Genomic DNA, 72,089 nt, shown 5'->3' with positions numbered 1-72,089 from the left:
ATAAAACCACCCCTTTCCAACCAGGGCAGGCGGCGGGGGCAGCCGCTGTATTTGTGTCCAGCCCCGAGGCTGACAGGAGTGGGCGTGCTGAGGTTACGATGGCTTGGTCAAGACGGCGTTGATTTTTAGTGTACTCTTATTTTGTAGAATACAGTTACAGTGAACATGGTGCTCATGCTCATAATGAAGCATTTATTCCTGTCTGGGTGTACTGGATGAGATCATTTTTAAATAGTTCATCATATTCATGGATAAAGCTAGAACAGCAGGTAACTGCAGCATCTGTCTGGAGTAAACTGTAAACTGGAGCTGAGGAGTCTGGCATGTGATGAGCCAATCAGGGGTGGGCTTTTTCCCTAAGTCCTGTCGGGCTAGCGGGAGCAGACCCCACAGGCCATAAACTCCATAATGTAGGCCATCACAGCAGCTAGCCCGTGTAAGTCTGACTTCTGAGGGGCTTCCAAAATACCATGGCAGCGCTTTCATTTCCCCAGCACTCGCCCAGCAGCCGCAAGAATGTCAATACGAATGAAAGAATGTCTCGGGAAAATGTCGAGAGGATTAATCAACACCTGTACACCTTGGATATGGATTTACAAATGGCTCCAGACTAAGAGACAGTGAAAACTAAGCAAAGCAAGACCCCTGAATTTCTTCATTCTCTGCGTTCATCATATTATGAGCAGAAATTGATGAAGTTTGTTCTACCAGGCAAAGGCTTAAACTGAAACCAGAAAAATGTGTTGGTCTTTAAACTTTTTTGCAGTGACACACATGATAGAGATGGGAAAGTGTGTAAAGTGGAGGAGACTGGGGAAGGTTCATCCTTATGCAGTGAGGTGACACTCAGCACTGTGACTCCTCTGTGTGTGGGCCTACTAACTGTGCATAAACATGACTTCAAATCATGAGATTTGTTCTTAAGGTGAAAGTCCTGCATTGAAAATTTCATTGCAATAAAAGTACACAAGAATTATCAATAAAATGTACTTAAAATATCAAAAGTAAAATTACTCATTATGCAGATTGCTCCCTGCTTGTGTTATATTATGGGATCATTATTGTTGATGCATTAGCATGTAAGCACTTTAATGCTTTATCTGGTCAAGGTGGAGCTAATTTGAACTGCGTCTATATTATTCTGTTGGGCAGTTTAAGATATAAGTATGACTCATAGTTATAAATGGATCATATGTTTGTATGTAAAATCTTCACCTAATAAGTAACTAATAACAATTGCTGTTAAATGTTAAGTAAAAAACACAATATCTCTATAATTGAAGTTAGGAGTTTAATTATAATATATCAAAAACACTCAAATAAAGTCAAAACTGTACTTGAGTATAGTACAGGGGGACATGTACTTCGTTACTTTTCACCACTGCAAACGTGTAAAACATTAATAAAATGACCAGTGATTATGTAATAATTCAGTAATTTACTCTCTTTCATACAACCCTTTGAAATAATGATATCAAGTCAATTTGATACATTATTCTATTTATGACATTCTCTATTAAAAGCAAATACTAATGTCTTAGAAATTGAGATGTTAAACAAACTATGGAATATTCATTCTAAAATACCACATATCTTGCCTCCACATTGTGATTTAGTGCGATGATGAACAGATTATGCAGCGCTATATCAATTATCATATATATCATTACAGTGACTTGAATTTGAATTTTACTTTCTCAAATCATAACAGCTGCCCGTTACTCTCTCCCTCAAGTCTGCACCCACACATGTGAGAATAATAGGTATCACAAATGTGCTTATCAGTATGTACACCTATTACATTCACACTTATTATAATGAACAAATTACACTGCATTAGTGCGGCAGACGTGACCTAACACCGAATAATATACAGCTATGTTGTCTGTGCTGATATGTAGAGAGCGGATGATGTCATGAGGTGATAATGACCAAGCCGAGGTAATTGCTCTGCCAGTAGGAGACCTGTAATCACTGCACTGTCATTATGTAATGGTCTTTGCTGATACTGAACAGGTAAGCCAAGAGCGAGTCATTTGCAGCATTCACAACAGGGACTTCATTTACATGCACACAAAAATCAAGATTACACTGCTACTAAGACAATAAGGGCAGTACAACAGGACCTATGTAAACCTCATGCTGATTAAGTCTGTGCTATTACGCCCTTTGCATGAGTATGTGTGATCACAGTAATGTATGTGGAGTACAGTGTTGTTTATAAGCATCATTAGATACCAGATGTGTGTTTACCTTCATCCTTTCATAAAGTGTCATCAAGTTGTGTTTAGTATGTTCAACTGGTGATAAAGCTAAAGTTAATTAATCATGTGTGGCAACTTCGCTGAATTATTAGAGGAGGTGTCTTTTATTGCGTCTTGTTAAGCGGGTTAGGGGGTTGTCTTAGCCAGGCTTTTGGCAATCAAGACAGTAATGTTTGCATGTCAACAAAACAAAAACTCAAGCTAGGGATGTTCTGTATCCTGATATTCTATATTTTTCCTTTTTGTTAGAACACCAAAACCGAAAATGAATTAATCCTACAAACAAGTATCTTCTGTGAAGCCAAAGCTGGATATTGCATATTCCTCTGTGCCATTGAGCCAAGTAAATCTCTCCATTGCACTGGGTGACATGTTCCTTCATTACGTCGAACAGGCAACCATGTAGCTTATTTTGACTCAGTCCCACACACGCTGTCCAACTGCTGTAAATCCACACTAAAACACTGAATGTGTATTCATCCACAGCTGAATATAGTCCCCTAAATGAAACTATATGTTTGTGACTCATGCTTGAAGATTTATTTCCAGATTTAGTATCACTCAGAGATCTCCATCCCCAACACCTCAGAGACACCCAGTCGCCTTTTCACCTGCGTGTCAGACGGAGGTCAGAGTGGTGAGAACGCTGAGCAGAGCTTGACCTCCCTCATACTGGCAGACACTGAATCTTTCTCACCCTGTCTCCACCTTCCCTGGTAGGACACTGTCCGTCTCCCCTAACAGGAGGACGGTCGATTCCCAAGCAAGGTGCAGCACACTGTTGTCACTGCCCACCTCTTCATTGCTTGCACCTGCTAAAACATTTGAGGTATTTGAGCAGCAGGGCAACACATTTGCTTTTCATTTAACCTGCCTTTGGAGACCTTTGAAGTACATAATAGCAGAGCAGCATAGGTCCCCCTCCCACCCCCCTTAATCATTTACCTAGTAAAAGCGCATTCTCTGCAGCTAACCCATCAAGCGGAAAACGAGTTTGGCCCGCTATTTCTTTCTCCCTCCCTTTTTACCCTCCCACCTTTCCTCCCTTGCTCTCTCTCTCTCTCTCTCTCTCTCTCTCCCTCATGTTTTGCTCTGTGTGTGTGTCACTCCCTCCCCTTTCCATTGTGAAATCCTCATGCAGTAGCTCACTGACTCTACTGTATGTGAATGAGGGAGGCATGGAGCCAATTGTTGGCCACGTCTGGGCGTGAAAGGTTTCAAGAGATGGTGTGGCTGGCAGCCCATTGGTACAACATGGCTAATTATCTTTCGCGTTCCAATCATGAAGAAATTTATTGGCAGAGCGAATTTAGCCTTTGTATTTTGGGCAAGATAATGAGAGTTGTGTGCTTCAACAAGGAACATGAAAAAGATCTGGTTGTAAATTCGAGTTGGGAATGGAGCCAGATTTGGCCTAAATGTTTAATCATCCTCAGTGATAATAGCATATGCTTTAATTTTTGCTTGTGAATGTCCTTATTAGACAGATGGGACTGTCTGTGTGTGAGGGAGAGTGTGTATGTGTGTGTGTGTGTGTGTGTGTCTCCAAGGGGGGGTGAAGAGAAGCAATTAGAGTTAATTCTCTCACAACTGTAATTTGATTATTATGTATTAGATAAATCCATCGGCTTTTTATTTCTTATCGGAGTTCTGTGAACTTTCTGGGAGATATAAGAAATATTTCCTACAGATGAAACAGCTGTTTATGTTTTACATTATCCTTTAATCAGAAGCACAGAAGTGAGTGTCTGCTTCAGATGATTTGGGCAATTCACATGGCAGCTCAGGCATTAGCCGAGTATATATTGAATAAACGCTGTGACGAAATGCTCTACAGTGATGCCTTTAATGGATGAACAATGGCCTGGCAGTCATACACTAACTACCCTCACCTGTGAATGCTCACCTGGACCCGGGAACTTTTAACAGACATTATTACACACATTAAAGACACAGCCAAGAAGTGGAGGATGTCTGGCTGGGAAATGTGCCCCACAATTGGGGGCAATTTCCCCACCAGCTAAGGCTATTTGTTCATTGTAATCCCTGTGAGTGTGTGCAATAACAACAGCAGAGTGAGGATGTTCCTCTTACAGACAGCTAGGGTAACAGATGCAGGTGTGCATCCTGTTTGTAGCAGTACACTAAAAATATTGCTCAGCAGTCTTGAATGTCTGCTACATACAGGAGCTGTGGACAGTTGCATTTTTCTAGGAATATATGTCGTCTATTTATATGAACTTATTCTACTGTTTTACGCGCATTAACCACAATGATGTAAAATGAGGACAACGCAGACAGGCAATGAGAGAGCTCCTTTGAGTGCAGTAAAGTGAGGAGTTCTACTCTTTGACCATTGACTACATGTAAACATCAACATAAATGTTGATCCTTCCACCTCTCTACTCCGGTTGAGCGTCTGGTGGAGTACCATACTCTTCTTTACGTCACTTGAACAACAGGGCCTGCAATCACTGCACATACATCTGTTGCTATTTTTGTGAATCAAGGTGCAGGACACAAAGTGCAGTCAAGTGCACTGTGCATAGCGCTGGTCGTGTGAAGCACATCCAAAGTGCACAGGGGAACAGGGTGGGATTGGGCCGAATCCATTATCATACTTTAGTGGGTGTGTTAAGGGATGAAACAATGTGGGCAATCAGCGCCCAAACCACTACGACACACAGAAAGGTTTGGTGGAGTGCAGAGTCTGGAGGAACTTCTCCTGGAGGGAAATTTGTCCAGGACATGCAAAGTTGTACTGAAACACCAGATCTCTTTTTTCATAGATCTGGAAATGGTCATGGAGTACTCTGTGAACTATGACGCACAACTTTTCAGGAATCACAATGATCCACTCAACCACATTTGAATACATAACATTGTCATACAATCAAAAATGTTAAAAATGCTCAGTGTTTGCTATCTTGATTACAGTAGATAATAATCAATGCTGATTCAGTAAAAAACAATACAACCAATAAACACAATAAACAATGTCTCTAATGCACAGGTGCGATGTTCATGTACAACCAAGCAGGAAGCCAACAGCACAAAAATGTGATCACACTGGCAACACACTGTTGCCAGACTGCTTGCAACCTCATGTCGAGTAAGGCCATCTGACCAAAATGTCCATGCAATGATAAATAATCTAATAAACAAGCAAATTCAACATACAGTATGACTTCTCGTGAATTGATCTCATGAATCTTCTTGAAAAAAACACGTAACCAGTGGGCTTTCCTCTGTATTGACTTGCTGAGTCGGTCTTTGGTGGTTGCAAACGTCAAAGAAGATGCAGGCTGAACTGAAATCAGGCGCAGCTCTCTTTGTCACTTGTTAGATGCCTTCTGAGCCATCAAGGCATATTTGCTCCATCACTCCATTGTTCAAAACTCAAATCCACATCTAAATCCTCTCGCCTTTGTCTTCTTCCGAGTCACATGGCTGCCTCCCACTCTGCAAACTCTGCTAGCCATTCCGACCGACCAGGCTTTTCAGTCTTACATTTTTAAACAACAACCTTTCTAACCAGTAACTTCTGTGGAAAAGGCTGAAAACTAAAGTGCGTCATTAAAACCCACACGACAATTAAAAACTTAGCAGTAGCAGCGTTTCTGTACACATCACTGAAAATCAGCACACTCGGTCCTTCTGGTGCTATCAATGTCAGTCACATCTCCTCACTGGCATTTTACTAGGGCCCTTGAGAGGTTCTCTTTAATGCTCAATTTAACACAATCATGGTATGAAAGGACCACCTTCGCCACCTGGCTCTTTCCTTCGGGAGAAAACCAGGCTGAGGATCAAACTCTTGACCCTGGTAACCAAATTGTTATGCCCCCTTACAAATGAATCTGATATGCATGCTTACTTCACATATCTCCTTTCCTCTTACCATAGCTCCTGGTTCATTTGGGTATTTTTTTTTTTTTTTTGCAGGGTATAGCTAACCTGCTAGCAGCAGGTTATGACAACATATGGCTAAGTATGAAACACATTTTAATTCGCCAATGAGCTAACAGTGAACAATGACTGGACACAAGTCTGTACTCCACTAGCTTCCTCAATCTGTATCTAGAGTTTTCCCATTAATCTGGATAGCATGTCATAGCCACTTAAAGACCACTTCAATGAGGCCAAGCAAATTGCCCCCGAGAGAAAGAGCAGATATTTCCCCTTTAGTGTTTGTATGTGTTCATATGCATGACTCCCTCTCTCTCTGCTATATCAACCAGAAGTAAAGGGATAGTTAAAAGGGGCCAATCTCCATGTTATCTATAAATCCCAAATAATAGGGACGGGGTAAAAAAAAAAAAAAAAAAAATAGATGAAAAAGGGACATGGGGCTTAAAATCAAATAAATCACACCTGGATCCTTGGTCAAAACTGGCAGAGCGCTCCTTATATTGCACTCAAATTACTCCATTTGTTCCCTAAGATATTTTAATCCCGACTGACCTCAAACTTCCCATGAACCAGGGCCTGAACAAAAGGCCGCCCACTGTCCTTGCAGTAAATCTGTTGTCTCCCTTCTGGGCCCTCAACAGGGGATCATAGATCAGCACTGCTCTGCAGCTTGCTTCAATTTACTCAATTAACTCTGGTAAGCACTTGTAAGTTCTGCAGATGTTGGTTTATTATCGAGGCCTAAAACGTACAAGTGGGTTCAGGAGCCCGGGGTTGTGGCAAGGTTCACGGAGGGGGGAAGGGCAAACAAATTTCAACTCTTAGTTTTAGTAAAGAACATAGATTATGATAAGTAAGGGGTGGATGTGCATCGACAAAGCTTGATGTGCCTGTAAGAACCTGCACATTCAGTTGCCTCTAAAGGTCTCAAACCAAAGCGCTGGGGTACAGTAGCAGAGAATCAGTGTAAATCTCCACATTCAGATATTCAAAAGTGGCGATTAACGGGTTTAATGGAGCCACCGGAATGACAGAGCAGTCCACTAAAGATGAGCACACGCAGTGTAAACGATTTCTGCTGCTGCAGCTGTGAAAGTTCCAACCGCACTCTGTGAATAAAGTTCTCTGAAGATCCTAGCCACATGAAATGGTTCAGTCCCCTCGCCCGAATCATTTGCAGATGACAAACCTCAAGTGGCTGCACGTAAATCACGGTCGCAATATTATTGCAATGCTTACAGTTATCTCAGAAATGACCTTGTACCTAAATAATCTGTAAAAATGTTTTACGTATTTATCTCCTTCCAGTTATCAGAACATCTCTGATTTGCTAAAACATACAACTCTATTTTTTATCTACTGCTAACCCCTCTTGGATAAATCAAACTAAAACTGACACGAGGAATGTAAAGTATACAGTAAGGAGGATGCTAATATCAACCAGGTGCAGTCTGCATCTCCATAAAACATTCTGCCGCACCGTCCATGTGTGCCCATATATTTCCTTGCTTGGCCAACTACATTTCAATTAAGAGCGGCAACACAGGATGACATTCATAGTGCTTTAAAATAAGGTTTTGACAAATTATTTTCCTCTGTCAAGCTAATATGCTAACTGCAGGCTTGGCTCTATTGAGCGAGGGCTTATCTTTGTGCAGTTGGTGCGTCACAGGCCAAGTCGAAGTTGGGAGGCTGTGCACCAGTTTAATGGCTTGCCAGTTGATTTTAATGTAAAAAGTCTTGCTCGTACACGGGTACAGCAGCCGCAGCCGCAGCGCATATTTCTCACAACATCACTCCTCTTAAACACACCATACCAAACATTGGCAGTGATATCACTCTCAGGAGGTTTGACTTCAAAATGAACCGTTTTATCAACTTGGCAAAGTTGGGATCTCAAGCTGGTAGCTATTTTTTACCAAAAATCAGAGGCAGTTTTGACAGGTTGTGATCATTTGAACAGAAATGTCGACATTTATCATCGTGACTTTGACTTAACATAAAAATGTGATTCATGATTTCACGAAAAACCTGTGAAACACATTTTATGTGATGATTACATGAGTGTATTGTAACATAAATAAACTATAGTGTTGTTTCATTTTGATATTTCTCGTGCTCTACAATTGATCATCTGTGCATTTTTAATGTTTTTGGACAGCGTAGCTCAGTTGTTATGTCTTATACAGGTCATAGTTTTATGTGGAACAGACGCTGATGTAATTCAGTGGCGCTGCTCATTCAGCCACAATTTAATCAAAACATCACTCTGTCTACATTTCAATTTTCTCTGTTGGGGTTAGAAGACAGTGATCACTGCAGTTTATAGTATTATTTATATTATCATATTATATTATTATAATTTAAAGAGAGATCATTGACAAGTTATATCTAACAAGCCTTTAAATTCACAATAACATGCTGAAATATAAAAAATCTAGATTTAATTATAGCCGTGAAAGCTATCTGAGTGACCTTTGTGATATTTTATTAGGAAGAGGTTATGCTCCAGAGCGTTTACTGTAAAACAGATTAGCAGTATGCAAATACAAACCATGGCATGCGAGGCATCGTGGAAGAGATGAGCCTTACTGTCGGCATTTTCCCCCCTTTAAAAGATGAAAAGTAAGACAAAGTCTTTTGGGAGGCTATAAGAAGGAATTCCCCGCTAATGATATTCCCTGTGGGAAGAATGTAATTTATTCAAGTTAATGCGTCTTATTTTCAGTTCAAGGTGTGTTCCACGGAATTACCAAACAAATTTAATTGTTAATCCATCTGCTTTGAAACAACCAAGATCTTGTTCAATAAGCTCTGAGTCAGCTTGATCCAATTACGCTACAACGAAGACATTTGTAATCATTTGCCATCACACCACCCCTGCAACCTACACAGATACACGCACAAAACCGGCTTATGCAATTTGGGAGAAAGCATGAAACTTGTGCTTGGCGAGCACCAGAGAAATGCAAACTGTTTGAAATGAAGCTGTGACCCCAGAGAGTTTGAGGTCAAAGGTCTCGGGGTAAGAATTGTAAATGACATGTTCACCCGAGGGCTTCTTCTAATAACTTTTTGAGGAAAGGATGAGGCCCACTCATTTCTCCACTGTCTTCACTGACAGGTCTTTGGGGAGTGATATGCAAGTATGGAAGTGTAATGAACTTGTTTTCCTTCTCTAAACCCCCTTGCTGTCTCCTAAATCACTTGCGCAGCACATGAGCCACCATCCTCTCCCACAGCTGCACTTGCTCTAAGGCTCTGAACTGCAGAAAGTGGTGTTGATTATAAGCAGATACAGACCTTTTGTCCAGTCCAGGGCTGAATTATTGACCATATGGACCTTTTTCTTTAATTGTAAGCTTTGGAGATTTGAGTAAAAGTCTTAATGACAGAATCTGTCCAACCTTTTATCTTTCACTGCTCAATACAGAGCAGACGCAGCTTGTCATAAACTATTTTCTTTCGAGTGTTGTAAACCCTGATGATGTTTGACATTTCCCCCTGAAAGACCAATCAAATGTCTCATCCTGTGCCTGTAAGTTTCTGCATGTTTCTCTTTCATAAATATTGTTTATACACACGATCATAGAATTTGACGGTAACTGTAGCATCATTCTGGGTTTTCTTCGTGTGCTTGTAAATTCTTTCTGTCATTTGGTCCCATGAGTTTCCGTTTTTGTGCCTAAAGCCTCTGTGAGGCGGACGGATTATGATTTCTGTGTTTTCAATAAAACATTTCAGCTTTCCTTTAGCAAGTATATCCGGTTATGGAAGTCATGTTTATTTAGTCTTGCACATTAGTCGCCACCGTGCTTTTTTATTTACTAATTACAACATTAGCAATAAAAACTGTCAATACTGTTGAATTTGACTAGCTCATTTTGAGCTTTGAGTTGTGGTAAATGATATGTGATTACCACTTTAGGTCTTCTAAACACCCTTGCGAGGCCTGTGCGATTGCTGCTTCCGTCATATCCTGCACAGGGTGAAGCTGTGGGTTAGACCCAGGTCTGCTCCTAGTTAACTGAGCAGATCTTAATCTTCTGGGTAGACTGAGCAGCATCTGTGGTATTCAGAGAGGATTGATGTGCAGCATTCCTTGATTTTTACCCCTGCCCTTCCCAGTGCCCCTCCTGTGATGTAATGACATTATCAATTAGCCCCCATTAATTTAGCAAAAACAAATAAGCACCTTGGTACACCTCCCTTCAAGCATGTGGTTCTGATTTCCTGAATGTTTGTCAGTGGCCGCTGTTTGGTTAATCTTTTGGCCAAGGTGGTGTGGCCAAGAGAGGTCATGCCTTTCTCCTCCCTTTAACTCGTTTCCTCCCTGTCCTCTGAAGGATTTCGTCCAGATTGTGGCACACTGTTAACTGTTAACTTTCCTACATGTGTCTGGCTTGCTTTCTCTACAGTCGTCTACAAGCTATAACCATGTTTAAATTTGACAGTTACAGACATTTTAGATTGTGTATCGAGTTATGATAGAATATAATTTCCAAGCAAATCTAAATTTAGATGTAAAGTTCATGTATTTGTGAAGCTTAACTGATCATTTAATTGGATGAGTGGGCTGAAGCTCAGTGGGCAGGGACAAAAGCCCACAGCTTTAATGCTGACCGTTGATTATTGTATTTACACTTACAAAAAGAAAAAGAAAAAAAAAAGAGATTATTTGACATGACAAGTGTCATAATTTTTATTTTATAATGAGAATTTTGAATCTAGTGTGGCTGTAGTTTAGATTAATGTGCAGCATATGAACAGTCTATTACAGACAACCTCATCCTGGATCTCATGAGAGTGAGCCAATAACTGTCAACAAAGATTCTCTGTAAGATTTCACATGCAAGCCTGATACCTGCTGAACTGGGTTTGAGTAGAAGTATTATTTACTGCTGGAACAATAGACTCCCTCAGACTGTATTTAGGAACAGTGCAGCACTTCAAATGAAGGCCCTTTCACGTCTCTGTGCTGCTGTTGAAGGAAAAGGTTTAGCTCTGAGGAGTAAACATGCAGTAATCATTGCTTTTGTGCATAAAATATTAACTACTTAGTCATTGTAATCAGAGCCCAAACAAGTAAGTCAGGAGACTGAGGAGAGTCGGGTCATGGTGGCTAGCTACAGCTCATCCACAACAGTTTATTGAAAAGCTGGAGTCAGCCACTTAAACCTGAAAGTGCAGCCAGATAACGTCTTTAGGCAGTGGCGATAGTTTTTAGCAACAAAAATTGCGGTTCTTTAGCTCCACTCATTGTGGTTTAACTCAAAGATTCAATCCGCCCCTCTAAACGTCGGCTTCAACTAACACCCCATTTACACCTGGTATTAAAATGGGATCTGTATCCAGATACGATATCCAGATAATGAACAATTCAATCTTACTTCTGTGTTTACATAATGGTATTTTTAATGCATTCTTGGTTTCCTCGTTGAAATCGGATCTCTGTCCTCCAGAGCAAAACCTGCGCTTCGAGTAATCTGAGGTGGCAGCACGTCACCCCCAGACTTCCTTAAAAAAAGAGCTGCAGAGTTCGGGGAAACTATAAACTTTGTGTAATGCTGTGTACGATTTGTCCCTCTTGTAAATTGGCCAAATGTGATACATTAAAGTATTCCTTTCTTTATATGAATAATATCATGTCAGTTTGGCCCAGTGCGCTTCAGTATCAACACGTAATCCACTCTGTGACTACATAAATTATATGACTTGTTAACAGCAGGTTAGCTGCACAGATAAGTGCAACGTGTCACACACAGTTATTTCTTGCTGTATATGATTCATTTCCCACTCGTTCATTTTTCATACAGTTCTGATGAATAATGCATCTTTTGGCACTTTCATGGCACAGAAGAGATGTATAATCAGTAATTAGAGGCATGTCTCTTTCAGCCTTCTCGCTCTCTAAGCCTATATACTCTGTTAGCTACAAACCAGCATCTGTATGTTGTGTAGCCTATGGATGCAGCACGTTGTTCGGGCTGCATATACACCTATCAGAGATCTGAACACAATGCAGATGTAGTCAGGCAGATCCGATCACATTCTGATCAGGACACGTTTATACTTTGCATTATCACATTTTATTGCCAGGTGTAAATGGGGAGTAAAAGTCCATTGGGCTGTTTCTAAGTGAATCAAACAGAATCGATATGCATAATATGGATTTTATGTTATTTACAGGGAATTAAAGCTAAGTGGAAACACATCAAAATGAGCCTGAGGAGAAGTTGACAACCTCCACTGTGAGCCCCTGCATCCCAGAGGAGCAGTTCATACATAATACTCGACCCCTGCAGGAAATTGGGGCTTTCCCTCTGTATCTCTGTAAAACATATTCCACTGCAACAAAGGCTATGGAAAGTAGCCCGCTTTTTTTATATTAATAATGAGGTTAAGACTGACGCTCATAGATTAAACCACAACGTCTGGCTGCATGGCTGCACAAAGATGAGAAGCTGACCCCCTTCTCCTCCTGACTGCAAAGTGGCAGCGAGGAAGAAGGAAAGTTACAGATCATATAGTTATAGCTGCCGCTCAAAGTGTTCGACCACTGTTTGTGTTCCTCTGATTGTGATCTCTGGAGGTGAACTGACTTGTTTATTTAGTAGATTTCACTTTTTATTATACACAATAAAATTTAACAGTCTATGTTGTGTCTAACAAATGCAAACCCTCATACTAACTAACAAGTAACTACCTTACGTAACTTAATTAGTGATGAATGGTTGAAGCTGAACACCAAGATGACTGAAAAGATTTACTGGGGGTATCAAATAGGACACTACCTGCTCCTGGGTCAGTGAATCTGGGTTAGTTACAGGGGTTTGTTCTCTTTTCATTCAGTAAATCTTCTGTCTGAATGGTGTCACGCTGCCTTTACTCAGGCCACATTGACACTTCTCTGCGCCACTTCAATACTCATGGCTCATTTGCTAAGAGGGGCAGATTTTATTGTTTCTGAGGACCACTTTTCAAACGTGGTGACATGCTCAATACACTGCAATTCAACTTGAACTTATCATCGGAAAACTATCAGGGGATGGAAAAGGTTAAAGAGTTTATCTGCTTGCAGATTAAATGAAACAGCAATGATTTTGGTTATGACAAAATCTTAATCTAGACTGCTGTGTTTTCTTGATAGTGGAGCACGTGTTGGTTATATGATTGCTTCCCCTGCCTATCCTATTTACTTTAGACTGAAGGGAACAAATCTCCAGCTTCTCCTCCTTGTTGCCACACAGTAATTCCTGAAGAGAAATCAAGGACCTTGAAGCGTGTTAATGCTCACATATTGAAGTCTTACAGCATGGTTAAGATACAGTACCTATGAGGGCGCACAGATAAGAAGGTGTGGACAGTGATGTGAAGTTTCTGTGCAGGATGTTTGTGTAATATTGCATCTAAACACTTCAAACGCGGTGTGACTCATCTCTGGACTTTGCACCTGACTTCTGCTTAGCCAATCAACAATGTACATATTTATCCTAGAATCAACTCTGGATTAGGAGCATTCCAGGGAGCACTTCAGCAGAGATTTCTGCTCGAGGGTTTGGATGTGTTTGGTTTAAAATGCAGCTGAAGAATATTTTACAAAGCAGATAACCTTGTGAAGTTATCGTGTTTGTCTGGGTGCATTGTTTCTTGCTTTAATTCGTCATCAAAAGCCAAGGACACGAAAAGAAGTACTGAAAAACTGAATTAAAAAAAAAAAGGAAACTCTCTTTCTCAATCACAGTCTTCACCATTTAGCCGCCCTCAATCACTTTTGGGTATCACTGACATGAAAAAGTAGAAAGATTTAAGGATAAGGCTCTTTACAAAAAGGCATTAAAACAAGTAATTGAAGAAATAAATAGAATAAAACATTTTAAAATAACAAGATTACAAGAGGATAGATGAAAAACAGCACGAAAAAGCGGGACAATAAAAACTTTGTGCCAGCCTAGCACACTAGCATTTAGTATTGACCACTGGCATGTGAGAGAGCTACACCCCATTGACACTGACATGATGTGCCATGGTGAAGTCCACCAATGACTGCGCTCTGACAGAAGGGACTAACTGCACTGACCAGTGTTACTGTGGTCCTGATGGCAGCAGGACCAAGCTTTCAACTGGCAAACCAAAGGGAGGCTTTTATGTGAAGCAGCTATAGGAACCGAAGCCTTATTTGTGAGCGAAGTTAGCAACTTTCTGGTGGCTCTTTGGTCTAGGAAGGAAGATATGGGTGTTGTGCAGGCTTTGCCACAATTGCATCAGTTTTAAGTAATGCGAAGGAAGAATGCTAACGGAAGAAGCAGCCATACTGAACTGATTAAATGAAGATCTGCGTGCAACAGGCACTTAATGCAGTTTGGGTTTAACCTCAAGTCTTCTCAAGTAAAGTTAATCAACACTACCTGACTTCTTGACCAGTCTCCCTCTGTTATGTTCAAAGTAAAATAATATCCACAAGGTAATAATGCCAAAGAACACTTTGTTGCCTTAATGATCACATTTCTCATGTCTTCTTGTTTTGAATCACAGGGGGAAGTGAAGAATATTATGATAAATCTCTGGAAAAGGTCATTATAATATACCGTATACAAATATACAGTATACATACATAGAACCTGTAATTTTACTGTTGCAGCCTTAGATCTTTGAGTTTAGGCTATTTATTGCCTCTGATTGGTCAGAGAGGCATTCCAACATGATTTATGAGGCTTTAAATCAAGCCAAGTCATGTTTAATTCATTAGCTGTCAGGCTAACTTGTGGCTTAAGCTTTTAAGATTTGTTCACAGTTGACTTCAAGCTATTGTCTTTAAAATATACTCAGGCAGCACATGGCAGCTATTCTAAAAGCTACGATACATGGTGTAATATTCGACACAATTTGGATATGTTACATGGTTGGTTGGTGATGTTACAAGCACTCCAAACATCATCATCATCATCTGACCCCTAATCACAGTGAGGATTACTCTCTCAGACATTATTGCTACAATAAAGCAAGAACTTCCTTTTTTCTTCCTCTCACATATCCACAGCTGCGTGTATGTATTGGCTGGGGGATAAGAGCGAAAGGAATTTCTCCTTTGATTTATATGATGAACCTGGTTTTGACCCAGTCCCACTGCTGGAAGCTTGCCTTCACCCCATTCAGTTATCAGTCAGCACTTGAAAGTGACCAGACAACGTTTTACACCACGTTTGGGTCATTCTGGGCAGCTTGGGCAGTTAAGGAGTGGAGTGTTTTGTCAGGTGTTTGAGTAAATATGTCATACTTGCAGCTTCATTCATTAGATTTGACCAGAATGGCCAGAAAACTGAATTTAGGAAAATCTATTTCCACTGACATAGCTACGGTTAGAAAGTTTCAAAGTTTACAAAATGTATGATTTTAAAGTCCAAGTCCTTGCTATGTATGTTGTAAGTAAATTGACCTTGTCCTACGTCAGATATAATGGTAATCAAAATAATGAGGACACACAGAAAGTAACGAGTACAGTAGCTCCTTCCTCTTTTATCTCTAGAAGAGCTAAACCTTCCAATGAGCACTTGTAAAATGTCTTTTGGTAAGCTGTGTAGTAGATGGAGGAGCAGAAAGGAAATCTAGAAATAAATAAAGTGGATTACATCCTCTGAAAGCTCCGTCTTTGCCCTACAGCCGACTGGGTACCTCTCCTGTCTGCATGATAATGCTTTTGTCAAGGCTTGTGACCCAGTTGGTACAAAGCGGGAAATTACGTCATTTGCAAATATGCTTTTATTCCATGATAGTGTATAATTGTACAAATGAAATGAGATTATCTCTGTAGTCCTCCACAAACAGCCATGCAGCTTTAAAGGGGGGATTGGAAAAGACTGATAATTTGCCAAAAAAACCCGTGGCGTGGAAGCATGTACTCAACCTTGGGCCCAGGTTATTTTAAGGAAAGCCAATCTTTGATCAGCCAAGCTGAAATGGCTAAGATAAGTGGGAGCTACATCTCGCGGCAGGACCGCGCACCAGTCTGATATTGCTATTTCCTCCCTGGTTTCTCAAGAGTGGTAAATAGCTGCTGCCCCCGCCACTCCCCCCACTGCACCTCCTCCCCTCCCCCTTATCTACTACCCACTTTCTTCTGGAGATCTCTGTCACTTTAATCCACAGAGTCTGCCGCTGGTTAACAAGGAAATCCTGTGTCAATTATCACCAACCACTTCCTGCTGGGAGAGCAGTGGGGAATCAAAGGGGCCTGAGAGTCTTTCACACCAGAGAGGAGCAGTAGGCCTAATTAAATGGCCCTTGTGTCCCGCTGGCTGCCGGTGGCCGGGTGACAGATAGCCCAGCCCAACGATAACCTCCTTCAGCTGATGATTGTTTTGATAGGGGATCTAGTAGGCACTTTGGGTGCCCTAAGGTTGGCAGATTGCGATCCAGGAGTCCAAATTAACTCACATCCTGGACGCAAAGGTTTATGGAGGAAAATGATGGATAAATTCTTTGAAATGTATGTAATTGTAATGTAATGTGGCTATACCTGATGTAACAGATTCAGGTTGGAATGAGATCCAAGCTGTTAAAGCTCGACAGTACAACATGCATTTTCCGAAAGTTACCGTAAGATTTCACAAAAAAAGTCACAAAGTCATAAAAAAAAACAGTCATTCAAATTCTGGTTTCATAAATCTGGGAATGTGGACCTGCGATGCATCATTTGCACACTAGTGGGTGAAGCGTGCATATTAAGATTTGATATGCCATATTTTATCTCGATTCTCAAAACCCTGCGTTTGGGGAAAAGGGAGGTTATTTGAAGCCCAAATATGCAACGCTTAAAATGACAATTCCCAGACCACTTTCAGGTGTGTGAAAGCACAACTTAAGGTTCAAACTGCTTCATATCAACTTTAAGCATCATATGGGGTCAGCAAATCAGCAGCCTGCCCGCCTTGTAGTTGTCATTTCACTCTTAACTGTCACTTACAGGTATCTTGTGACGCCTGCATAATGTCAGATTAAGCTATCACCCACAGTCACTGGCAAAAGTAGCTCTTTCTGTTCATTAAAAAAGTTCGCTTCTAAAAACTCACCAGAATTACCATTTCAAATAGTGCCTGTATGAAATATGTTTCCTAGGGATTGGCTATGGGTTGTGCATGATTGATAGAATAGGTAATTTAAGGGTCGGGATGAAGTGGATGTGAATAAATGTGTGCAGAGCTTGCACACAGTCAAACTTTGTAGAATATTTAACATTTAAACTGGCTAAATATAGTGCTGAAATTTTACATTGCAGCCAAACATTAAGAACAAAAAAACCTGGAGCTGGATGAAGTTCATCACAATGTCCTCCCCGCAGCCTCTCCACTCCTGTTGGAGACAGCTTCAACCCCCAGTGCCTTGTCCACCTTTAAATTTTCATATGGAGGAAAAGGGCTGCAGAAAAACCAATTTACTAACAGAGCGACATCATCTGTTTGGCCGTTTATCTCTGACACACCACCCCTCAGTCCAGTGTTGACAGTACATGATATTCCATTAATCTGCCTAATGAAAATTTAACCAGTGTTATAAACAAATAATTGGCCATTATCCTCTCAAAGATCCCGAATAAATTACTTGGGCGTTTTTCATGGCTTCTGAAAGAAGAAGAAGCTGGCCCCTCCTGATTGATGTTGGAATAAATGCAGGGCCGGCTCCGACGCTGCGAGTGGGTCTCGGCTAAGCCTGTGATTGACTTAATGAGAGTCTTTGGGGTGAGTAAATGTTCCAAATTGCTCAGTCATTAGCTTTTGCTCGGCTGTCTGAAGATACCCCCGGATCTGCAGCGCGGGTCTCTCCTCTTGTACCATTCCGCCTGCAATTACATTTTCATTTAGAGCAAACCTCTGAAGTCCGATAGGCAGGCCCCTTTTCATTATGCTGGCCTCCTTTTTCTTTTTTATCTAAATGGTGTGAAATGTCTCTTCATTTAGACCAATTAAAGTTGAAAAAGACTGCGCTGTAATGAATTATCATACAAATTATTTACTTAATGCCACAATCTCTCTCCCTCTCTCCCTCTCCTCCTCTCTCATCCTCCTCTCTCTGGCACCAGGGATGCACAGAGTCAGGCAGACGGGGAATACGGTGTGAGAGAAGACGTGGTGGGAGTCCACAATGGATCCACTTTGAAATTGAAACTTCCTTCAAAATGATACACATTTTGCTGAGGTTATGGCTCGCTTTGGCATTTATCTGTGTCCTACATGAACCGCACTCTGCATATGGACGATCTTGACTAATGGAGGAGGATGGGGAACCCAACATCTGAACAAAGGGAATAGTATGTCGTCAATATAGCTCATTTCAGATATTTCATTTCAGGAGATGTCTAAGCTCTTCTTAATTAAGGACAAGCTTATGGTTTCAAATTAACTCATTTAATTGAGGGGACCAGTTCTTGTCTGCAAGACGGTGTGGAGAATGTCTCCAGTCTCCTTCCGGAGGCTGTTGGCTGACACATAAACACTGGGAGAGTTCACAACTATCACAGCAGCCCCATCCATACCTCTGGGACCGCCTCTCTCTCCCTCTCCCTCCTCTATAAGACACACACTGCCAAAGACTCCCTCCATTAGCTTTTCACCAGCAGAGCAGCTATTCAGTACATATTCTCCAGCCATTATTCGTGTAAGCAGCCAATGCACCATATTAGGGCTGTTTTTCACCAGCCGACATAATGGGGAGAGAAATGAAACGGTATATTTTCTCTCAATGTTTTTTTTTTTTTTTTTAAAGCCAGGCAATTCACAGCCTGATCGTGCTGGGTAAAGCTGGTGGAGCCGAAGTGACTTGTCACCATGGAGACGGCAGCTTCTACTTCATGCCAGAGCAGTTCTGCTAAAGCCCCGAGATGAGGGGGCAGCACAGAGGGGCTGTTAGTTTGTCCCCAGCCCAGCCGCCCCTTTCCTTACAGCAAATGAGGGGGACTGGCCCGACCTTAGATGGAAGCCAGATTTGTCACCGGAGGCCACATTTAAAAAAAACATCAAGCTGGTGAAATGAAAAATGATAGCCTGGATAAATTACTCTCACATCCTGCAAAAAGTCCAAAATCTATGGGGAAAAATAAACTCAAGAGGGGTCTGTTTCAGAGGAGGTGTCAAAGTGTTGTTAAACTCACTGGGCAATAATCTTAAGTACTCAATGATTTGCACTAATTGGTATGAAATCACCCACAGTGCTTAAGTGCAGCTACCGCTTCGGTTTGCTGCATCTGCTCTATGTCAGGCCCGATTCTTTGTGACAGCCTGGAAATACAAATACAAAATTGCCGTATGGATCGCCCACCTTTGAGCTTAAGTCACAGGTACAAAGACGGAATGGATTTCCACCAGAAAATCTTCTCTATTGCTTTTTGCTTCCTTATCAGCAACAAAGAATACAAGTGCTATTTGCTTTCATTATCAGGGAACACATAAAAGCCGCAGATATTCTCTTGTGCAAAGGAAGCTATTCTAAATATTATGACATGAAATGATTTCAACACAATGACAGGATTGCTGTTTGGCAACTTAGACAAGCAGTTGGAGTGGAGGGGTGACAGAATGACACAATATTTCCAGATATGTTCATAATATAAAGAAACATGTTGCCTTTCAGCAGCAGACAAATGATTATGACAGTCATAAATGACTGCTGTGAGGGGGTACCGTAGGAGTTCAATGTCAAAGCCACCTCACTTAGATCTGTCACGGGATAGTGAGTGTCCCATAACCACATATGGCTCGACGAGGCTATTTGCACTCTCAAACACCAAGCTGTCTGAGTAATCACACCCAAGTACTCATTATGTGTGGCATGCACCCTAATGCATGATAATTGCTGCTTATTAACCTAATACTTCCAGTAACAGAGGTAACTCATTTTGAAGCAACACATAAACAATATAGAAGCCATTTAGAATTGTCGATAACGATTAAAGGAAGGTGGCACTAATATGAATCTGTGCAAGGGCAATAAACTAAAAAAAAATCCCCCTGATGCAGATTTGGACCGGTTTGATTGATGTCCTTTTTCATGTTCTTTAAACGCTCTTTGTTGCTGCAGTTTACGTGAACATAAACTCAGGACGTGTTAATCCTAAGTGCTCCTGTAAGTAGCTGTATCTTCAGTCCCGCTGCAGCTCCATGAACAAATGTGCAGGTGATGGCTTCAAGTGGATGAAATAGCCACCTGTCATGAAATGTTTCATTCTCGGGGCAGAGTCATGAGTTGTGTTAAGCACTTGGGTGACATGAGGGGAAATTCTTTATAGACCTGCAGGCTAACATTACCTCCCTGTTACTTTAACACAAAAGGGGTTGTTTCTTCAGTATTAATAACCAAGCATCACCTAAAAATTAATTTGAAACTATGCATATACTCCTGAATAGGAGAGGGTAAAACTATTAATTAAAAGTGGAACAGGTTCTTATTTTAGTGGAAAGTGGAAAAATTATGAGCCTTTGTTAAGGAAGGCCCAGGAGCAAAGCTTTCATTAGCCTACATGCATGGCAAAAGCAATTCATCAACTGTAATTTTGCCTCAATGGGCAAAAAAGAGGGATCAACCTCAGCATGCTATTTATGGAGATTTACGGAAGTCTGGGAAATGCTAATGTGATTAACATTTATCTACAACATGTTTCGAAATGGCCCTCATGTCCACGTTTTGCCTTTAAGATTAAGTTATTGCACTTGCTGGAGAAAAAATATAGAGTGATACAGAATCTGCTTTGCAGTGCAAGAGCACACAATGATTTTTTTTTTTTTTTTGGGGGGGGGGGGGGGGGGAGAATTCTCTGTCACATTAGTGGAGGATTTCTTTCCCCCCAATCCCCTCCCCTCTCTCTAAATATCTCTCTTTATGTATGTCTGTCCCTAGATGAAGGCGCGGCGAGCAGAGCGGCGCTTTTGTCCTACCGGAGTGTCTCTCTCGAAAATGTGAACTGTTCCACGGATTAGCTGAGCAGAGATTTATTTAATGCATCCTCATAGAGTATTGTTGAAATCTATTTTGGGATACGGAGCTTGCCAAGCTCTAAGCCTGGTAATATATGCCTGCTACAGTTTAAGAGAGAGGGTTCACAGACCCTCTTTATGTTGGGATCATAAGGATCATACAGAGTCATTGAATATGAAAATATTGAGGGCTGGTAGCACATTTATTGTTTTCACACAGGGTCCACAAAAGGCTTGTTTTCATGCCCTCCCTCCTGTCTCTTGTTTGTATGGCCTGTTTAAATATTTGATGTCCTAGAGAATGATTGTGATATTCACCAGATAAGATACTGCACATGCATATGCCATGAGAGGCCCCTATTTAAGATACCGGCTTAAGGTTTCTGAGAGGCCAACAAAGCCATGGGTGGAAGAGACTGCAGTGCATTTGCATTTAAGCTGTGGATTTAGGAACAGCTAGAGCAGAATGAATACTAATAATGTATCTAATTTAAAATGCTAAGTATTTACCTTAGAATTTATTCAACCATAAATCCTTACAAATAAAATCAAAAGACACATTTTATTCAATATCCACAATAGTGTGTTTACAGCAAATGATGGCCTATGAACATTTCATCAAGGATGTACTAGAAAGTATATTACAAACGATTTTACTCTCAGTTGAAATATAAACCGCGTTAGATGACAGATCAGTTTCAAGTTGCTGATATCAGCAAAGTCCCAAAACTGGAACCAACAATCCCCAGACTCTGACTACACTTCCCAGCATGCCTCAGGGGGATAAGGTTTGGACCGCTTCTCCTCACAGTGAACGGGGAGCAATGTGACAGAGAGTGACACAAAAGAGGAAAGCCAGGGGGTGTGCAGGAGTGGGGGAGAGGGAGCCGGACAAAAGAGAAGACATGGGCTTTGCACGGAGGACATGATAAAGCCAGGAGCATTATCGTCAGTGTGAAAGACGGGGGCCATACTTCAAACGGGATTTTCTCTCCATGACAGGATACTCCGCTGACGCAGAGCAAATAGCTCTCTGTAGCAGTATATAGCTTCAGGGCTTCTAGGCTTCTTTGTAAATTCAACAAACTACAATGCAACGATAGGATCTCATACAGAATGCTCAGAATCCAAATTCTAGATAAGGAAATATAACGGCAGCGAGGAGAAACTGTGAATTCACAAGACTCAAGACTTAAAGAATTTGATTTGATTTGGTTTTCTAATTGAGAAAAAAGCAGTTCTTGAATAAATAAATCAGACTCACTTGAAAGCAATACTGGCGACTGGCGCATTATTTTAGCTGCTACAGTGGAGGCATTAAGCTTTACAAATATGACTCTTGCAAGGAAGCCACGGGGTTCAATCAATTAGCCTGTGATTATTATTACTTCTGTTGTTATTACTAGTCCCAGCAGCCAGGCTGTTATGCTAACCCTAGACGCAGTCCATACTACTAATCCTTGCCCCTTCCCTAACCTTAACCTTTACTCTCTTAATCAACATCATATTCTGAGCAAGTGGGCAAAATATTTACATGTTATCTCTCGCAGCATTCAGCGAGAATTTGCTTTCACTCTGGGAATTCTCAGCTGAAAGTTGTTTGCGTGCTTGCATACATCACTGTGCATGCAAGTGTGTGTCTGTGTGTGTGTGTGCATGTGCGTGTACAGTATGTGCATGCGTGAGTGTGTGATACATCTGTTATTCTGTCCGGGCTCCACTGTTGGTTTTTCATCTTTTGTCTGAGTTGAAAGTCACAAGGACATTAGGGCCCCAATAAATTAGTGGAAGAAAGGCTCCCATTGTAGATGGGCTGTCGTGGGTGGTGTAGTCTGTCTTTATATAGATCTGTCTTGCACATTATGGTGTTACTGACAAATAAGAATTTAGGCTCAGCCTTAGAAGTTGTGGTAAAATACAAGATATTTTGAGTTAATAAAGGCAAAAAGACAGTAGTACAGCAACCACAGCTAGACAAGTTTATATCCCAGACTGGTGGAAAAGCTCTTCTTTTATTTTGTTCAATATTCAACCCATCTGTCCTCAATTCTGAAAATGACGATTGAGAAGTTTGATCCAACAGCAAATATAAACTGGACAGCAAGATAAAGGAAAAGCACGAAAACATTGAAGCAAGCAAACATCACAGTGAGACAAAGATATTTCCTATGCAAAGCTCGCACACAATGTCATGTGTGATAGCGACGAATCCCGTCCAAGTCACACGCAGGGGGGTTGGTGGGGAGACAGAAACGAGGTCGGCTGCCTGCATCTTCCAATGATTGCCCCTCTTAGCTTTGATTCTGCTGATCCAGTATCTCGCCATATAGCAAGGGACACAAAGCAGATTTCAGCTTTGGGCTAATCTCATTAAGAAACTCTAACCACCCCTATGAGTAGTGGGGGAAAAAAGCAACTCATTCTGCACTATGCCAGAGCCAAGGCTCAGGGAGGCAGGTGTAATGTTACATAATTAGCCTCTAAACGGTAAAAAGGAGATTATTGCAAATGGTCTACCAGCCAGCACATGCAGTGGACCTGGTCCCCGAAGTCCCTGAAGTCTAGTGAAGCTGAAAACATCCCTGGGGAATTGATGTGTGAAAAAGGAAAAACAGGTTATTTGCGGTAAGTGTGTGGTGTAGGGTGGTCAAGACCCTCTGTAATTTGGTCCACTTTCACAAATTAACATGAGTTTGATTATGGTGTAAGTAGGGGAATTTAAAACAAAAGTGGTGGATGGCCAGTTTGGGGCAGTTGTCAATGCTGCGAGAACACAGCAGGAACCTGAATTGACACGTCGCTTAGCTTTCCTCCATCTTTCCACTCTCTCTCTTAATAAGGGAAAATGTTACTTTTAAATACGTAAAGACTGCGTGAGGGGGATTCAGTGGGGCCCAAGTTTGTGCTCCTGCTGAGATGTCCTGTCAACCACCAGCAGGGGCTCTGCTGCTGACTCCTGCACAGAATTGGCCAGAAGCAGAATTGATGGAGTCGGCCTGATCCAGAGAGCCCACACCTAGTCACTCATAACCTCAAGACTGGATTACCATGTCAGATTGTTGCCATATGTGGCACGGCGCACCACTCTGGCAATGACAGTGATCAACTACTACCGTTCACCACAACCATCCAACAAACATTACTGTCAGAGTTCAAACACTGAACGGACTCAAATAAAGGATTTCTGCACCATGTCTAACTACAATATCCCTTATTGTCCAGCAAGCATGCTAATTAGAGAAACAGATGATCTAAATGTCTCTCTGGGCAGAGCCAGTTAGGACAAAGAAAGAATGGCGGCAATCCTTTGTTGCCTGTTCAGACACGCTGAAGCATCGGCTCGTTGTTACATAAAGTTGTATAACAAATGAGCCTGGGCTCTTTGAACTGGCTGACCACACAAGCCTGGAAGAGTCACTAGGAGCCCAACATGTGGCAGCAATAAGATGGCCCCGCCCTCTGCAAGACATGTGGGAGACACTGCATTCCAGTGGAGCTCATTAAAGCTAAAAAACAAATCCAACAAACACTGCCCCAGTCTCAAAGGAAGGCCGCGCAAATGATGCCTGCCCTTACTTCTGTTTATTTATCTATTTTTTTCATTGTCTGATTCTTTCCATTGTCTGCTCCACACAAACGCAGAACATCGAGAAATCCCCCAATTTCTATAATCCTTAATTCCATGTGCTCATCATTTCAGTAACTTTAATGAGTCACCGTGACTGACAGCTGAATGTTCAGACACATTTTAAAGACAGTGACATTTACCATGGCTTTTATAAAGTGTACAGATGTGGTTTAGTGTTTAAACCTGTCATTGAATTTGGCTTATTTATAATGCTGTTTGTTCCACCAGTCTGCCCAGTTAAGCTATGTGTTGTCTGTTTAACTTGGCTATAAACAGGCTGTTGCTGACTGTTTGAACTCCTCCTCATACATTCAGATGAGCAAAGGGCGTGTTTGGGTTTTTTTGTTTTTTGTTTTTTTTTACTGTTATTGTAAAATGTGACATGATATTCAGTTTGTGTACATGACTTCACAACATGAGGCCGTGCATTATGGAGATTCCAGAGTGTATTCACTTAAGATTGATAAAAACTCAATAAAATCAAATGCCCACCGGGGAGGCAGTTTTCTCGCTGTAGCAGACATCTGGCATGATTATTTTCAGCTCTTCAGCTAATCCTCTCTAAATGTAAACTGAAGAAAAATGTGCCAAATGGCTTTAGAGCAAGACTGAATTTTGGACTTGTGGAAGATTTAAATGAGTTTTATAGAAATGTTAGAGGCATTATTGGAAAACACAGTGAGACAATTGTAATTACTTTTCAGCCTGTCACATTTATAATCATTATCCCACTTTTTAGACATGCCAATTTTTGACTCCTGTTAACCATTGCAGCTGTGGAGAAGCCACATAACATACAGCAGGTTTTTTTTTTTTTTTTTTTCCATGTTTTGATGCGCTTTCATCTGTGTTGCTGGGCGTTAGATGTTTGATATGTAGCGTTGTGACTGGAAACGCTTGAGTCGTGTGCATGCCATTCAGAGGTGGCCCAGTAAGAGCTAATCTACTTGTCAGGGTTGACTGCCAAGCATATCAGCCCACACACTTCACAATATGACTTTATTCATACTGTAGATCTGGGACATTAACTGTCTCTGCCCACAAGAACACAACACTTACGCCCACCGCTCCCAATGAAAGAAACCTACATTATAAGCCTGTGCAAGTGATAAAAAACTGATCCACATCCTTTACAGCGAACATCTACAACCAGCGTCACCTTAAGACTGCAACCTGAACCCTGGTGAGACACACGGCTCACTCAAATATCCACTTTAACAGCGCTACTTTTGTTTTCATGTGAGGATCGTACAGCTATTCTGCACATTTTGATGTTCCTATTCTGTGGACTTCAGGAAAACTGCCAGCAGGATGTTTGGACAGCGCTCTACTTTACAATGATTCAGTTCTTGAGCAGCAACATTTGAAATAAAAAGGCTTAAGGGGCTGTAATGTTTACAGCGGCTGCATCATTAGGGACTTCTCAGATGGCGACCACCACAGTCAGTACAAAAGATTGAGAAACATGAATGCTTTGTGTTTGAATGAGTCGATCCAAACATGAATTTCAGGATGACTCTGCTCTGACAAATGTGGTGATAGCCTCCACGCAGATGACCTGGAATCCTCTTAAACTGGGAAACTGCATATCGCTTCTGACTTGGAAGCAGGAGATGCATTTGATGAGGCTTATGCTATATTGTACCATAAAAGAAGTGGATGGCATGATTTATTAAGCTTGAATAATGGTACCTCATGGGCATTTCATAAATCTCAAACAGAGCAGTGACCTCGGTTGCCAACACTTCATAAATCTATATCAAGAAAATTGGAACTTCAAAACACACATAATATAGCAAATATGTCTAATATGTTTGCTTCAATTAAAGAAATTGAGTACAGGTCAAATAGGTAGGGTTCACATATACATTAAGAGCAAAGCATTGAGCAATTATTTAGAAAGTAATAACTCCCTGATAAAGAAGAAAGGACACACAGACATCTGCAGTTGATTAAAGCCTCACAAATTTACAATGAGGCGGAAGAGGGATGTCAAGTTTTCACACTAATTTAATACAGGGTCTTCCTGACCCAACTATTATAAGAAGGATTCTTTTGCATAACATATTGTAATGATAATTTTAACTCTAAACTGTAACGCAGAGAAGCTGTCACAGAAAGGGCCGCTGCCAGATGGAAGAAATATCACCCTGGACTGTATTATAGCGAGACAAAATGAAAATAAAAAACGTATCCAAAGTTCACAAAAGCAAAGCTATTCAAATAAACCAATAAATAAATGAGAGTACAAATGTGTAAGCCTCAGGGCAAAGAGGGGATCCTGCTGCCAAGTCACAATCTCAATCTCAGTTTGTAGTGCACCACAAGGGGCAGTGTGCAGTGCATGACAAACAAGGGCTGCGGTGCTGCTCCACATTTGGTTCATGAGGGGGTGGACTCACAGAAGTCACTTAAGGTTATCAGGTGTTTACGGCGCCAGCTTTCCATAACTACACGCATTGTAGAGTAGTCCAGGAACAAGTGAAACAAATGAAACCACTCAAATAACAATGTGCACGTTTAATTCGACACTGTTAGAATTAAACGCAGCTGATCCTTCATGTGATAGGGAAATGTCCATAGTCTCAAAGGAGTTTTATTGCACATGTGCAGCAAGGCGACTCATGTGTGTCTTTAAAATCACTGAACCTAAATTGCTGTTGATCTTTAGCCGGCACTGTTAATATGATGTTCCCGGGGCAATATACTGTACTAATATTAAGAAACCTGAGCAATAGTCCATTAATTCCAAAATGGCAAACTATTAATTTTCAATATGCCATTAAAATGGGCTGAGCGGAGTGCTGAATATTTTATATGACCAATTAATAACTTCTTAGTGGATGGATTTTATTTGAATTAACGGGCCACCTTGCTCTCCTTTGAAATTTTCCAGATTAGATTGTTTCAAAGGAAAGGAAATAAGTTTTTGCAGACACTGTACTGACAGCATGTGTTGGGGGACGTGTGTGTGTGCAAACATTCTGTGCAACACATGCTTTGCATTTCATATTTTAAATACGAAAACTCTATTTTCATGTTTATAAAGAAAAAAAATCTATTTAATTACAGATACAGTATTTTGAACAATTAGAGGATTAATTAGTATATATTTTATTATTAGTATATGTTTCAAACATAAGTGAGAAACACAAGTGGAGTTCTTATTTTAGCATATTCTCTATATTTTAAGTGGTACTGAATGAAAAAACACATCATATGTATTTCTATTATTCTTACAATAAAAAAGTACCCTTCAATAAATAACCTTAATTTTTTACACAATGATGCCGGCACCTTTCAGTATGTTAATGTGAACAGACTTCATTACTAACTTTACCCTTTAGATCACATTACGTATGATTTTGTTATTCTTATTATTTTGAGGATTTCTTATATTATTACAGTCCACTGGGCTGCATTAACTTAAACAGTATGCTGGTGCATCATTTGGTCATTTCTTGATTTACAGTGTGCGAGTAAGAGCTGTAGCGGTTACAGTAAAAAAACTACCAGCTGACCCACTGAGGGGGCCGCAGGCTGTGGAGACGATGAGGCGGAAGCTGGGGGGCTGTAAGGGTGTGGAACTTGAGAGCACAACCTGAATCACTTTTAATATATGTACTAAATTGATGGCGATGAAAATAAGACTCAGAGACACAAAAAAACACTTGTTTGCAGATTAATGTCTTGAATGGAGGATTGTGAGGGTGCTCTTTGTCGCAGGCCTCACATTGTGCCCCGGCCCTCACCTGAGACTAATGCTTAAAAGACCCTAAAACCACACAAGTGGGACAAAATAAAAAAAAAGTTTGCTGTACAGGGAATATTCCCACTGTAGATGTTTAGTAATAAACAAGTAAACCAACTCACGGGGTGGGGGTGGAGGGGGGGTGGAGGGGGGGGGATCATGGCGACTGCAACACAGTTTGTGTTACTCCACAATGTCACATTTAGGCTCTAATATTCTCCAGGAGAATGAATATATTTGTTGACTAACAGCATGGATAAAACTCTTAAATATTCAGAATTTTTAATCTGGTTTAACATTTCCACCCGTTTTATGCAAATGACAGTCTATTAGCATAATCTCATTTGAGAATACATCCTTTTAAAGTAAAAGATTATAACCTATTTTTTTAAACACATATAAATCAAGTGTTATATTGAAATGGTAATGTTTCAAAGTCTGCGTGCTCTGCAGAAAAGAAATGCATTTACATACGTACTTTTTTTTTTTTTTTTTTTTTTTTTTGCATTAGTGGTTCAACACTACATGAAAAGATACGAAACAAAGCTAAAACCTCCATGAGGGAAAACATCCAACAGCTTAAATGTCTTGGCAAACATGAAACAACCATTTAAAGAGCTCCAATAAACAACTGCAAATATTCTCTTTGTGTTATTTTGCCTGACATGTAAGCGCACACCTAATTTCTACCCTGTTTCTTATACTTTCTGATACCAAGACTTTTGTTGACAACATCAAATCAATTTTCCTGGGGAGGAGAGGAGAGGGGAGGAAAAGGTAGGACATTACCTCCAGCATTTAAGTGGAAACAGGGCCAGTAAAAGCTTCACTGAGATATTGAGGTGGATAAAGATGTAAGAAAGGGCCATTATGCTGCTGCTGGGGGGGGGGGGGGGGGCTCTATCTCTGTCCGTCCCCCCCTCCCTCCCTTTACGTCTGCCTTGAACTTGTAAGGAGTTCAGCAGGTCTGAGTCTACAGTCCAGACAGGCCTCTGGAATGCGAGTGCGGCCACTCAAGCCCGTCTGACCTGCCACCATACCAGCTCCATTTCACGAGGCTAACTTACCTATTCATTTACAATGGGACTTCAACTTTATCTTCCCTTGTAACACAACATTAACTGCCAAAGAGCTGGAAATGCATTATCAGCCCGCCCCAAAGCTTGGATTGCTTCCCTCATAAATAAGATCATTATACGAGTGGTAATCCCATTAAATAGATCATTTTGCAAATATCTAAATCCAATTAATAAAGTGTTTTCAGAGGGGGTGCAGCAAACACTGCCTTTTAGAGAGCTGACATGCTGTGACTCCGGCTCTTTGTTCCTCACTCCCTTAGTACCAAGGGTGATATTAATAAATACAACCCCGAGCCTGAATCACTCTTTGACAGAAAACGGGGATTCAGTTTTTGCTTGTTCGGGTAGAATAAAAATTAAGTGAAAAATCTGTGTTTATCAAACGAAAAGATTGAATTATTTAGAGCTAATTTTACTGTGGATTTGGAGAATTTTCAAACAAAAATAACTTGTTTCCTTACCTTTCACTCTGGCATGTATCGCACTTGTGTGCATAATGTGCTTATAGGATGTCCTGATGCTGTAATCCCATAAAAATCCCGATCTGGACCGGGCGGCATGAGCTAAATGCTTTTAAATGATTGCCAGATGGTTTAACAAATTAGCCATTTACTGAATTAATCCAAACTAGTTTCCCAAACCATTACCATAACCCATCAGCGGAAGTGCCCTCCAAGTGCCCTTTAACTATTGGACATGTGCTCCTGCATTGACCGTGGCCCTTTCTCTCCACTGTTAGTCACAATATTAGACAGACAGAAAATTGTTTTACTAATTAATTGCCCCTGCATAAACTAACCATCTGTGAGCAAAAGAGGCATTATAATCCTAAAGTAGATGCCCCTCAAGTGTTTGTGTTTGTTCCACTGAACTAATAAAGTGCATAATCCGATAAAGGATAATATCCTAAGCTTTGATTGTGCCTGAAGTGGTTGTTTTACCTTTGTGGAAAGTGCGTCTGGCATGGTAAGAATGTTTTCGTATCTTTTCATGGTTTTTAATTGCCAGCTGAAGCTGTTAGGAAAACACTGCTGTGGTTAAATGAATTAAAAAACAGTGCCCCTGGGTGATGTTAACACGTTGCACTTTCTCATCCGAAGCGTATGTAAGGCAGCTGCCAGTGAATGATCTATGTGTTATTTATATGGCTGTTTATGGTACAAAGTGACAGAGACCACAGTTCTACGAGTAATTACGGTTTTCAATGTGTCTTTCACTATCTACATAATTCCTTTGTCTTGGGGTTTCATTTTAATAACTCTGAGATGATTTAAGTCACACTGACAGCAGATTCTATTGATTCTATTCAACACGTCAAAGAAATCACAACGCCAAACACATGTCTGTATCTATACATGTGATTCCACTGAAAAAGCTCCGTAAAATTCTGGGAAGCTCCATGTGTTCAGAGCGGGGAGGGAGCAGCTTTTAGCACTGCAGCAGACCACAACTCTGCATCCTAATGACAACATCATTAGAAGTATCATAGCAGTAATTATTCTCTTCATCTGAGTTCAAGCCTGCAAAGAGGGGCCGGTGAAAAACCCAGGCTGAGGTTGAGGCCAGTCTCCCCCTCTTCCAGTCTGCCTTTGCCTGTCTAATCTGTCTTTTTCTAATGAAGAGGAGGAAAGCGAGAACAGTGGAAAGAAAGAGATGTCAAGATTGAGGGCAGCCGCCCCCCTCGCAGGGTCAAACTCGAGGGGTTAATACCTGGTGTCCGACACTGCACATAAACTCCGCTGAGCTCATCACACTAATTAAACAGACACACATCCTCTCTGAGCTCCGATGGCCAATCGCTGCCAGCTAAAAAAGCAGTCTATTCATGGAGGTTGGCAGGGTGTGCATGTGGGGTGGGCGAGGGAAATGCTACCTGCCCTTCCTCAGTTTGATTAATGTGAAGAACAATGGCGCTCTTGTGGCCCGCCAGCCTCACTCCACTTGGTTCTGGTTCACCGCTCGAGGAGAGGGGACTGCATGTTCCAAACTCGTACCCCCAGACCAACCACCACCTAGCCTAACAACTCCTCGACGACTGCTGTCTCCTCAACACCCACCTCCTCATCCTCGAGCTAGTCATGTCAAATACAGTCAGAACAAAAGCGCAGTCTTTCAGAATATCTGTTATTGAAATAATGCGAGCAAAATATATCTTGAATGACTTCAGAACAATATTTGAATTGTTACTGTGGCTCATAGGAGATCACTTGCGGTTACATTGACTGTCTGGAATGTCCTCTGCTCGCGCTAACTACTGCAGTCACATTTCTATGTATCTCAAAGAAACTACTTTTTTTCTAAAGCAAAAAACCCAATTCATACTGCAGTTGATTCATGATTGTGTTAAAGCAGTCCTGTCAGGGAGCAACGAAATGGACATTTATTTATATGAAAATGTCATGGATTATTACTTTAATGTATCATTTCTTCATCTTTCCACAGACTTAACAACCCTTAAGTGGATGCATCACTTGCAAGTTAAGAGAAGTCCACAGTGTATTAAACTACTGTTTCATGGAGACCTAATCTATGTTTTATCAAAGGTACATGACCATCTTTCTTTTCTGCCGTTGGCATGAAGAGTAACAGACGGCCAGTGATTACATTTAAAGGATAAAAACGTCAACGGCATCTCTCTGAGGGAGTGACAGCATAATGTTGCGTGTGTCAAAACTTGGGCGACATAATTAATTGCAGCACTCCCTGAACTCACAAAGACTTGGAGAGCTTTACCAATACTTTGCCAATACTCCCTGCTTCAGCTATGTCAAAACAAGGAGACAAATTGAACCACCTGCATGTCTCCAAAGCTTGACAACTCATCTCACTTGCAAATTGCAGGCATTTTACCCCTGTACAAAGAAGTCCGTAGAGGCCAGCAAGCTTCTCACCAGCCAAGGCTTGATAGGTCTTCATGCAGCTACGTGACACTTTGAAAACAGTGGAGACTTTTCATAATACTGGAGGCTGGAAAAAGAACATGCAAAGTCCTAATGATGATAGTCCATATGGCCAAGAGCACAGTGTTGGTCACACGCTCTGAGATGTCTGGAGAAGTGCTGCACAATTATTTGCTGTGAACTGACTGAAGTCAGGCATGTTAGTTTTCTGGTGGATACAGTTTTATTCACAGCTGGAAAAGCTGCACAGAAAATGATTTTTATTTTTTTGGTGTAAAGTAAAGCAGGTTATTTAATACTGAGACATCTTGAAACACCACTGACCTTTACTTCTTTTCAGGACAGTAATACCTAATCAGTCTATTAATATGAGAATGGGTACATATTAATTGGGAATGCATGTTAATGGCATTAAAATTGCTGTCTGTTTGTATATACTGCAGATACGTTCACATAGCAAATGGTTATTAGCAGAAAATTGTGCTGATGGACTGCAGATGGCTTACAGTTAGTGTGCATCACGAAAAAAGAAAAAAACAGAAAGACAGAGAGGGAATCAGGCAGAGAAAGATATTTCAATTCCTTTCATTAAAACTTATTACTTTGTATTTTATGGTATTGTAATCCTCTCTATGAGCAATTTTGTAATAGCATAAACCACTATTTATCTCTGATTAATTAGATTAAAGACCTTTTAAATCTCGTCTGGTGCAGAACGCCCATGGAGCTTCTCTTTTCACAGCAAAGAAACACTATAGATCTTTCCTGCCGATCACTTTTTGCAGATTAGAGGATTGTTATTAATTGGTCAGTTGGCTAATTGTTCTTTTTCTTAATTAGCCTCTGCAGAGGAATAATGGCCTTTGTTCAGCGACCCTCATTTACAGTAATGTGCTTGTCACATTAGTTAGGATTCACACACATGCAAGCCACGTGCAAGGCAAAATGGAAATTACTGAGCAGAAATACAGCACTACAGAGCCGGAGAAAAGTAAATGATACAAATCATGGATCGTGCCGTGAACCCACAGGATAAATTCTATCCACTGCAAAATGAAGGGAGCAAACTGGGCACTAGTATAGAAATGGAATCTTTTGCATAGAGTGAGAGGACAAAACAACAACATATATTTTCTTTCATTTCATGCAAGCAGACAAACTGTATGAACATAGTGAAATGCCTGTACTGCGGTATTTGCGGGATGAGGAAAGGTTGCACATGTTTACATTCACACCCAGGAGCTGCCTGCTAATAGCACATTTTCAAACTGGTTGTGCACATATAGAAAATAAAGGGTAGAAACTAGAGAGGCACTGACAGTGTCAGTGGTGGTAAAGCTAAATGAAGTGCAACAACGCCAGAGGAAATGTTATTTTTTAACATAGAAAAAGACTAAATTCGTCACATACATGCATGTCTGCAATGAACAACAAACAGACAAAAGGACGCAAATCATAACCTCCCTGGTAGAAGCAGTACACAGAGCCTTATATTTAGTTTCTTCCACTGTCTATAATAATGTCTATAAACGCTGTCTATGATAATCAAAATAGAGAAAGTGCACGTATCAAAGTCCCTCTCAGGTCTCTGGGGTCTTCGCTGGTGGTTCCTGGCATGGCTTACACCCAATGTCTCTTCAGAACCTGGAACATTCCCAACATCACAAGCACAGCAAATCTGAGGCAACTCGTCTCCCCGCAAACTACAAGTGGTCGGCAAATGGCTCAACTGGTATCAAAATCGAATGCTAAATCTAAAAACAACACCACAGATTTACTGCCATGACAAATTTATCGGAGATCTGCAATGTCATCTGACAGCATTTCCCAAATGAGGTACAGTAAGCCTGGGAAATGTTTAATAAAGTGGGCCTTGACCACACTGGCTTCAGTCCCTGGCCCATGTAGATGAGCGTAGGCAGGAAAGAGTCAGAAAGCGACCTCAGTTTAACTGTCCACGTGCAGCATGTTCAAATTATTAGTTTTTTAAATACTCTGCAAACCTTCTTGACAATACCATAAAACAGGTAATGACACACAAAAAAGTGTCAAAAAAGTAAGTCACTAAGAGTGTCTAATGTTGAACAATCATTTCAGGATGCTTCAAACTGTCAGTGCTTGTGCTTATTTTATTATTATTATTATTATTATTATTATTATTATTATTATTATTATTATTTGCTTTGAACTCAAACATGGCATATAGTTTGATGGTTTTTTTGTTTTGTTTTGTTTTGCCTTTCTTGATCTTCAGAGACCTGTCAGGATGGCAGATCTTAGTTTGTTTTTCTGCAATTTATTAGATTTCTTTAGATTTCTGGATGCTGATGTTCAAAATTTACATACAGCTACAGTACAAGTACAATTTGGTGGTAACAATATACAAAGTGGCTTAGCACAGCTCAGTCAAACAAAGCCCTTCTATTATATACTTTCGGCTTTCCATTTCAAATAAAATATTTTTTAAATTGTTGTAAAAATATTCACATGGCATGTAACCAATGACATCCAACTAAACTGAAGGTGGTGGCAGGTAAATTAATTAGTTATTCCCTGAAATTGTCAGCCCAAAAACAGTAAGTGGACTGAACCATGATTAACTGAAGTTACAGGTTAATACTTTCTATTAGTGCAATGTGCAGTGATGTCACATCCTCCTGGCTGCGCCTCCTACTGTAAACTGTCCACTGCCATCATCTGTAAGATGACCAGACAGCGCAGCTCAACAAGGAGCTCTGTATGAGAGACCACGAAGCCAGACACTCAAAGACATTGGCAGACTTCGCTGAGCTCAGCCCAAACATACAACACGCTCCCCTCAAACCTGGGCTTGTTTAGCTGCTGGCACCCGAAGGCGTCAGTCAGATGTATGCCAGCTGAGCTGAAATGTGCCCACAGAGTACACACTGCAGCATCACTACCAGCACCCGTGCCCTCACCTTGTCTACCTTGGCACTTTTTGAGTTTGATGGAAAAAATTGCCCATTGCAAGCGACAAGTCATGTGCCAGACAGCATATTTATACATCTTAATTAGCAATAATGAAGCCCAGTACCTGCCAACAATCTGATGCCAGTGGTTACTGTGTCGTGTTCACTAGGCTGTATGTCTGTTGTTTACCTTCTACTTACATGAGAATTGCACAAATAAAATAGGTGAAAGGATCCTGTGTTTTAACTAAAACCATTAGAGCCGATAACAAACATGTAATGAGGAAGGATCTTTAAATGCACATAACACTTGAGGATGAAAATGTTTAGTCTGCATGAGCCTGTTACATCACTTAATGATAACTAGGCTTATATCTACAGAAAGGTAAAACCTGCAGGCTGTAACATGCCTCACATTTACAGACGATTATGAATGAGCAGGTTATGATTATCAGTTGCTCTCACAGCCTGTCATGTCACATGTCATTCATTTTGCAGGACTTGTCAGGACATGGTGAATGACTACAGCGGATTCTCATGATGTTTTGTTTAAAGTCCCCTTGATTTGAGGCTGTGTTTGGATGCAAACATGTTTAGATCTGTCATCAGCGATAAGTCTGGGCCCTGCACAGCGAGACATTCTTTATGAAGGTAATGGAAACAAGTTGCATGGATTTTTTACCGTGAAATAGGCTACAGCCATCCTCCTGACGTCTGGATTTATGGCCTGGTAATTCCCCTCTGGAGTAATTTGGCTGGTACATCTGCAGCTTAGCAGCATTCCAGCAGAGCTCTCCTGTGCTGTGAAGTCAGGAGATGACTGATTGATTGATTGTATTACTCTAGTTTTAGCATGGCTTTACAGAGCTATTGCAGTGAAGTTCTAATGTGATCTATCCACTGCAAACTAGAACGGTGCTTGATGTAAGCAGTGAGTGGCCGGCCTGCTGCTGGGTTATCCTGCTGTGATGATCACAAATCATAGTTAAAAAGTGAACTTAGCATAATACAATAACCCACAGCAATAACAATAAATAGTGTATTTATTGTATTTACTAATGTCTTTTTTTAACCTCCTTCCACACAGAAAAATATATAATGCACATATAGTTACATCCTGAAGCATTATTAACACAGCACTACAACATAACTTTCACTGTGTAATGTAATCTTCTGATTACATGTAATTCTTTACTGTTGTTAATACTAAGATAATAAGTTAAAGTTTGTCACTGCTCCCACTGGTCACTCCGCAACCTCTTGTTGCCTCAAATTAAAGGGTTGAAATGACCAAATGTAAACCTATGGTCTGTTGACAGCTCACGTTTCCTAGCTTTTAGGTGATAAGTCCCGGGCACGTGCAGCTCAGACGGTGATAATGAGACCAGTCGTTCACCAGCTTGCTGAAGAAACACTGCGGTATTACAAGCTCGACCTGTTCCCCAAAACAGTCAGGCCTGCAAAGAGCACAAAAGATACAAGTGTCAGAGGCACAAAGTGATATCTGACTTGAGTAGAAGAAAAATACTACTTTTTTATGTTAATTGTGGATATAAGTGGATAAAATTAACAGCTAAAACGTACTAATTGAAACTAAAAGTGAAGAGTGTTGTTAGCTACATATTATTTGTTTTAGCCATTTTAGCAAAACTAATGTTAGCTAATTACAATCTAGCTAGCCAGACAGCAACAATTGCACTCATTTGTATTACATTCGTGTCGAGAAAAAAATGTTAAATTAATGATATTACTGTTATTTAATCACATTAAACTGCTGACATTACTGTGCTTATTTAGTTTCAATTACTTTTTAGTCATTAACGTTCAACAAAAGCAGCTAGCTAGCTAACAACATTACAGTGACATTACTGTATGACTTATTGGATTTGTAGATAGGAGGTGTGGTGCTCTTTAATGTACAGTAAGTTAGCAACAGTATGTGTGATGAAGTCATAAGCAAAAGAAGAACTGTTGTCACATGAGCACGTTACTTTATCCAATCTGAAATTCACATATGGGAAAATAAGAAAAGATGCAAAGTGTATTCCACAACATATTTCACAAAACAGGGCTGTTCTGGTCTGGAAAATACAGATCACACAGAGGGCAAGCTTTCTGTCAACGCTATACTTAAACTCTTAATTTCCTCACTGTTGAATTTGTTAAAAATAAATTACTGGCCTGCTAGCTGACCTTGTATCAGAAGTTTTGATAAAAGCTCAGACACTCTGTGAAAGCAAATAAAATGTGTGTATTATTTTTAATGTCAGCAGAAACAGGATTGGAGTGCCTTTAGAAAAAACATTTTAATGTGCAGGATAAAATGTGTGTGCTTGTTAACTGTACATCTGTTTTGTAGCTCGCATGTTTGAGTTCTGGTCTGCATCCTTCGCTCTTGTCGGCTGTTGTACCTGGACAGATTCCCTCTTTCCTCTGGTTGTCATCTGGCTTTGTTCACCTGATACCAGACGCGTGGCAGCTATCAGAGGAAGACAATACCATCAATACAATGCACAAGGCTGGGATCTGCAGCCCGTTTGACACCTGATTTATCTCAAGCACCTAGTCAGATTAGTTAACTATTCAACAAAGCGTCCCGCGTTGGAGGGGTGGGTGGGGTCTGATACTCCAGGGAGTTTGAGGGGTTAACCTTGACATCTGGCCCCGGATCATCCACCAAGTTCAGGCCAGCTGCCCAAATAGGTCTGGTTTTTCCCCTAAAAACACCTCATCCATCTGCTGAATTTCTCCTCATACAAGTTTCTCCATGATTGCCTGAGGCACTTCTATTCACAGACGCGTGCAGGGTGACACTGATCCCTGCTATGACGCCCATCCATATTTAAAGGGGAGTGCAGGTGACCTGTGGGTGGCCCTTTCTGGCACGCTTGGGCTTTCCTGCACCCACAGAATCTAACATAACACGTTTGTTGGATATTTCCTCAAATTACAGCAATATGATATAAAGCACAATGAACTAATGGGCTTTAATCTAGGAGGCACTCAGATGACACGTGCCGCACAAAAGCTGGGATCTGAGAAATTCAATCTGTTGATGAATGTGTAAGGATGACAATGTGTCCGCCTATTAGCTTATGAATACAACAGGTGACAACTACATAAAGCCCAATTACACACTTATTTGTGTTCAGTGTCTCCAAGGCAGACTATAAGTTAACCCAGGAAGATAAAAAATTAATCACGATGCACGCTGCCAGTCGTGTCACCATATTATATTGAAATTACCTTTACGAGCGCGGCTGCATCTAAACATTACTGCCATTTAAATTTACCCTCATATAAAGCAATGTTTATCCTTATTATCTAATCAGCACAGGTGGTCGCATGTAGCATTCACAGATTGTTTCATTATACGAGTTATGTTGTATGTAATTTTGTATTTTCCTGGTGTCCATGGTGACCACTGCTATGCATCTCATCATTGTCAGATGAAACGCAGTGTTGTGGTGTGCAGTAGCAGCTGCTGCCATGCTGAGGTGCACCTCTTCAGGGACTAATAGGGGAGAGGTCATGTTTTAACCTGCTATGTGGCGGGGTGACGGAGAAGCAAACCGACCCACAAAAGCATCAGCCGGTAAACAAGACAAGTGTTTCTTGTCCCAAAAGGTTTCACACAGTCTTGTTGCACACATAGGCAAATGAGAGTGGAGTTTTAACAAGCAATCTTGCGACTCTGTTGTCAAACGATGCCACTTCTCCCTTTTGCCAGGAAGGCATGGGAATTTCTCCAGAACAAAAGGAAGAGCTGCTTTGAACAAGGAGAAAACAAAAGCTTGACACAAGTCATCACAATTAAAAACACTAATCGTGGTTTAACTCTGAGTGAGATCAGAGTTAATTGAGAGTGGCTTTTAATTTATACATAAGAAAGAAGGGACAGGTGTTGAACGAAAGGAACAGCTGAATAGCAATCCACTTTGCATGGGATTTACACCGGGGTCTTGGATTAGTCAGATCTGCTAAGGATACGTATAATAAAATTCTAATTTCATTTGAGTAGAAAATATCTTAACAAGCTTTTGATGTTTTTTACCTACAAAAAAGGAAAGAAGAAAACAGCATAACTGCAGTTTTCATTTAGAGTGAGTTTATTGAAAAGGACAATACAATCAATCTTGCTTGTGCCTTTCAAACTACAGCCAGTAGAACATTGGGATTTGATTATAATGATGGTGATGACAATATCTAAAAGTTCATAATCGAAAGGGTCATTATTAAGAAATGCATCATCAAATTGAATTAGTGCATGTGTTGGCACTTAACATTTAGTCACAATTAACAGCATTATACTGTTATCTTAATACATCTTCTAGACCCCAATGTGTTTCCAGAGCTACAATTTAAAAAAAAAACAAAAAAACGTACATTCGTGTCCCCAAACATCCAGGTATGAAAGTCTTGCATATTGGCTATCATGTGAAAGTATTAAAACAAATAAACTCATCTGCCTTCTCTGTTGAAAGGATACTTGTTAACCAACTTACACTCAGTTCTGCAGTTAAATACATTACAATACAGTTGTGTGAAGAGGGTTGATGAAAATGAACCCCATCTAGTGGAAAACACCATATAATTTGGCAATAATATAAAGTGTTAGATTATCAAAATGTGATTGACATGCAGAAATGACAAGAATCCAAACACAGCCACTTACTTTATCCTGTTACATTACAAGCATCTGCCTGAACGAACTGCAAGACCCAGTCCACATCATCTAGCTCCAGAAGGAGACCATCACGTTAGTATCAAAACTTCCTTTAAGGTCTCCACCATGTTAGGGCACCAAACTCAACTCATATTATGTTTAATTGTGTTGGCCTCTGTACACCACCCTCCACACAATTCTGTAAACTCAATGAAGCTTTGCTAACTGGTGAGATCTTTTATAAACACAGTCATCATTTCCTTCAAAACTGTGTGCCACATTACAAGCACCGTCAGGGGATTTAGCGGGAGCTTAAGTCTTAGTGTCTGGCAGCTGTATGTGGCCTATGGCAAGCAGCATCATATTATCAGTAGAAGACTTAAAAGACTGCCAGAGGAGGATTGGGAGATCCGACTCGAGCTTTATGTCATCTTCATCAAAAGGTTCAATGCATGCTTCGTCAACATGGAAAAAAATCCACTTCTTTTTTTTTGGGAATGGGGTGGACGTTCACCTACAACACTTAGAACACACTTAAATGCATGTGCAAAACATTCTATACAGACGGAAATTATGACAAAGGCCATGGCCAAATTATATAGGAAATTTTGCCTCTAAGCATTTCGAGTGCTTTGCATATTCAAACACTGGCATTAATTGGATGACAAATATTATGCAAAGTGGGAAGGAAGAAGTATAATAATGATGCAGGGATTTTTGCAATGTACCCCTTTACACTGTTGTGCTAGAAAATGATTTGAAAATGCTTTTCATTTAAATTTGTGTTTTAGTCTGACATCTAGCAAAGCACCAAATTATATTAAAGCATAAAGCAAATGTACCAATCAAGCTAAAAGAAAAAATGACAGCCAAAATTAATTAATTTGAACAACAAACCTCTCATATTTCATTTGAACTAAACAACCTCAGGGTCCAAATGAATTCAGCGTTTTCCAAGACCTTATCTTTTGCTATTTCATCATTCAAGCGAAGCAATGGGGCTTTAGGGCACATTGGAGACCTGCGTGGAAATCACCTGTTCCATACTCTGCACCAGTATTACTCTGTGTTGCACAATATGACCTCCACTTAAACACCAATTCACGCATTTTGCTAGCAAAGAGAAATTATCTATAGCTACAAAAAGGCCTGAAAAAGAAAAAGCATTAGCAAGCCTGACTATCACAATTAAATCAGTTTGCCACTGCCAGTTTAGCTCTAATGAAAAACGGGGTGAATATTTAGATGAAGTTTTACACTTTCATTCCCGCGTTTGAAATTCCTTTTAACTTAACTCGTACTGACTGTCATAAATCCCCGGGAAGCATGCTTTCAAACATTTTGCAGCACAACAAAATGTGCAAAAAGTCAAGGGAGGTGCGGTGATATTACAAAGTGACTGTACAATATGTACAATGGAAGTATTAAGAGCTCGGCAAGGTCCACGAACAAGAGGCTAACTACCAATTCAGGCTGGTTAAAGCCGTCGGTAGAGCCTGTAACTCGAGAAGACGGAGAGTTTACACTTCAGCGCAAGTAGGAAGGCAATCAGTGAGAAGCTTTTCCTAATGGAAAACAGATTCTTTTCCACACATCTTCTTAATTAGCATCACTACATACTCATCATTTTATGTACCGATTCAAACATTTTTGGCTTCACAAAAAATATGCGAATCAGTTCACATTTTTTCCAGTACAAAGGAATTTACCCAACATCTGTGTCATATCTTCACACATCCATAATAAGTCTGAGTTTTGTCAGACTAATAGGAAGAAGGAAGGGGAAAAGAATCATCGATGTGAAATGATCTCTTTGGATACACCAAATACTTTAAAAGGCAAGCGAGGTTCAATGGCCTTGTTAGTGTACTGTATACTATTATACATTTCATTGTATGTATTTCAAAGCCAACCAGAATACATTCAGTAAGAAGAGATCTTGGCTTCAAGTCCAAAAAGAGATGACATACCTTCAGATGAAATAACTACTTTCACAGCAGCAGAAATTATTAGCAAGTAACAAAATGTGTTTCTGAGTGGTGCAACATTCATGAACAGTTCAAACTGACAAGTGTTTCTGACTGTTGACATTCCACAGATACAGTGTAGCACTTTGTCTCAGCTCCGATTTGGTATCATACAGTGTAAAGGTCAAAAAATTCTGTAATTACAAAAGATATAAACACCAGAACTAATACCAGCAAAAAGGACGAGGTGGATCATCACTTGATAAAGAGGTCGGAGAAATCACTACAAATGGTGCGCAACCTCGAGTAAACTATGGTAATACAAGGCATGTTTAACACTGTACATGAAGCCGCCTGCATTAAATAGCAATAAACAATTAAAAATGTAAACCTAAACGTCAGTAAGTGATTATACTATTGTTGCACATCTAGCACGAGCACAGGTGTAAGTGATAAAAACTTGGCCTCTCTCTGAGACTAAAAACTTTAACTAGTCGTTCAGTTCATTGAAGTACCTGCCGCGGGAACTAACTGTGGCCCCACAGCTCACTCAGCATCATTCAGTAGAAAGTGATCAAATGAAACGGGATTGAAGAGCGCTGTTGAACATGGAAACAACACGCTGTTATGACATTAGAGTCACAGACTGAGGCGACAAATGAGATGACATAAGACTGTGAAATGAGGACAGCTAGCATCTGACATGAGCTGTCAAACTGCTATTTATGACCTGAATGACACTCACTGCCTGTTTACCTCGAACAATTAGGAACTGCTTCTCGTTAGTAGTGACTGAATTGGTAAGACACATATCTGAAGGTTAGCGTTTGAACTGTTGTGACAATACTTGAAGAAAAAATACAGGTGAAATATACTGAGCCACAGTACATAATGAATTTGTGATTAGCAGTTCATTAAAGGTAAACACATATTAATGCTAATGGGAATTACATATAAAAAAAAAGTATCAGTAAGATAATTAAGTTAATACATGAATCATTAATCAAATGAGCCAATTTTGTTTGGGAGTTGTACTAACTTTACATGTTATACAGTACAACAGGTGGTGGTGGTGGTGGTGGTGGTGGGGGTGGGGGGGGGCTGGGATACAGTAGCATTTTTACCATAAAGTACCGTTTAAATACATTAAAATAATGTTCATATGTAAATGCTCTGTGAAACATTTATAAATAAAGATTGTACAGCATATATCTACATGTGCAGCCAGCTGGGTACCATTCATACAATCTTAAGCCAAAACTGTATTTGAAAGAGATGAAAGCTGGACAACTCGTGGTGGCTGCAACAAAGAACTCCAAGCTTTTCCAGTGAATCAAAAACATGTGATTAAAATGTAAACAAGAACATTACAGGCAGAATGTAAAGCAAGATGCTCAAGTTCTGATTATTGCACTTAAAGTCAGTAAAATGACCACCTTCACAGAGTGACGGGGAGACCCTTGGTCCAAGAAACTTATAGGTCCAGCGTGTAGGATTTACTGGCATCTCGTGGTGAGGTTGCAGATTGCAACCAGCTGAATACCGATCATTTTCCAAACATGTACGTGAATCTACGGTGGCTGTGAAACATGCAAAAAACACGAAAGGTAGAAACATGTCGGTAAAATACGGCGGACTCCATGGGAGAGGACCTGCTTCCTCTGTGAGCTCATTCTCAGGTAACGACAACACAAGGATTATTATTTCCAGGTGATTACACACTATTGTATGAATATCATGTTGCATTTCTGCCAATAGATACCCTTAAATCTTACACACTGGACCTTTAAATGATAGTCATCACAAATAAAGAATGAAAAGTCAGTTACTGATGATAGGAATGTACATTTGTTCGTTTTTTGAAAAAAATGCATGACTCAGTGAGCTGGAAAGAAATCAGATTCCCAGATACTGTCCAGCAACTTCTTCCCAAAAACCACCTCCAGTCTTTCTAAGGATACCCATGAATCACTCAGGCTACTGAGCGGGAGAGCGCAGAAGAGGCTCGGATCCAAGCCGACGCTGCCTCTGCTAAGTGTATCTCGTAGTTTGGTGGCAAGTTTAAGACCCGCGCTTGAGAGCAAACGCAGCTTCATTCTATCCACTTGACCGTCTTTCAGCAAACAGCACACGACTGCGACTACAGCATCTGGTAAACATGAATTTGGCTGCACTTGTACCTTAAAAGCTTTTGGGCAGATGACAGCAGCTGTGTGTGTGCAGCAGACCTCTGTGGGTTCACAAGTGCATACAATATAGCTAAACCTAATCATTGTCAAAAATATGGATTTGATTAGACTTTAATCAACAAAGCTAATTTTTCTTATCCTGTTGAAGCACCAAAAAAGTATTCATAAAGTCATTTAAAACCGAAATACTGGAATGAGATTTTCCAAACAAAGAGGGCAAAAAACAAAACAAAACAAAAACGCTATGAACTAAAATAACCATAACATTGAAAAAAGTCTATAAAAACTACATCCACTGAATACAAATGTTCTAAAGCAAAGACATAAGTAGATGAGAAATTTGGCCTGGGTCGATCCCATTTGTTCCCACTTATTTTACCACATGATACTGACAGACGAGCGACTGCTAAACCTTCATTCGTAACTTCTCATCCTGCGTCCCCTCTCTACTTTTTACAAAGTTTACCCGCCTTCTTTTTTGGCTCGTAGGGCGTCCGAAGAATGCTCGGCGTCTCCTCCATGACGCGCACGAGCAGGTTATCGATGTAGTCTTCCAGCTCTCTGATGTGGGCGTCTTTCTTTTTCACCACTTCTTTCTGCTTGATGAGTTCCTGCACAACCTCTTCGAAGGATAAGTTGCTATAGGCGGCCACGCTTTCCTGTGTCACCTGGTATAAATGGAAAACGAGTAAATCCTCAATTCAATCCCAGCTGTTTATGAGGTTACAAATCACCATTTTTGCATAAACATTTCTTTTGTGAAAGTACACTAAATGGGGAAATGATCTGTCAGCATCTGATAACAGAGGCAAGACTAAGGAAAGCCTTTAAGTTCAGTCACAATGCAATAAGAAAATAGACTAATTACAAGTGTTGGCCTAACGTGATGTAAACTGTCATGAGTCTATCTCTTGTTCTCTGTTGCTAATAAAGGTTAACTGGGAGTTGCTAAGATGAGATTCTCAAGGGACTTTGCTCTGACATGTCAATGAATTCTATGGTGGAGGCTGTAATTCCAATAATGTGTGACAGTGCTTACAACAAATCAAGAGCAGTTTAACTGCTCTAATGGGACTTCACTTTGACACCACAGCAAGCAGCGAACAACCTGAGAAAGCATCAACAAGCATGATCTTTCTAACCAGACAGGTTGCAGGCAGAGAGTCTAACAAGCCTGTCAGAACGTAATAATAAAGATTTCCTGAAAAATGGAATCTGTGTTTAGAGGGGAAATGCCAGGCTGCATATTTCTGCAATTAAAGGTCAGGCTAATAAATACCAAAATAAGGATGCAACCCAAGCCCAGCTTTCCTCTTTGAGGACAACCTATTTGGACAGAGCAGTGTGGTACGGTATGTGCAGATCATATTGCGCGGGTACGAGAGGAGCTGTAATCGTTTTTAATGAGGGACCACTTTATCGCTTCAGTGCTGGGCATCCTCCCCCGAACGGATAGAGCAGCAAAGCCTTCACCCTGTTTAAAATACCACACTTATCAGCTTCCACTCCCATGCACCATTCAAGCCTCGACTGCTGGGGAAAGACAATGCAGAAAGACCTGGAGCGGGACTGCTTACCAGGTATCTTATCGCTTCTAACAGCATGGAGGCTACTGTGGGGCGACACAAACCAAAATGAAATATTTGCCACTGAGATTAAATGTCCAATGTAAGGAGGGTTTCAAGAACAGAGCCCGGTAACCTATTCCAGACACACAACGCAAAAAAAAAAAGGCATCTCACTGAAAGACACTGCACTTAAGCCATTTGAGAGGGAATAAGAGAACTGACTGCCATATGGAAGTGGATGTTGGTTACATGTGCACGTACACATGCTTGCTCTCTCTCCCTCTGCCTCCCTTTCTCTCACACTCTCACACTCTCTCTCACACACACACACACACACACACACACACACACACACACACACACTCACATAGCACAATAATCAGGAGCTTTGGTGGCTGGTGACAAAGGCCTGGAAATGACCATAAATTGGCAAAGTAATGATGACCATTTTTCTGCGATCAGTAGTGAGGAGAAGATAAGGCGGACACTTGGCATTCTCCAGTTGTGTCATTACAGTTTCTAATGAGCTCAGCTTTGAGAATCTAAAAGCTCAGTCCTTTGAAATCTCTCACTGCCCCCCCCCCCCCCCCCGTGTGTGGTTAATTAGGGCCTTGAAGCAGAGGAAATGGGAGCTACCATTTCTGTAAGGCACTGCGGCATGCACGGGGGCACATGTGTGGATACCGACAGCCCTCAACACCCACAAAGAAAGGTGAGGAAAGCCATTATCAGCGTTCTCCTTCTCATTTAGCCATCACTTTAACTACAGCTCCCTCATAATTACCAATTTTGCAGTGTAATAGTTGGCAAATTTTTTCAAATTGGAAATGCTAAATAATTTAAACTAACCACAAAATACAAAAGGTTAAAAATGGCATGTACAAATAATGTAATGATGATTAAGAAGAAAAACAGATGACATTTCTTTGCCGTTTCACAACAAAAACCTCCAATTACGGAGTAAGTGCAACACACCACTATGACTGACCTTACAGCCTGAAATTTCACACCACTTCAAATCATGACCAGATCAGACATGATGACCAGTGTGTGCAGCTGCTAATTAGTTGAATGGCACATCTGAATGTTCAGCGGCCTCAGAGATCAATGTCACCAGCTGCTATGTCAAATGAAACTTGGGACTTCTCAATTAAAAATCTGCATGATGTGACACAAGAAGTAATGACACAGTTACAACCGCTGGGGTCATTTCTCCCCTTTTCTAATCTCAGTCGCTGTCATGTAAAACTGACAATGTGCAACAATAACACCTCACGAATTGTGCTGTCTTTCTTACATTTTTCTTGCCATAGATGTCCTTCTTCTTCTGACCAAAGGTGATGTCTTCACTTCTCCCTGACTTTTTATCACTGCGAAGCAATCGAAAGGAAAGTTAGTAACCATATGAAGGTACTACAGTGAATACTATATATAGGGTATATTTATCACCATTCTATTAATACAGAGGTGTCCATACCCTGTGCTAATAAAGCAAATTGGGGTATTTATCGTGACTGACACAGTTTATCAAGGAGCACACTATTCATTATGGGATATTGTTGCCGCAGCTGTGAATAAGCTCATTAATAAATAATATACTTTGAACCATCTTTATGCATTCAAGCACCACATTATAAATGACCACTGAGCTACTGTATGACAAAGGCAGCAGTAAAGATGATGGACTAGTGCCTACAGAGATAAGTGTTTAATTGGGTGGTCTATCTCTGCGGAGGATCTCATTACTATAGCTCAGAGGGCTCCGTTATCAAGCCCAGGCTCTCTAAAGAGCCACTAATGACACCTTCCACTCTGATAAACCAGAACTTAGCCACAGTGCTCACACCAACTCTTTATGTAACACAGGAAAAAGATATAACCAGCTTAGTGGCAATGTTAAAAACAACATTATTTGACAACAGAATGAGGGAGAAAGGGGTCCATCACACAGTAGATTTCAATCAACAAGGTATTCCAAACTTTATGGGAATGTTGTAACTAATATCCTGTAGTACAGTGGCCGTCCCATGGCGCAGCAAGATCATGTTTGGGGATTATGACATGATTTAAGGAATACAATGAAAAACATTCAGTGGTGATATGCTGCACAGAATCACTGCTGCACAGGTGCTGAATGCAGATGTTAGCCACGTGGATGGAGGCTAAATATAAAGCAAGGAAGACAAAGATATTTCAGCGGAACATATTGGGAAGTTCGTGAAGTTTCTTAGTCACATGCATATTGCAAACTACGAACAACGAGTTAGAAGTCAGCAGTTGAGATTGTTAAAGCGAAACACCAAACCCTTCGTCTCATAAATGTTCATTCGTGTGAGATGTACAAATCAAAACAAAAGGCAATTTTAAATATGCTGCAGCATTTTTTGTACGTCTGTGTTAACCAGAGAGAGATGAGCATTTGCAGAAGTTGCTTCTTCAGAAGGAAGTATTCTGGATTTCTAAATTGGGCCAAAGGGGATAAATGAGGAACTGGAGTCTTCCAGTTTATATTTGTCCTCAAAGAAATAACATATCAGACAACAACTGGAAATTTAGTTGGATGGATGGGTGGATGTGTTGAAGTCTGCTGCCGACTGACTTTAAAATTAGACAGAGTTCCTCCTAAATATTAAGAGTAACATTATATGTTTTGTATTTGTGGTTATCTGTATCCACTAATAGTAATAATGGTATTGTGTTAAAAGCATTAAAACATTGTTTTATATACTTGGTACTTTTGGTGATTTACAGGTCACATGACTGAATAATGGACTGTTTATCTGGAAACTAGAAACAGCCCTAATGAAGGGAAGATAGCACAAAACGGTCTGCGGGAGGAATAAAGCATGGCGTGCAAGAACTGTGCGATGTATTTTCATTTGGAGAAACTGTACAAAGCAAACAAAACAGGCACTACCTGGTTTTGTAGCTCGAGCTGAATGGGTTAGTGTCTGCTTGTGAGTCTCCACTAAAGGGGTTTGGGGAACGCAAATCTCCAGAGCTGCCCGAACGCCCCCCGTTGCTGGTCTTGCGGCCTTCCTTCTTTCCCGTCACACGTTCCAGTAGGCTGACCTTCTCCTTTTTCTCCTTCCGCTCTGCCCGGTCCCACAGCTGTCCGTGCTCCCCCTCAAACGGGTTGCGGTTGCGTGGGAGCGTGGCATACTTCTGTGGCAGGGTGTCACTGATATCAGTGAAAGGGTCACTGTGTGCCTCACCGTCCTGGTAGCCTGGCACCTCGCTCTGGGAACGCCTGTGAGGGCCGCCTGCACTGCCTGGAAGAGAAACCAAAAGCAGTACGCGTATCAACTTAGGGGGTTGTTATTATGAAAAATATCGATTTACATATATATTTGATTTGTGATTATCTGTGACAGATGTAATCAGGGTGTTTGATGGTCAATACCAATCACTGATGGGATGTCACCAGAACAGGAACATTTGCTGTTTTCTCTTCATAAACACTTTCATGGAAACAAAGGAACTTGTGAAAATCACCACTTTTTTGTGGTGTTGACTGAGGTTATTTTCCAAGATGATCTTGTGGCTCTTCAAACTAATACCACACCACAAAAGAAAACATTTTCTCCTGAGCAGTAACGACAGCTCGTTATATTATTTATACCCTCCAAATCTGCCGTTCCATCCCTCCCACCTTCAGAACTCTGGATAGGTTCCCCTCCCCTGCATGCCAATCTGAATCATCACACAGACCCTTGTAAGATAAAGTCGAGATCATCATAATGTAACTGCCTCAGATAGCTGTGCATTTCAGATAGGACAGTGAAGATGGAGCGGGCAGCAAGTGGAGTAATAAGCCTATTTATTTGCCTTTCATAATTATTTGTACAATTAGAGACCGACTGTTAAATCAGTGAACTCTGACAGTCGCTGACTTCTTACCACTTCCCTCTGCAATATTTGCTGCTTCACCACAAAATGATCACATTGCATCTGTAGGGTCTAAAATGATTGTTAATTAAGACGTTGCCAGATACAGATTTTTAGCGGCTATTAAAGACATTTCAGTCCACCCCATCCTTTCGGTTATTCAGATGCCACACGATCCAAGACAGTACACTGTAAGTGAGCAACTGATAGCATGTCAGCTCGTAAACAGCAAAAAGCTCCGTTCTAAGCCAAAAACTGAGTAAAACAGCACTTTTTGTTATCATCAGTAACTTATATTGTGTTATGCTTAACATTTTGGGGACAAATGGGAGGTGCTGGTTAGCCACAGAGATCAATAAAGGTCATATATTGGTAGGAATTATCTCAATAATGATCCACACACACATAACAGTGTGTAACATTAAGTAACAAGTAAGTCACATTATAACACTGCTGTGACACTGTAGTGCTTGACAATGAGAGCTTTTATCCTTCATGCATAGCTGATATTTCTGACACCGGTCTCTTGCTTGTACTACTGTCTGCCGTCCTTGTAAATGAAAATGAGAGAAGTAAGCAATGACTCACTGATAAAAAGTGACTTCACAAAAAAAAATAAACAAAACAAAACTGGTGTTATTTCAAAATCTCTATCGAGTCCCTGCAGACGTGTGCCAAACAGCAATAAAAGTTTACCTGAAGTTCAGACGAAAAATTATTTATTTAACTGCCAAACATAACAATTATTGAAAGAAACCGATGCAACAAATCAGACAAAAGGCTCCTTACCACTCTCTTCTATGGAGTTCATGGAGTCCAGTTTGGGCCGAAAGTGGGTCCCGATGAGATCTGACATGGAATGGGCTGCTGAGAGTTTATGTGTCCCAGCGAGTAGTGGTCTCTTGACCTTTGCTTCAGGCTGGGGTCGTGGTTCTGGGACGACGGACTGACGGCTGGGCTCCGAGTCGCACATGGCAGAGCGAGGCAGGATGGCTGACGATGTGTCACAAAAGCCGCTGTCGTGTTTGCGACCCTTCATTTTGTCCTTCAGTTTGGAGAAGGGGGAGCGGGGCTTTTCCTTCATGGAGAGGTCAAACATGCTGGCCGTCATGTTGTTCCTCATAAACTGGATACTGACCTGGATGCGGCCCCGCTCTTTCTTCTTCTTCCCTGGCTTGGACTCCAAGGAATACCAGCTAAAACGAGAGTGGAGGAAGCTTAGTCTGAGCAAATTCAATGAGACAATTTCAATAAAAAAGGATGATTTATTAAAATCTTCTCAGTTAATTACACATAATTCAATATAACTCAGGAAGACAGGTACGCAAAGTCAGAGTGTGGTAGAAATCCTTACACTATCAAACAATATGACTAATGGAAAAAAAATAGCCACTAACTACTGAATGTACTCTACCTACTTCTTTGTGGACACCACAGAAGGGGCTAATTTGATCAGCGTAAGCCAAAGGGTACCCACAAACACGGGGGCTTAAATCGTTTGAACCTTCTTTTGACACGAAGGAGAATACAATTTATCATTCAGAGGATAAACATTATTCTTTGCACACTGAACATAAGAAATAGCCTGCTGCTGAATAATATAGACCATTTCAGGCTGTTTTTGGGCTCCTATTTGTTTAACATCTCTGCTTTTTCAACTGGAAGTAATGGGATTTATGCCTTCACTCTGAGCAAAATAAAGTGGCATTTGCACAAATCTGGTCTTTGTTCAGAAATGCAACGACAAGCAATTGGGAAATTGCAAAGCCACGTCGCAGGGCGACCCAGCAGTTCATACATGCTAATGAGACGTATCCTCTGTGTTATAGGGGTTGGGATAATGTCCTTTAGGAAACCAGCGTCAGGATGAAACAACATCAGTGAATGCATTCTGTCTGCTTTTGACACATTGATCTGTGGGTGTATTCTAAACAACAGTCACATCAATATATTGGTCTTTGTACTCGACCACCTCCATCACGGTGCAGTTTGATCAGTGTAATCAATTTTCACATATTTGTAAGAACGGATTTCCTATCACACGATTACTGATATTTCTTCCTGGATTTAAATGGGGATTTGTCACATCTCTTGAACTCCAGCATGAAAAAAAAAAAAAAAAATCAGTCAGTCAGTCATCAGTTAAATCCAAAAAAAGAGTTGGTATTGGCTTTTGAAAAACCGCAGCTGTTCAGCGCTATTCTAAACCATCTAGCTTGTGGCTCGGGAGCCCAGTCATGAAAGGCCTCGTCGGGTCCGATTCCCAGGCTGTGCGCCGTGCTCAGTCTGATCAGCAGCCACAGCATGCCGCTGCCGTGGGGCCGGGGCTGCACCTCACGTGTGTCTCAAGGCCAAGATAAACCTCCCTGTGCTTGGAACCACAATCCTCCCACTCGGGCCCAGACCGCTGGGAAACCCCTCACAATCAACAAACACAGGTGTGCGATAATTATGGGCTGGCTACTCAGATATCAAGACGGGCTTTCCTCCCCAATATGTCAGTTCAAAAACATCGCCGATAGGCCGCGGCGAACACAGACCCACTGTGGAGTGTGGATATAGTATCGAGGGTCCCAGCGTCATTGTCAAGTATGCCTGCAGTGTGGGATTAGGCCAACAAGCAACGTGAGCATATCCATTACAGAACCTCTGCTTAAAAAGTGCACAGCCTCGAGGTGCATCGTTCAGGCACCTAAAACAAATAAAACCCATGATTATAACATATTGCGATTCTCTCAACTGATGGGCAAAGAGGAAGTGTGCTAATGTCTTCCATGTTGAAATGTGCAGTGAGCTAATTAACACCAGATTCAGTTTGGTTATTCTGTTCCTGTTGGCTTCATGCAGAGTTTAAAAAAAAGTGCGTGTTGGACTTGTAAGAGTCGACACCCCCATGTTCAGCCAACTATTATACTTCAAGTTATGATGGTAGGTACACTACGTTTAAGACTAATTTCACAAGCCTTATCCCAGCATGCACTCGGCACAGGGCGGGTTAACAGTCTAGACAAGCCACCTGTTAATGAAAGAGCTGGTTCAGTTTGACACACACCCACTTTCAGCAACAAATACCTCAACAAGCACCAGTCAAAAGTTTGGACACACCTTCTTGTGCAATTGATTTTCTTTATTTCTATTATTTTCTACACTGTATACAAATACCGAAGACACCAAAACTGTGAAATAGCACAGGTGGAATTATGTGGCAAACGATAGACTACTGGCATTATTTTAATCACCTTGATGACGTAGTCGCCTCACAAAAACCATCAGATGCTACGATGAAACTGGCTCTGAGAACCAACCCAGGAAAGAAAGAGTTTTGGATGGTATCTGCAGGTGTGGTTCCCACTGTGAAGCATGGAGGAGGAGGTGTGATCGTTGGATGTGAAAATTCAAGGCAGAAACCAGCAGCACCGTCCACCACAGCATTCTGCAGCGACATGCCGTCTCATCTGGTTTGTACTTCATGGGACCATCGTTTGGTCTTCAACTGAACAACGATTAAAAAACACACCTCCAGGCTGTGTCAGGGCTATTTGACCAAGAAGGAAAGTGATGGAGCGCCACATCAGATGACCTGGCCTCTACAATCACCTGACTTGAACCCCGCTGAGATGGTTTGGGATGAGTTGGACGAAATATGAATATGAAACATATTTCGCTTTGTATGCATTGTTTGGTTTACTACATCATTCTACATATGTAATTTTATAATGTTGATGTCTTCAGTATTTATCTACAATGTAGAAAATACTAAAAAATAAAGAAAAAACATTGCATGGGAAGGTGTGTCCAGACAGACTGGTACTGTATATGCTTTTCAAAGGCTCCAACAGACTTGCATTTCTTTTGGGCTGAGGAAGGCATTCAGAGCGCTCAGACAAAAATTCCGACACGAAGAGTAAATGAACTCCACACAGAACATGCCAGCAGGCCCTTTGTTGTCACAGCCACCTTTGAAAACAACTGCATGTACAGGAGTGACTAACTAGACATGTTTGGCCAGCTCCACTAGTTTCAATTAGGCCAACTGGTGCTCACCATGTCAGTGATTAAGCTAAAAATAATCTCGCAACAATGTAGGTCAATTCAGTGCAAAGCCTCAAACAATAGAGGGTCGATAAAATGGAAAGATTCAGCCAATCTGTGGTCACTGAGCACACATGTATTACCTCAACTGTGATAGTCGTGTTAGTTTACAATTGAAGATGCAACAATCTGGTGTCTCTGTCACACCAGTTCACCTATTAGGCCACAAACAATTGAATTTATGCTCTTTAAATTAAAGCAGATCTATCTAGTAAAATGTATTTGAAAAACAAGTACATAAAGTGAATAAAGGACAATGCCGTGGTACTTAAATCATGTGGTGTAAAGGAGTTAGGTCATAAACCTAATTGAGAACAGAGAATATAACACACAAAACACAACACATTGCCATTAGGTGTAGCCTAACATGGCACTAACACATGTAGAAAATGTGACAAATAACAACTAATTTAGCCCATGCTGTAATCCACTTATGACTGGAACAGTTCTGCAAATATTTTCCACCTCATTCCTCAACCAACAGCACACTGATGCATGACTGTGAGTTGTAAAGTACTTGAATGCTATAAAAGTATCACACAGAAAAGAGCTCAAGTACTGATGCTCCACATGCAACCCAAGGCTGAACTCACTTTAGTGGCATCCAAATACAACAGAGACATCCCAGTGCCCAGTATGCAAAATCCTAATTATTGAAGAAAAAAAAATGCGAAAGATCATTAGGTTTGTATATTTTAGTTTTTCCTGCATCAATTGTTCCATCATTCACATGTTAATCAGAAAATTGACCCAAGTATTCTCTACGAATCATTGCACAATCTAGTCTGTGTAATATTATGAAGTAATGGCATTGTAAGGACTGTAGAAACAACAGATGGGTGATTAATGGTAGCACACGCTGCCTTCATCATTCAAAGGAAGTACATTGCCAAAACATCTCCAATAAATAAGAGCAAAAATTCCTGTCAAGAATTTTGCAGCAGACTGAATTATCTGAATTACTGCTGCAGCAGAACAGTAAAACAGTGATAAATGCTTATCCCTGCAGAGCAAAAGCAAAGCTAATTACATAGTAGTTCATTTAATGAACTACTCTGACTTGCTGTGAGATCATGTGGCTTGAGGTGACATCTTGGACTTTACTGCTGCATTATGTGATACTTACTCAGTTTTCTTTCGCTCCTTGTTATCAAAGATTTCATTCAGGTTGATGGACCTCTGACCCAGGAACTTGTCGATCCCAACCAAGGACCGATGCATCACGATAAGGCAGAGTTCATACACTTCTGGGTTGCCTTCCAAAAGTAAACCAGGTAACTCAAAAGAGGCTTCTTCTCTCCAGACAGGGTTTAGTGTTTTCTCCGCCACTGATGTTGAGTACTTTTCTTTGCCCAGCTGGATGATAGTGTAGGCATCATTGGTGCCATTTTTGCCCTTGGGCTGTAAACCGGTTGCTTGAAGAACAGTGGCTTGGACATGGGTTGGAAACCACTTTTGAGACTGCTCGCCCAGTGACATGGTCAGCACTGGTTATCAGCTGAAAGCCATTCAAAACAAACTAAATGATAATCTGTGTGGTTCGTGTTTTTAGTGAGTGTGATGTGCAAAAAGCAACAAACATGGTTCACTATAGTTTGTTGTCCATGTCAGTGTGGTTTATGTGCCTACAGGAGCAATCATTACAAGCAATGACAAGTCTGACAAACTCAGCAAGCCTCATCTTCTGTCAAATCACAGATGTCCAAGCCACTGGTGAGTCATCTGAAATAAAAAAAAAACAACACAGAAAGAAACAGAATAGCATCAGTATCTTTCCCAGAACCATGACATGACTCATGCGGGTGCTGATAAAACGCTGATCAGCCAGCTGATGATTACAGCCAGCTATGATGGCAGTCACTTGCACCAACATGAGATTTTTTAACTTATCAGAGGAAATATCAAGATTTAAACATAAATTAGATTTTGCAATATGATTTTGTGCATATCTATAAACATGGCTCCTGAAACTGGAGTATCAAGACTGAAACTAATGATCTCATCCAGTGACACATTTTGGTGTTGGTGTACTGTCATTGAATTACTGACTCAGAGGGATGATGGCATGGTTGATTCATATATTTCTTCCAAATTAATAAAAGCAAGAAGAAGAAGAAGAAGAAGAAGAAGAAGAAGAAGAAGAAGAAGAAGAGCTGATTGTCATCTCTTGATGATTGTAAAATCACCTTAGCTGGTGTCAAGCTGCTTATGAGCATCTCCAGGGTTTATTTATAGGTGACTCATATCTGAAGTATGAGTGTCTGCTGTTCAACTTGGAGAGAAACTGGGTTTAATTCATATATTATATATACATATATACATATGATTGAACTGACATAGCCACGTGAATTGCATTGGGGTGGAATTTGCCTTTGAGTGAGCATCTTTCCACAGGTTTGTCATAAGGACCTGAGCAGTCATTTAACTGACTGCTGACTGGTCTACTCATTCTTTCCAGCAGCTTTGAACACGGCGAAGCAACATTAACTTAAAAGGTTTACGTGAAGTTTTGCTATTGTTATATTCTGTAAGGCTTCAGGATAACGTTAGCTATATGCGGCTAGCTACTGAGCTAACAAGCACACACAGCATCACACACATACACACACACACAGCTGCTTACCTCGGTGTCATTTCCGTCGACACTAGAATGACATTCAGCACCAGGCAGCGGCTTCACGGATACATTCATGCGATGGTTTCTGGGGCAAATGCCAGCTAATTTTAGTGGTTGCTGCGGCTGTTGTTGCTTTCCATTGCTGCTCACTGCTTTCGGCCAGCGGTGAGCTTTACTTCCTACTCTGACGTCACTTCCACATCACCCCGATGAAACGCTTTTAAATAAAGAGGTGGTCGCACGCGCTGACGCACGCACGCTCGCACGCTGCAAACTGTGGGTACAGAGGATTTGAAATGTAGATAAGAAACCCAATCTATGTTAACCTAAAAACTGATTAAGAATACAAAGAAAGAAAGAAAGAAAGAAAGAAAGAAAGAAAGAAAGAAAGAACAATTGATGTATGTTACTATCGGTGTTGAGTTGTGGGTATACTGTACAGGTAAGCAGTAAGCTAGCTGCATAAATAACTTTAGCTAACACGCTGTCCTCCGTAATATACGGTCATGTATGTGCTTTTGTGTGTGCGCGTGAGTGGGCGTGTGCTCGTGGGTGCACTGTTTGAGAGAGGTAAATCATACAAACATGGGAAGTGCTTTTGTCTCATGAGTGGGACAAGGAGGTGCAGATAAGGGGTTCACTTGAATGAACACAGACATGCTTGTCACCCCACTTGACAAGTGCATCTTAACCAAACACACCTGCCTATGTCGGCTTTATCGTTCTGCCACAACCAGTGCAGTATGTACACACGGTGCTGGCCTCAGACTCCGGCTGGGCCATCCATCAAACTGAGATTATTGCACTTATCTAGAGCACATCTCTGAATGAAATGCGAAGGCTTATAGTGAAATATTAGGCTGTGCAAAAATGCGAGTCAGATAGCATTTAATTCATTTCAGGATCTCGCCCTCGTGTTTTGCAGTAACTGTTGGTATAAACATTAGGTGAGTAATTACAGAACAATGCTGCTTTGCAGTTATATAAAGATTCAGATGTGGCAAAATGAAGGCTATTTGTAACACAGGTAGTGTTAGAAAATGGCTATTTAGCTCATCTAAAATGAATTGGCCGAGTAAAAACCTGTTTTCACCTGACAAGTAATGAGTATTTCAGCCAAATAAATTATAATTATAAGGAAAAAGTACACTTACACATACAGCACGTTGTTAAATGTTAATTAAAGTCACACATTCTTCTGGTTTAAATTTCACAATAAAATGCAAACATTCATGTTCTTTATTATGTATTTTTTTGCATCAATGGGATGAAGTACCTGAAGAACATATTGATTTTGCAATGTAAAATCACAAGGGGCAAAGGATTTTATCTTGATTACCAAGCCCTGCTAGAATTTACAAATATAGTTTTGTGTTTGTGTTCACACAAAGTTTGGCTGTACAGCACGAGTTTGTAATGACTGATTCAAATTAGAATTACAAGAAAGCATTTTGATTACGTGATTGGCTCTTGCTCTTGAGTGCATTGTGGCCAGCAGCAAGTCCATTGAGTTTTATGTACTATTGAAGGCAGGATCTGATAAAGCTTCCCAGCCTAACAATGGAATATGCGGAACATAAGTGTTCACACTGTGCAGCTCCTGGTTGACCTCCACGTGTGATTTATCCAGTCCCATCACCGCTCACATTCCTTTTCAGGAATATTTTATTATCTGTTCTGGTTAGCAGTGTCAGGTTGAGCTGAATGAAATAACTACCTGAGGCATGCATACACCACCAGGGTCATGACACTGTTCCTTAATTTGACAATAAGTCAAACACTTTCACATATTACCCCCTATAGGAATATAATAGCACTGTACGACTCCTTTGTGAGGTGAAACATGAAAGAAGCTGCATTCCAGCATCACCTGTATCCTTTTATTACTCTCCTCCAGTAGAGAATACATCGGTGCGTTTAAAAACAAAACGTTACGCTATAAATTAGAGTAGTAACGTAAGGACCCAGACTTTCTGAGGAAATAACGCTGAAGGTCATAAACTGTCCAACATGTAAGTGAACCTGCCTGCATGGCCGGATCCACATGTTGAACTATATTAGCTGTAGCCCCTAACGGCCATCCACTCGCTGCACATGGTTCTGGTTTAGGCCCCTTTCTTCAACACTAGATAGGTTGTATTACATTTATTAAACACTTTAAAAAATCTCTGGCTGCAGGATAGTCCATCTGTTGAGGACAAGAGAAAATATATGAAAGAGGCATGAGGCGCAGCGGGGAGAGGGGAAACAGTCGTGATGTCAGTGCTGGTCTTAATGTGGTGCAGGTATAAGTTCTGGACGGATGACTGATTTAAAAGGTATAGCTTTTAGCCGAGTGAACAGTCAGATCACAGATGAATTTTAATAAAAAAAGAAGGAGAAAGGCACACAAATCACCTCTGCTTTGCTCTCAGGAATGTTTTTTGTGCACAGCTTTGATATATAGGTGCAGATGTGCGACTGCAGCGTGACGAGCAGAGCTAAAAAGGCCTGCTAAGCTCGGGCAACATGTCAGCCCGGTGACTCCCTAAAGGCCTCGGAAAGAGTAAGTGAAACTAACATCAGAAAAACATCCACTACTCGCTGGTCAATGAGCTCTGCGTGACTCATTCTGCCAAAACAGGAAAAACAAGTGAAGAGTGGGAACATCTAGAAAAGCAATGGGGGAAATCTAAGGCTGCTGTTTCAACCAATCTAACCATCATTTGTTGAATTTCTGATCACATCCCAAAACATATCAATAAATAAACAATGCCACAAACTCTAAATGTAACCATTCAATTAGCACAGGTTTGTTTGTGCTGGGAGGGGGTGGAGCTGTTCCTTCCGGTATGTCAATCATACTATGTGCACAGCCCTTTACTCTGCAACCAGTAATCCAAAAAGATGCCCTCCTTCTTCGTTGTATGTCAGGATGCGCTGTGGTCCTTCTATAACCGTGGTTGTTGTGTCTGAATTTTCAGCAGTGACAGAGGGCATAGGGCAATGCCAAAGCTGTGCCTTGTCCCCAATTCGGGTTGTGATCTTTTTGGACAGCTTGAGATCACATGATGCAGCTGTTGTCTCGCAGTGAAGACATTAAACTGTCGGTCGATGTACGTTCCGAGCCTCAGCCATGGTCACGAGCTCATCCTTAGGGACAGGGTGAGGATGCTCCTTTCATTGTGAAGGAGGCCTTCTGGACACCTCCATGAGAATATATTTTAGGCATGTCCATGAGAGGAGAGGAGACCGCTGCAGTCTCTCAACATACTGGAGGGGTTTCATATCTCATCTTCCCTGGAAGCATCCTGGGATCCCCCACAGTGGGACAGAGCTGGAAAAAGTGGCTGCACAGAGGGATGTCTGGTTCATTTCTGTGTCTGCAGAGTGTACATCTATGGGTGCTGGCATGTTTGAGTGTTAATTAGAAGAATTTGAATTGAACAAAAGCTTTGCAGATTAGAAGCAGTAATTCTTCAGCGATAAGTTTAAGACCCCATTAATAACAGTGGAAGTTTGTATCATTATTTAGGATCGCTTTTCCTCATTTCGCTTTTCAATTTACCAGAAAAAAGTGCACTGATCCAGTGTGTGTGTGTGTGTGTGTGTGTGTGTGTGTGTGTGTGTGTGTGTGTGAGCCTGCGCAGGTAATATTTGGCTGCAACCACCGTCTCATACACACACTTACTGCGTGGACAGTCTTGACATATTTGATTAATTTTGTCTTTAAACACATCACTGTATAGATGTTTTGGGGGTTAACTAAACTCTTCATCTCATATTTCTCCATAAAAATTCTAAATGTTGGTCTGACTATAACTCCAGAACACGAAGCACTCATTAAGTTCACCTGGACTTTTCAAACACCAAAAATGACTTTGCAGTGGTTCAGATATGAACATAACTTGTTCTAAACAAATGGAATCTGTCACAAAAACACAGCTCAAGTTTTTGTTAAATGAAATAGATGATATTTTGCTAAAAGTGTAGCACTTAAATCATCACATCAAAAGCAGTAAAACATGAAATGCATCACAAATCACAGAGCAGGCAAAGGCTTTTCTCTTTGACTGGCTGTTCCTATAGCTAACGTGTCATAATGAAACTGTGCACACAGAGACGCTTCACTTTCATTTAAACTCCACACAGTAGTTGTTCTTAAAAAACATGATCGCACTGTCTTTGCTATCTGTCTACTATCATTACATGTGCCTCACTTCAGTGACGTTGTGTGATATTTAGATTGTGATATTGCAAGTTTTAACAAATTTCCTTGATAATTCTAATCATATGTAAACCTATGGTGGAGAGAACAGTAGAGGTCAAGCATGGACTGTTGAAAGACACTATTTTTCTATTCTCTGAACACAAGAAAAGAAATATGGATAGTAGCCTTACTGTGTCCCTGTCGGCCTCTAAATTAGTGCATTCTTACATGCGCAGTTTAATGTCAGCAGCACGCTCTCAGGTCATGTTTAGCAGGGCAGGGGAACAGGTGTCTGTCCTGCACCAGCATGGAAAGACTCTACCCAGGCCAGAGGAAGCGCCCACATGTGTATGCCCTGCAGTCAGCCTCGTACAGGATGAAATAATTCATCAGAACTGTCCAGAGGAGACATTGTGAGGCAAAGTTCAGAGGCATGCTAATGACAAGAGCATGTTCGCAGAAAAAAGGAAAACTGTCAGCTCTGAATGAATTGGGAACGGCAGAACAGAGGTTAGGCCATTTCAGACTTCTTTATATCTTTGTATAATCCATGTAGAGGGCTTGCAAATGTCCAAAAGGAATTGGTGGTTTTGCAGCACATGGCGCATGCATTATGTTGTGTTCTCTTGGCTTTTGTGGATTTCTTCTGTCCACTTCTACTACGTTGCAGCTGCTTGGACAGTCCAAGATGAAAAATGTCGGAGATAATGTGTACCTTATTTGCAGTCCCTGCCAATGCTATTTTATCAATTGAACAAATTAAACATGGACTACTTTATTATGTAAAACCCTGCTGCTGAAGACAGAATTTTCCATAGCGAAAATAAAAATGCATTTTACAGTGGAATGGCTGAAAGTCATTTAAAGTAATGAATGTAGAACATGCTCTAAATGAGTCTCTGCAGATTACCGTTTTGCTAATACGCTGGAATGTACAGTATAGTGTGCTGGCATTTGCATAGCCAATAGGATATATATGTGTATGTCTTAACTGTTACATGCGGTGAGACATTTAAATGCTAAACAAATGTTGCATTTGGCGAGACTGTGCATTAAAAAACACACAAGTGTAAAGTAGTATTACCTTAGCCCTACAGAAAAAATGAGTGGGATGTATCATTACGTTTACCAGTCTTCAAAGCTAGGAGCAGAATGGAATCAGCTTATTACCAGTTTCTACAAGGATAAACATCCCACACAGCTACTCAGTCTGCACAGTTTTATAGCAATTTGCCTATATTAAGTATCAAATTAACATTTTCTTCTACACACATATACACATTCAACACAATGTAGAAAAGTCAGACCTGCATATAGATAAAACTTGAGGATTCCTGTACGAATACTGAGCAAGTGCAGCTGAAAACTGAAGCCACAGGATGAATGACAATCAGGTTTATAGAAATATATGAATATAAAGTATGAATAAAGATGCACATGTGGGAATTATCTGTAAATTGTGGCAGATTACTCAGATTGAATATGTGCATGTGTCATCTGTGTCACCTGCTCCTCGGCCCATGGCCCCAGTTTCCCATGAAAACTCATAGAAATCTTTAAGGCAGCTTTGAGATGTCCTGCAAGCAAACAAGCAAATGGGACTGAAAGCGTGCTTCATGTTTGTGTTAGTAAGAGCACTTCACTTTACAGAAGTGGAAAACGCACATATGCTTTTTGTTTAATGCACGTGTCTGTGATTAAGACATACAATAACAGCAGTCCAGCTGTGGGTCAGCGATCTGGCCAGAAAACAACAATATAATCTATTTAATATCTATTTAATAAATTCAAATCCAACCCCGGGCAATCTAATCCCTAAAACCTTATTAAAGGATTCTTTTCATATGTATGTATGTTCGTAGTATGCAGTGAGAAGGCTGTAGGTGAGTAATTACACTGTATTTAGCTCTAGTAATTGATGGTAAAAAGCTGGAATATTGCCCTGAATGTTTCCTTGGCCATGCAATGTCAGGAAGGTCATAAATGAAAAGATAATGTCCTTCCATCTTTGGGGAATACAGTGCATGCCCAAACAGATGACCTTTGTATTCAGTCTGCTAAAGGCCAAGAAAGTGTGAGCACCTACGTCCTGGAGCCATTTCACAGATTACACTATGGATCACTTGTCACACTCGATGACAGCTGCCACGATCTGCCATCATGGATGTCAAAGGATTAATGATCAAGAGTTGAAAACACATTGTATGAGTGCACAATCCTCCATCTACAAAATTATCTAAATCTGAAAAGGAAGAAAAACTGTTCATGTGTGTTTAATGCCTGTTTTTGTGCTTGTGTCTGTGCTGCAGAATCATGGCAGCAGTAAAGGCAGCGTGTTACTCGGAGTCACCAGTGTCTGCTGAAGGTATCTGGTCCTTGCTCCCCAGAGTCGTTCCTCGCTCGGGTCAGACACACTGCTGTCATCATCCCTCTTGTTCTTCTTCTTCCCCAGGACACATCGCTGACACTTTCTTATCTCCACGCACTACATCTTCACATGGGTTAACGCATCTTCCAGATGTTGTGACCGTAGCAGCTTTAGCATGTTCACCACCTTTTGCTGTTTGTTTTTAGCCCGTTTCTTCTCTGAACAGTAAGTAAGGAAGTGTATTTTAATGGAGATTGCTCCTCATACTTCTCCGAGCTCTGATATATTGATAATTGGAAATCATTTTCACGCAGTCAAAGTGACAACAAAGGTCAAGGTCTGTGATGGAGAAACGCTGAAGTATTGTCTAATTTTTGTGTCGTATCACCCACAAAAGGTTACCTAGATGACATTAAACAGAGCTGACATCTCTGATTGGCAATTTGAGTCTCATGACCTTTTGTGATGTACACAGTTGATACTGTACCGTGATTTCTAGATATTAAAATGACTAGTTTTAGTAGATCTCTTCTTTGTTGGAGTTTTTTTAAGCATTAAGGTGTGCGGAGACATTTCCGTTCAAGTCATCTGAGGTGTGTGATTCACAGAGGCTGCCTCGCTGCTCCCACACAAAACAGCAACAACACAGTTACCTCAGCAGCAGCAGGAAAGGAACGATGCTAATGTCTTTCATGTCATTGCTGCTCCACTTACACACACACACAGATTTAACTACTTTCCAAAATAGTTGATGTGCTGAACAGTTCAAAGGGAAAGCAGAATCTTCATCAATGAACATGTGGCAAATTGAGTGCATCAAAAAAATTCCAGCTTGGCTTCGTTTGGATCAATACGTGAACTCAATCCACATGTGTAGATGGCACACCTGACAGCTAATCCCTTCAGTTTGAATTGATGCCGATGACAACGCTGTGCTCTCTAAGCCTTTCCATCTGTTTGTAAATAGTTACCCATTTTCAATTATGAATATGTTAAAAACCTCGTTCTAATGCCTCCAAAAAAAAAAGACACATTCAAACATGGCTTTTGCCACAAATATGCTATTTTCCAGCAGAAAGGCCAATTTGATGCTCATCATGTGCCCTGGTGTACCTAAGAGCTGTTTAAAGAACATCAATGCAAAGAGGGATTAAATATTCCTGTATTTTGCTAATCATTTATGAAATGCATAATTATCTCAGCCGCTTGTTGAGTGGATTAGGAATCATTGATTCTCTCCCTCTCTCTCTCTCAGCGTATATATAGTGTCTACCTAACCCTTTCAAACTCCCCAATAGAAATATTCCGGATAATACATACGTATATAGTTGGCAGAGCTGCACTCCGGTTCATATTTCATGCAATGTGAATGACTAATCCATGAAATGTGTGGGTGGGATGATTAACACAGACACCAGCACTGAAAATATGTTTGCTTTGAAACTCTGAATGTGACACGAACATGAAACTATGAATAATTGGCAGAGAATGGGAGCCTGCGTCGATTTAGAACTCAAAAACGCAGTTTATGACTAATTGTGTTAAGTGAAAATAAAGTGCACTTTTGTTCCTGGGATAATTAGCTTTTTAATGTTGCGAGGGTGATTGTGGAGGCTCTCCTGGGCTCTGCTGCTTTTGGAGTGAGCCCTCTAGCTCTCCCACGGGGTAGCAGCGCTCGTTACATGCAGTCTGCAGGCCAGAGGAGAGGAGGGAAGGCAGCACTTGTTAAGAAAGCAGCATGTGCAGAAACAGCTCCCACTGTTTGTTTTGTCACAGTGCTGTTTTGGCCAAAGCTGAAGGCACATGCAGAACCATTTTCAAACTTTATCGAACTTGTTCCTAAATGTGAAACTTTGTGATTCAAGTCCTTTTTAGCAGCTTATCATACACATATTTTACACTTTCAGTAAGTTTAGTTAATGAATGCACACTTTCAGGAGCTCCCATTTTAACTAACAATCATCTTTTTTGTTTACTATCGAGCTTGAAGCCTTGGTAGAGAGGATGTGCATTTTTACAATTACAAAAAATGATGAATAACTGCCAAAAAAAAGTGCTTTATTTTGAATGGTGCACAAGAGCGCTTATTATCCCACAATAATACTTCATGTCACATCGCAAGTTTCATCTGTTTTTCTCTGTTTGTTTGTATTCGGCAAATTCTGCCCTGACTTCCTGGACTGTTTCTCTTGATATCATAAACAATTTTGCAGTTTCAAATTAATGCATGTGGACTTTTGGTCATAGATAATTTGGGGCTTTGAACAATTCACATTCAAACTCTCAATTACCCGACCTTTTTACTACTCATAAATACCTCTGAATGACATCCAGCCTAAAAAGATCCTCAATTATAAGCATTATAACTTTTTTTAAATATAGTTTCAAAGTTATTTTTAAGTTAAAATACTCTTCAGTGAGGTTTATATTTTGCCCAGCCTGTGTCACTTCTGTTAATAAAGATTTGGATGGGCACGTCACTGTATGCAGTGCTGGATAATCAGAATCACTTATTGAAAACATCTTTAAATGTGACCGAAATGTGCTCCCATAGAAGGAAACTATTAAAGGGGTTTGAGGGAATGGAAAATTCAGCTTCAGAAAGAGGTGAAGGAAGAGGAGGATTTGGGAAAAGGAGAGGACAAAATAGGAGGCGGTGAGGAGAGAGGGAGAGAGTAATTACTCGATGTAAAGGCCACAAACAGAGCTCCTGCTGTCGCTGAAAAATCAAATCTGTCAGCAATTAGAAGGAGGCCAAGCAGCACTTGTCAGTGGACAATGGGGCAAAAGGAGAGGGGGTTAGCAATTATTAGAGCTGATAGAGTACCTTTATTTATCTAAACAGCAGGTTAGTTGCCCAATCTCCTCCTTTGTCACTTGTTGCTTATGTGAAAGGGGCACCACTTAATCCGAATAGTGTTCCTTGTTGCATCCAACGGGTATTATGCCCGGGCCAAGAGCTGGAGAGGGCTGCTTTTCAGCGTAGGGCAGAATAATCCAGGGGTTGATCTCATGCTCTTGCAATGCTTCCTTTGCTCAAAGAGCTGATCAGGATCCTTTACGTTTGAAGCTATTTATTAAAAGTTTAGGGAGGGGGGCACTCGTCTAAAACATGTAGTCATTATCAAAGACTTCTGCTCCTTGAAGGGGCAAAAGCCCACAGAGTCTCAGAGAAAGGGATTTGAGATGTGTGGGGCTTATTTTCACTGAAAGCCAACTGCAAATACAGTCCACAGTATAAACTCTGAGGTTCTCACCGAAACACATCAGCATCATGTAAACTGGCGGAGACTCTGCTTTGTTTAGTTCATTAAAGTTGGAGCAATGTTATTAAATGGTGGCTCAGGAGGGAATATTTTGGAAGCAAAGGGTTCGTATTAGTGGTCGCTTAGAATGTAAACTTCTCAATTAGTGTAAGATGAAAGTTTAATACTTTATTAATCTGCATGAAAAAAAAAGTTCTCAACTAAGTTTTTGACACTGCTGGAAAATGTGTTAATCCAGTTTAATAACAACATATAATAATGCAAATATCAAAGATACTTTCTTACCGAGCATGCATAATGTTTCAGTCGACTGCAGCGCGTCCCTTCATGTGTACTGATATTCATTTAATATTTGTTTCTCCCTCAAAATACATCATCTTTGGATAAAAGTTTCTCGCCTTTTGTTGAGTTTAATGAGTGCAAACCGGTTTAATGAGTGTTCTGCTTCCAGTGTCAGTAAAAGCAGCGTTACACGTTAATGTCATAACATTTTCTCATCATGTCTATTAAAAGGTGAAATTTGTTTGTGCAGTTAGTGCATCAGTATCTCTCAGGTGCAGAATGCAGAAGCTTCACTGCAGTTTTACAACAAGCAGCAGGAACCATTTAAAGTTCAGCAATACTGCGAGGAAAGAAATGGGGCGGAGTGACGAGAAATTATTAGATAAATTATTAACTTTATGGTCCTTTAAAAAAAAAAAAAATTACAAGGAAGAACTTGCATTAATAATTAAGACCAAACTGAGAATTAAACTGTGTAATTTGCTGATGATGTGAATTCATTCCATTAATGTCGCGCGTGTGCATTTGTAATGTTTCCGACTTGAACTGTGGAAGTTAAGAGCTGAGAAGCATCAACTCAAATGCGCAGTATCTTATAATGCGTTTGATAGCTCTTGTGCTGACATAGGCTAATTTCCTCAAACATCCTTAACTATAGAAGGAATTAATATCGGCTCCACTCTCAAGTGCTCTGTTGTTCAATTAAAATTCAAATGGAAAATTTTAATAATAACGTGTCAACTAACTTTAAGAATAACAAGAATTGGCAAAGTTTATTTGAAGTATCACTTTGAGGGTGGAGGTTAAAGTTTCAGGATAAACGTCTAAAATGTCTTTCTAATATTGAATGTAAATATTTTTCATCTGCTTGTATAGATTGTGTGAAATTGCCTGAAGAGCTGAGAGTCATTTCCAATGAGTTTGGTCTAAAGTACAGCAAAGTTATTGCTTTATGTTGGTGATCGCTGCCTCCTCAGCAGTGCCTGGACACGCTACCTCCACACAGTCTCTCTGAACAGCCCATCTAACTTCTGGCCTCCCGAACCGTAAAAAGGGGAATATTTGTGGTGAAACAGTCTGATTGTCAATAAAGTATGCAGAGTGTAGTAAAGTGGTGTCTTAAATATTCCTTTATATATGGAATCCAGATGTGAAAAATATGAAATCCCATAAATCACTGGAGGCTGATTAGCTCGCTGCGTTTGGCCATTGAAAAATGCATAAGTACATCACTCATGGCTCAAAGCAGATTTCTGCAGATTACAGAGCTGCATATTTTCTAAACAGTGACAGGTTTTAATGTGGTTTACAGAGCACTCGGATAGGAGAACAAGCAAGCAAGATTCATAAACTGGAGACACCGATGGCTGATTCTTTAAGTCGACATTTAGGTATTTGCCTGTTTCTCACACTTAAAAACATGTGCTGCCGAGACGCATTACTGACATGACACAGAGCATGTGAAGAACTCATATGTGCTCGTTGTTAGGTATGAACTTAATCTAAATCCTGCGCAGCGATATCTATCAGTTTTCAAGGTTGGAAAAAGAAAGAATCTATTCATGCGGATTTGGGAGTTTAGTTAGTGATGTACTACGTTTTTTCGTGGAGAAAATAAATCTAATACTCTTTCCAACTTATTTGAAGAAAAATTTGCCTGATTGGAAACTTTGTCGAGGAAAACTGGTGGTCGGGAAGAACATTGTTTCTTTTCTTCAAAATGCTTTCACAGCTTAAACAAATTTAATAAGACTTCTTTTGATTGACAGGAGAGCGCTCTCCCACAATGTCTTCTTTTTGCTCTCACATTCCTCGTCAGCAGCTGTGCCCCGATTTGAATGAGATGAAGGCTGGAAATCTGCGCTGCACACACACACTATCGACTTGGAACAAGTGGGACTTTTATACGGGTCTCCACGGGCCTGAATGTGCTACTCATGACACATTTCATAAGTGTTATTTTGTGTCATTGAGAATTTTGTAAACTCGCTCGGCGTACAGTGCAAGCTTCAGTCACATCACATCAGCCGTCATTAGATGGTGTTTTGGGTCAAAAATGGTGCAAATCTTGAAATCAGTGACAGTTTCGTTTAGATCCGTTTGACTTTTCCCAGTCTGACGTTGGAGAAATGCACAGGAAGTGATGCATTTTACAGTTCCTGCAGCGGCGACATGTTTGCTTGCGCTAAACAAAGACAGAACGTGCCAGCGTGCAACAGTTAAGAGTGACAGCTGAGAGAAAATAATGCCAAAAAGAAAAAGAAAAGAAAGCACAGTACTGCGCACACATCACTTTCTTGAGTGATCTCTGGCACAAAAACACAGCAAGACAGGCGAGCACAAAAGATATCTCACAAATAAACCCCAGATTACCACTTTCAGTTGTCGTCAGTGGAGAGTATTTGCTAACTTTTCCAGTTTTCCAGTGCTGCGTGTGAGCGGCAGTCAGGTTCGTCAGGTTTCCCAGCTCAGTGAGGCACAGTGGAGGTCTGTGCAGGTGGCACGGCTGTAGAGCCCGGCGGGGCTTTTCTGCTCCCTCTCCCCCTTCTCCACAGGTGCTTATTAGCATATATGAGCTGCCACATGTTCCCAGCCCGGCCACCGCCCGAGGGGGCAAAATCAGTCTTCGCCCATAATCTTCACAGCCTGACCAGGCCTTCGCTCTCACTAACAGGGACACATGGCGTAGCGTTTATGAAGCACAGCAGAAGTATTACCCGGCATTTTCTCTCTTTTTTTCTTCTTCTCCTCCCTGAACTGCTGGATAACCTTTCTAAGCATCTCCCCCTTTATTTACATATTTCAAGTTTAAGGTCAGGATGAAAAGAGATATCGACGCACATAGTACACATATGTAAGAGATATCTATTCTCAAAGGCAAAAAGTAATTCAGTTGCAGACTTTTTGTTGCAAATGTTCTGTTAACAGATATCAAACAGCTCGGGACTTGGCCAGCAGTTGAAATGTTTTGCACCTGGTCGGCATGACAGAAACCCATTGTCATCTTAACAGCCCCCCACTCTGTGAGACGTGAATGGTTCCGCTGTGTGTATGTGAGAGGGCGAGGGGGGGGGCGGGGGCGTAGCTGGATGGGAGCTGTCCGTGTTTGAAGTGGGCATATGGTCGTTGCATTTGCATTTAATGCCCTTCAGATTACTTGTTTTAACTCGTGCTAAACACCTCACTCGGTTGGGGCTAATTTGATGAGGTCATGGTATGACCCCGTGACCCCCTCTCTCCATGTTCTCTAAGTGAAACCAGCTGAGTCACAGAGGTGGAGAGGGGAGGAGGGGAGTGGTAAGGGTCTCTGCGTTGTGGCTGGATTGGCCTGACAGTCTCTGAGCTTCGCTTGCCCATCAGCGTGGAGCGGCGTGTTGGCTGCTCAGCGGACACTTTGCTGGTGTGAAGCCCTCTCCCCACAGTCACAGCTCCTCTCCCAAGAAAAGCATCTAGTCAAAACACAGTCAATCGACCTGGAAAGAATAACAAATGCCCCAGCGTCTTATCGCTCTTCTTTCCACTTTGAAGATGTTTGCAGGGGCGGATTGCGCCAATATACATTCAGCCAAAGATGTGTGTGTGTGTGTGTGTGTGTGTGTGTGTGTGTGTGTGTGTGTGTGTGTGACCTGCAAGACCCCTATTAAGGCATTTGTTTTCCTTTGCATGGCTATACTTTCTTATGTTTCAAACCTCTTAACAAGCAGTTTAACTAGGACTTTTCCAACACAAGCAATCTTAAAATTCTAGTTTTCAAATTGGGAACAATGTGTGTCGCGTTGATTAAATTTTACACAAAGTTTAGTAATTTTGAAATAACGTTAGCATGTTGAAAACAACACAGCCATAAAGATGCATAGATATGCATATGTAAACACGTACACACAAGCAGAAGCACACAGACACGCACACACACACATGCTCCTCTCAACATTAAAGGCCGTCCATAGGAATAGTAAAAGCCCTCTTATGGAATGTTAGTGAGGCCTGTTGAAGTACTGATCCACAGCGGCAAACCAGCTCTTTTCTATTGCTGCAGACTCAAGTGTTGTCCGGACTCCAGAGAATAGTCCCGTTTGGTCTGAGGGGCTACATTTTCCTAACCTCCAAGGCCACCGCCGCGAAGGCGCCTCAAGAGAGCCTCTTTCGTGTCAAAGGGGGAAAGCCATTCAACTCGAGAACGGCCTCTGGCTTTTGATCAGTTCACAAGTTACAGTTTTGCCGAGGCCCTTTTTTCATGCAAATGGGAAATCTTCAAACACTGTGCGGAAATACATCTCTTTCGGATATTCCGTAATAGGTAGTGCTTTTAACATGGGAACTTTCACAGCCAAGGACTTGCTTGAAAGCCTCCTCAGAGTAGTGAAAAGCACACTCAGCGCCCAGGTGTAGATGGTCCCCTTTAAGAGCTTCTTTCTGTCCCGAGTTCCTTCCAGCCAGTGGCTTTGTACGCTCACAGGAGACCATATTGACTCCCAATTAAGGGATTAGGATAAAGATTATCAGAACCGTTTTCTAAACACATAACATTTACTGGCTTTCCCACAGCACTTTGGGTCACCACTTTTGTTTTGGCACACTTTAACTTTATTGTTATAGATGGAACAGCTGTCTCTGAGTACAAAGTGATATTAAAATTGTTGTTGTAATACTCCCGGCATCCAGAATAAACTGTTTTCATTCCTTTTTGACAGAATTTATTTTTTTAGAACCTTGTGTGTGTGCGCATAAATTACATATTCCCCTTTACTGTGCTCAGATCCATACATAATCCTAATTTGAGAAGCTATTTGCAGCGTGGGGCCGGGTAAACACAGTGCGAACTCTATTCTGAGAGGTCTTTCCCAAGTCGGTTCTAATTCAAAGGTGTTGGAATGTCAGGTTTTATTTGGGGTGTCTGTGTTTCATGTGTTTCTCTTGGCACTCTAGAACTGCCCATTATGCTCCTATTAAAGTTCATGTTGCTGGAATATTGGGAAGAAGGAGGGGTGAACCAAACTCTCGTCAAGGTCATGTTCCAGTGGAGAGAGCCAACAATGCCAGTGTTAATCCCTCCCCCTCCACCGCGCTCTGACCCCATCCCGTGGCTTGTAGGACTCTGTGGTGGGAGAGGACAAGAGGCCCGGCTTGTTCCTATACTCAGCCCGGCATTAGGCAGCCCAGAGCTCCTGGATTATCTGCCAATTAGCACCAATTGTGCCGGACGGCATTAATGTAATGTTCTATATTTTTTAATACCGTTTAATTTTTGCTCCTCTTCTCTCTCCTCCTTCTCTTTCGCCTAATCAAGATTGTCAGCACTCTCTTTTGCCTTTTCTCATTTAAAATAAAAGAGTTGGGGTTTAATTTGGCATTAAGGAGCGTAGAATATGCCTTGCCAGCAGAGCAATTGTTTGGAGGGAGAGAGTTAGCAGAGAAAAGGGGGGAGAGAGAGAGAAAGAAGGGAGAAAATCATTTTATGGAAGATACTGTGAAGGACTTGTTTGAACAGGCCGCGAGCCTCAGTGTCCTGCTATATTAGTGGGGAAGTCAGCTTTGTGCTGGAATAACGTGTTGCCTCACTATTGTGCCCC

At 40.9% G+C, this 72,089-nt stretch overlaps 1 protein-coding gene across 1 annotated transcript; it reads right to left on the bottom strand.

The window, feature by feature from the left end:
• Positions 1–44,568: 44,568 nt before the first annotated feature.
• On the bottom strand, positions 44,569–56,600 carry rab11fip2 (RAB11 family interacting protein 2 (class I)). The gene is made up of 6 exons (XM_076743367.1): positions 56,421–56,600; positions 54,924–55,519; positions 50,495–50,901; positions 48,735–49,089; positions 47,115–47,187; positions 44,569–44,917 (listed from the first exon to the last, which is right to left on the bottom strand). Exons 2-6 carry the CDS (start codon positions 55,274–55,276, stop codon positions 44,696–44,698), a joined length of 1,410 nt encoding a protein of 469 aa, XP_076599482.1. The 5' UTR covers positions 55,277–55,519; positions 56,421–56,600; the 3' UTR covers positions 44,569–44,695.
• Between the last annotated feature and the right edge of the window lie 15,489 nt (positions 56,601–72,089).

The sequence above is a fragment of the Chaetodon auriga genome, chromosome 11 (genome assembly GCF_051107435.1).
Source record: "Chaetodon auriga isolate fChaAug3 chromosome 11, fChaAug3.hap1, whole genome shotgun sequence".
Lineage (NCBI taxonomy): Eukaryota > Metazoa > Chordata > Actinopteri > Chaetodontiformes > Chaetodontidae > Chaetodon > Chaetodon auriga.
The sequence above is the reverse complement of the archived record's forward strand: the minus strand, read 5'-3'. Positions and strand labels throughout refer to the sequence as shown.

Excerpts from the sequence above, each read along its gene's own strand:
- rab11fip2 (XM_076743367.1), bottom strand. The coding sequence starts at position 55,276 with ATGTCACTGGGCGAGCAGTCTCAAAAGTGGTTTCCAACCCATGTCCAA. Across the intron at positions 47,188-48,734 it reads AGCTCGAGCTACAAAACCAG|TGATAAAAAGTCAGGGAGAA; the intron begins GTAGTGCCTGTT and ends ATTGCTTCGCAG. Across the intron at positions 44,918-47,114 it reads ACATCTATGGCAAGAAAAAT|GTGACACAGGAAAGCGTGGC; the intron begins GTAAGAAAGACA and ends CATTTATACCAG.